Source organism: Talpa europaea (genome assembly GCF_964194135.1).
Source record: "Talpa europaea genome assembly, chromosome: 5".
NCBI lineage: Eukaryota > Metazoa > Chordata > Mammalia > Eulipotyphla > Talpidae > Talpa > Talpa europaea.
Window position 1 is genome coordinate 102,603,907 of NC_140071.1, and position 72,089 is coordinate 102,675,995.

The following is a 72,089-nucleotide window of genomic DNA, read 5'->3' on the forward strand; positions in this document are numbered from 1 at the left end:
CAGTGGCGCGGGAATGGCGCCTTTTGAATCCCGCTCCCCTGCCTGGGCGCCTTGTTCCTGCTCACTCAGGGAGGGCCTCGCCCGGGTCTCAGTTCCAAAGCCCTCAGTTCCAGGACGCGGGCTGTAGCCCAGATCAGTGGCGCGGGAATGGCGCCTTTTGAATCCCGCTCCCCTGCCTGGGCGCCTTGTTCCTGCTCACTCAGGGAGGGCCTCCGCCCGGGTCTCAGTTCCACAGCCCTCAGTTCCAGGACGCGGGCTGTAGCCCAGATCAGTGGCGCGGGAATGGCGCCTTTTGAATCCCGCTCCCCTGCCTGGGCGCCTTGTTCCTGCTCACTCGGAGAGGGCCTCCGCCCGGGTCTCAGTTCCAAAGCCCTCAGTTCCAGGACGCGGGCTGTAGCCCAGATCAGTGGCGCGGGAATGGCGCCTTTTGAATCCCGCTCCCCTGCCTGGGCGCCTTGTTCCTGCTCACTCAGGGAGGGCCTCCGCCGTCTCCCCGCAAGCCTAGGTCGCAGGCGCGGGGACCTGGGCAGCTGCAATCCGAGCACCGCTTTCGCGCAAGCTTACCGGGCTGGGCGGCCGGGGCTGTGTGCTGGTGCTGGTCTCCTCCTGGGGGGCGGGGCTCTCTTTTTAATGGCGCGTGGAGCTCACCTCCGCGGCGGATCCTGCAGGGTTCGCCTCAGCTCCCGTTCACGGGGTGTGGTGGCTGCAATAGTTCCTTTCCACTCACAGTCCCACTTGCTGTGTCCGTTTTTCTTGTTGGGCGTTTTGGTTTGTTGTTTTCCTCCTCTCTGCCGGTCGGAGAGTGCCGCCTCTGTGGGCGGGGGAGGGGAGCAGGGTTCTGCGCTTCCCTCCCTTCTCGTCCTCTTTTATGGCAACTTTCTTCTTCGGGCAGTTTGCTGGAGTCGTCCGTTTATCTTCCGTGTCCCAGTTCTCACTGGGACCTGCCGCTTTTCCTCCCTATTAACTTTTTTTAATGGGAGATCTTACTCGCAGCGTCTCCTTGCCGCCATGTTGCTCCGCCCCTTCCAGAATCATTATTAATGGTCATCTATTATTATTCCTGAGCTAGCAATATTCCTTTTGCCTGCTGTGAGGCTATTCTAAGATATTTTTGAGGTTACTTCATAACACCTATACCAATCTCTACAGAGCAAGCTTTCTTCTTCCTTTTGTTAAGCATTATTTTTCATTTGTGTAACTAATTTGATATCCTTATTATGTAAATCATCTCAAAATATTTCTGGCAATAGATAGACATAAATGGTATTGCATCTAAGATCGTACTGAAGTGAAGAGTGAAGAATATAGTTATTATATTGTACAACTTATTAATAAATTATAATTAATTATATTTTGGGTTCCTGTATCCAGTGTGAAGGGGTATGCCACCCCACACAAACAAGCAACCCTTGGACCCCAGCGTGGTTTCTGAGAATTGTACTCAATTCTGACACTATCTCTGAGCAGATAGATAGCATCAAATTCCACAGACTAAAGACTCAGTCTCCCAAGACCATGATCTCCACTTCAGACATCAGTTGGAAGCTCAGGCTGCCATCTGGACTCTCAATCAACTGGCCACAAAGTGAAGATTCCCACAACCTCCTCCTCAGACTTAGTTGCCAGTGTGACAGCCCAGGTAAAAAGAAATTGCAAGCAGGTAGGATGATACAGGGCCAACGGGAAAACAGAGTTTTCTCATTTTCTTTTTCATGGTGACCGTCCAGCACAGGTGGCCTAGTAGATAACATGTAACCTTGAGATGTAGTCCACATGTGCAGAGAGCTGTCAATAACGAGACCTTGATATATTTTTCGCATGTGTAAACCAGGCCTAAACATGGCCCTGTGCCAGATTTGTCTATAAACATATTGTAGGGGCAGGAACCTCCACAGAGCAGGATCTCTATAATTTGAGCAGACCAGACCGGTAAAGAAGGAGTCCTGGAGCCCTTGGTGCCTTTTCTCAGGCTTTTATTGAGCTTTTACATGTAGTACAGCAACCAGGTACAAGGCAGGCAGCGGTGCCGGGGGGCCAGGAGGCCAGCAGGCCTCCAAGTCCCCAGCAAGTCTTCACTCTGGGCTTCTCTGGCATTCTTTCTCCCCTTCTCTCTCCTGCCTCTTCTGCCTGTGCTTCTCTTGGCAGATATCTCAATACTGCTACCATGGCCCACAGAAGTAAACAACATAACAATGTAACAAAATACAGAGCAATCCTAATGGCAGGGCAATCCTAATGGCAGAGGGCAGGAAAGCCTGAAAATCATTTACCCTGCACATAAAAAAGCTAATAGAGCTCCTATGGGGGTCGTCTATCATTGGCCACTCAAGGGGCACCCACAAGGCCATTGCTGCAGCTGAAGTTCAGGGGGACTGCCGCTGCTGAACACTGCCACTATTGCAGCTAGTGTTGCTGCCAGGAACTAGGGGCCAAAGGGAGCCCCAGAGGCCAAGAGAGCCCAAGGGACACATGGGGACCTGCCTACACCCAGGGCTGGCACAGGGCTGCCGCTGCTTAAGCCTCTGGGCCAGGCTGTACCTGCTGGACTAGTCAGACAGATAAGGCTGTTGTTACCTGTGTGTCGCCTGTAGCTATAAGAAAGACTTGTTCCTGGCCCCATAAGTGAGCTTTGTGGCCTGTTTTCTCATCTACCCCCATCAAGAATTGGGCAAACTTGTAGCTGAGGCCCTGCAGATGAGTTGTCCCAAGTCCTGTTTGAAGAGGTGGTTTAAATCATGGACTGGCAAACCCAATCCAAACAATCTGGTCACCACACTGACCATAAGGGGCCCGCTTAGAGTAAAAGGGTTAGAGCCTGACTAATGATTATCCTGCAATTTCCTGGTGGGAGGCTAAGAGCCTCGTGCAGAGTTGGGGTGCAGCCCAACCCAGAACAAGCCATGAGGCTGCCCTCTGCCCCAATTTATGGGCCCACCCTATATATTTCTCCTAACTCCCTTCAAGGAGCCAGGCTAAATTCTCCTTTCCAGCATTGGCTCCCTCATGTATGAGTCTCTCTAATAAAATTATGCCTGGTTCAACTGTACCTAACATGCTCTCTGGTGAATTCTTTCTCTAGAGGGCAAAAGACCGACTTTTTCATGTCAGGTCTTATAATACCTTTTCCCCATACCTTGCTCTGTGTATCTCTTACACCTATTGATTCCTATCCTTTTATAACCTTTGTAAAAATGGGTGATCTAGTGAACAAACATGTCTCCTGAGTTCTGTTTCCTGATCTAGCAAATTAATTGAAACCGAGAAAACAATCCTGGGAGCTTCTTATTTATAGCTCATCAATGAACCAGGTTTTTTGAGAGAGCAGGCCCTGAGTCAGAGGACCCCAAGCAGGCTCCTTCTTAGTTCCTGCCTTGCATGAGAGAAGAATTCAATATCAAGACCAAAGTTACAGAAAAGCAAGCGATTTATTGAGAGGTAGGAAGAAGGAGAGGAAAGTTCTCTGAGCAGAGAGAACTCTGAGTGGGTAGCCACTAAGGTGGCAAAAAACTAGGTGCTTAATGGGTAGAGTGGGCAAGGAGTGGGGGCTTCGGCTGTTGAGTGTCTCCACGTTGTGTCTCTTGCTGATTGGCTGGGCCAACAGGATCTCGTAGGCTACTGAGCCTACTGAGTTTGCCCACGTTACCTGGCCTACCTTTCCAAAACTAGCTTTGGTCCATTGCTTTAGCATTGTGTTACTGTGTTAGTGTTCTGAATATTCTACTCTTTACTGGGCTGGAGGGGGCACCCTCATGGTTCCAACTGATTGTTTTTCAATCAGGCCAATAAATGGACTTGGGAACTTGGGGCACCCCGTTCCTAAATGACTGCCTATACCCATTTTCTAATTTCCTCCTTCACCAGAAGCATAGAAAGGGGCCTTCCTGGTGGCGCAAGAGGTTAAGCACAGCACTGTGAAGCAATCCGCAGCCTCTGCAGCACAAGTTTGATCCCTGGCAGGCCAGGGAGCTACCCACATGGCGCAGCAGACCTCTCCTGTCTCGCCTGCTGCTCCCCTCAGCAGTGTGTTTCACTGTCTGCCTGTTCTGTTCCCCACTCTGTCTCTGCTGAATCCTCTCACTACCACCCCCACCCCCCACATCTCTGGCCTGTACCCCAGTTTTAGTATGCATAAATAAATAAATCTTAAAAAAAAAAGTACAGGTAATTATCTGGACTTGTTACTAGTGTTACAGGTTCTGACTCAAATGAGTGGGTTCTTTGTCCTCTGGGGAAAGAATCCGACTGGGGGGCCATAAAAAGGCATGGAGCTTTCATCCCCCTCCAGGTGTGTCATTCCCCCGCAACTCATTTGTTCACCAACCCAGAAGATCTCCAAAGTCCCCACCTCCTGGGTTTTTATAAGGCTTCATTACTTAGTTATGAATGATTAACTCATTAGCAACTAGCAATTGAACTCCACTACCAGCCTCTCTCCTCTTTCCGGAGGTCAGGGGGTAGGGATAGGACGTTCCAATCTTTTAATCACATGGTTTCCCTGGCAACCTGCCCCCACCCTCAGGTGTTTTCCAGAAAGTTGTCCTTCATTACCATAATAAGAGGCATCCTTAAGAATTTCACAGTTGGGCTTTGTGGGAAGCTGTGAATTGTACATGAAAACCAAATACAATTTTGATGGATGTGAATTGTGTGGTAGAGTATTTATTAGTTACTCACCAGTTAAAGAAAAATACTTGTTTTTATTGATTATTGAATCCTACTAAAATCACTCTTTATTTTTGTCCCTTAACTTCATGATGCCGTTTCAGAATAATTCGGGAGCATCTAGAGAATTGATAAATAAAAAAACCATACCTTGAATATTGATCCAAATAGATTCAGCAATTTTTGCATCCAAGGAAATGTGCTCATTTATTGTTAGAGAACAGACAGAAGCTGCACCTGTGATGCATATTCTTTTTGCTCCCTGAAGAGGGCGCTCAGTGAACTCAGTGTTTTTCCTCAATATGTTGCCAAGAAATTCCAGGTTCTTTGCCTGCCTCATGCCAATGAAGCCAAAAATGGCAAAGGACAGGCACTGAATCTTTAATGTGTGCTTTATTAGGTCTGCCAGCAAATCTGAGAAGGGCAGAGCATCATGTTCCAAAGAAATCGTTTTTAACATCTCATCCTCTAACAGGATGTTTTATAGTGTGTTAAACAAAGACAGCTCACTCCACAATTATCAGCGAGCGGCCTTCATTCCACACAGTTAACAACTTCTGGGAGTTTTATGGTGCCCCTTCTCCCTGACAGTTCCCCTTTTTTTTTTTTTTTTTAAGATTTATTTATACAAGCACTGGGTACAGTCAGAAGCGCGGGAGGGTGAGAGAATCCACTAGAGCCAGAGCAGGGAGCAGAACAGGCAGAGGGACGAAGTACACTGCTGAGGGGAGCAGCGGGCGGCAGGAGAGGTCTGGGCGCCATGTGGGACCCTCACCCTGCGGTCCGGATGGAACCGGCGCTGCAGAGGCTGCGGGCATCCTCTCGACCCAGCCCTCAACCGCTGCGCCATAGGCCAGGCCCCCTGACAGTTGCCCTTCTAATGGCATCCGGATTTACAGTACTTCACTCCTTTTAGGATGGCTCAGTATCTGACCGAAACGGCAACTATCACTCTTTCGGGTGCCTCCAAAACTTGGTAGTTCAGGGCCTCCCCTGGCGGCGCAGGCGGTTGAGCGCAGCTCTGTGAAGCTGTCTGCTGCCTCTGCAGCACCTGTTAGATGCCTGCCAGCGAGGGTCCCACATGGCGCAGCAGACCTCTCCTGTCTCGCCCACTGCTCCCCTCAGCAGTGTATTTCGTCAGTCTGCCTGTTCTGTTCCCCGCTCTGGCTCTGGTGAATCCTTTCACCCTCCTGCGCATCTGGACTGTACCCCACTTCTTGCATAAGTAAATAAATTAAAAAAAAAAAAACAACTTGGTAGTTCACTGAGAGCAAACAGGTCACACGTCAAGCAATGTGTGTACATGTAGATTCCTAAGCAATACATGGTCCCTTTGCGTCCCTCTTCCTAGCCCCATCAGTTATGGCTGGTAATGGATATGCTGCTAATGGCACCCGGTAGACAGTGATTCAGCTGCAGGTGGAGTTAATTTGGCTTGTGCTCATGGGAGAAATCTCTGGTTCTCGGAGGATCTGCTGAAGAAGCAAAATTTGCCCCACGGACATCCTGCCTGGGCACTTGGCTAATGTTAAATGCTCTATGCGCTGCTTCTACTTTCTTTAAAAAGAAACCCCTTTTGGGCCTCTCTGGTGGCACAAGGGGTTAAGCTCAGAACTATGAAGCAATCAGCAGCAAATGCAGCATGGGTTCGATCCCCTGCTGGCTAGGGAGCAACCCACATGGTGCAGCAGACCTCTCCCGCCTCGCCCGCTGCTCCCCTCAGCAGTGTATTTCAGTCAGTCTGTCTGTTCTGCTCCCCACTCTGTCACTGGTGGATCCTCTCGCACCCCTCCCGCCCCCCGTACCTCTGGCCTGTACCCCGCACGTCTGGCTCTTGTATGAATAAATAAATCTTTAAAAAAAAAAGAAACCCCTTTTCCCTCACTCATATCTCTCAAGGATATTACATCTTAAGTTTCTCTTATTATTACTTACTTGTTTCCTGATGAAAGGAATAGAGCTCTGAATTCTATTTATTGGCTAGTGTGTTTGTAGAGGCTGGAAGGGACACTGAGCAGGTTTTCTGATCCAGCAGACCGGGTAAAAGAGGAGTCAGAGTCCTCAGTGGCTTTTGCAGGCTTTATTGGGATTTACCTGGTACACAATAGGTAAGGGTGCTGGGGGGCCGGGAGGCTGGCAGTTCTCCCAGCCCCCAGCAAATCCTCATTCTATCTGGGCTCTCTGGCTTTCTCTCTACTTCTCTGCTCTCTGCTTCTTTGCTTCTCTTTTGGCTTCTTCTGGCGTCCCCATGACGCCGCCCTTAAAAGCCCAGTCTCAGCCCAGGTGAATCCCATCTACCTATGCCCACACCCTACTCCAGGTGCCCGCCATCAGGCATGCATTCAGGACCGCAAGGATCCATCATCTATCTTGATGGCTGGAGGGCAGAAAAACCTGACATTTTTCCTTACCCTACAGTGTTTTACCTTTTGTGGGGGATGGTTTGGCTCATGTTAGAAACAAAAACTTCCTCAGGTCAGATTTGATGATTGGTGAAAATTACCATCTATTTGTGATACATAAAAATAAAGTTAATACATTGTTAAAGTGATATAATTTTTTTAATCATAATAACATAACACCAGTCTTTAGCAAAGTCCCCATACTGGCAACAGCTATTTATTCCCTCTCTAAAGTGACAGAAAGAGAAATTTTGTAGACAAGCTTCAAGGCTCTCTAGATAGAGAAAAGTAGGATATACACTCTACAAAGACAGGCAGGAGTGACACAGTGATGACAACATGGAGACAGCTGCGCCGTAGCAGCCCAGGACACAGACTTGATCAGCTTTGTGACTTTGTATAAATCACCTACACTCTCTGTCTTAGGCACCTCGCCTATGAAATGGAAATAATCATTGCTTATAGTTCAAAGAGTTGTTGTGAGGAAAAACATAATGAATATAAGATGTTAGAACAGTGCCTGGTTGATAGTTAGTAATCAACAAATATTAGCCATCATAATGTCGCCAGAGCTTTAAAAGAACAGATTTTGGAATCAATCAGTAGTCATATATGCTCCATCACTAGTTGAATCTTGTCCATGGGTAGTTTTTTTGACAGCTCCCTGCCTTAGTTTACTCAATTATAAATGATAGTCATAGTACCTAATTCACAGAACTGCAAGGAATATTAAATGAGATACTACATATAAAATATTTAACATGGTTTTGGACTCATGGCATATGCTAAGCAAATATTAGTTATATGAACTGGACTTCCATTACATCTGTAGATTAAGTTGGGGAGAACTGACACCTTAAAAATACTGAGTTTTTAATCCATGACTACAGCACATTCTCCATTTATGTAGATCTTTTAATTTTTATTTTATCAAATCATTTAGAAATGTGTTGTATTTTTCAGCATATATATTCTCTTCATGTTTTGGGGGGATATCTGAACAGATTTAAAAAAGTGATCTTTACATGAATTTATTATTAGGTAAAATATATCAGTGTTCACAGGCATGCAATGAACTGGTCTTCGGCAAAGTGACCGGTTATTGCTCTCACCTAGAATTAGATATTGTTAGGCAGCTAGAGAAGGGAGGGTGATGTCTAAAAAAAATTAAATGGCCAAGTATACCCAGCAGCCCAGGAAACACACAAGCTGAGATGGGGAGAGTCAAAAACGCCCAGAGTAGTGACTCTCACCCCAATCCACCAGCAGGGGGCTAAAGAGAGCAAGAAGCCCCAGAGGGGGAATGGCAGACACCTGCCCCAACCTCTGCTGAGACTGATAAAACCACACCCCAGAGCACAGTATGGGGTGGGGAATGACTTAGAAACTCCTGCATGGATAGATAAACCAATACCCTGGGAGCGCCTGTGCAATGAACCCCAGAATGGGACAGAGTGAGCAGATCCTACACCCCGATTCAGCAAGGGGTCCCCTACCATTCCTCACAGTTGTTCTGCTTGAAATCTTCCCACCAGGATCTCTGAAGTAACTTCTCTTTGCCTACACGTGCCTTTGAATTCTTTCATGGGCACACTTAGCACTGAGGAACCCTGAAACCCAAAAACATCCAGGGCCCCAGAACCCAGAAACAATATAATAGGGGAATTCATTAAATATTTTTCAATCAAATTGAGGATCATATCAATGTAAATATTTTCTTGTAATAATTTTTCATTATAGGTATACAACTTATTCATGTTTTACCTAGTTATTCCATGCACCTCTGTAATAGTCATGATTTGATCATAGATTTAATTTGATTGACTCATAATTTCAATTTTTGAGCTCAATGAGCCTTTAGAAATAAATCCATAATTTTGTTACATTGAAAATGCAACATTTGGGCCTCCCTGGTGGCGCAGGCTGTTGAGCGCTGCAATGTGGGGCTGTCCGCAGCCTCTGCAGCGCGGGTTTGCTCCTGGCGGTGAAGGAGGAAACCCACATGGCAGCAGACCTCTCCAGTCTCGCGCCCGCTGCTCCCCTCAGCAGTTTCATCAGTCTGCCTGTTCTGTTCCCCGCTCTGTCTCTGGTGACACCTCTCACCCTCCAGCGCATCTGCCCTGTACCCTGGCTCTTGTCTAAATTAAAAAAAAAGAAAGAAAGAAAGAAAGAAAATGCAACATTTGGGCCTCCCTGGTGGCACAGCACAGCGGGTTGAGCGCAGCGCTGTGAAGCTGTCCGCAGCCTCTGCAGTTCCGGTTCCATTCCTGGCTGGCCAGGGAGATTCCCACATGGGGCTGCGAACCTCTCCTGTCTCGCCCGCTGCTCCCCTCAGCAGTGTATTTCGGTTCTTCTGCTTGTTCTGTTCCCCGCTCTGTCTCGGAGGAATTCTCTCATCCTCCTGCGCTTCTGGCCTGTACCCCAGTTCTTGCATAAATAAATAAATCTTAAAAAAATAAAAAAAAAAGAAAATGCAACATTTACAAATTTCATGGTCTTTCAAGATCAATTACTGTTGAAAACAGGCCCAGAACTTGTTCTCTGCAATACAAAATGATCTATTATATTCCTTTGTTTTACAAAGAGAAGGCAAGAAAAGTAATAAAACTTGGTCTGGACCTTAATCCTAAAAGCAATATCTGTATCCAAACACCAAGAAACCGAGTTTAATTATTTCCCTAAGTAACAGAAAGTATTTGAGTGTTTTTATTGACTCCACTGAGAAAAGATCTCATTATACCTACTCAGCTATCTACTGCCTCTTACTCTTTGTTGTCAGATTGATTTACTCAAGGCACAGCTCTGATTATATCTCATTCCAGCTCAAACACCAATGGTTCCTCATTTAGGAGAGAAAGAATCCCCAATCTGGCATTCAAGGCTTTACATTCTGTTTCCAAACTTACTATCTAACTATAATATCCACTAGTCTCCTACCTACCAGTCAAATTTGAATATCTTTCACTTTTTTTATTGCTGAGCCATGAATCACACTGTTGCTTCTATTTGAAAATCTCTCCCTGTCACCTACCCCACTCTGACTGATCTGAAAGTGACATTTTCCTCTATTAAAGTCAATTATACTTTGTCTCTCTTGTATCTTGTGGCACTTATTATATTTTGCACAAGTTAAAGTTATTACATAAGCATTTTATTTCTCCTACTACTCTGAAAATTGAGAATAATGTTTTGTTATGTTCTGATACATCTTTGGTGAGCTGGTTTTTGGTGAACTGCTTTAGTCATATTTACTCAGACCTTTGCTAAATGCTTTTTCTTTCTTTTTTGCATTAAGAAATAAGTAAAAGGGGAAAATCATTGACTTAAAGAATTTTACAATCCTGTTGCTAAGACATACCAATAAATAAAAACTTTTAAATAGCAAAGCAATCGCTCCTAATTAGTGTCACTTCCTTCATCCACAGTTCCTTCATGAGGTTTCACAGAGCAGCCAGATCAATCCTTTGAAAATATTAGCTGGTTCTTCTTCCTCTGATCAGTGTCTTCCTTAAGTTTCCATTGTATAGAAGTCCCTCATGATCTGCTCTCCCTACTTGAACAGAGCCGCTCTCTGCATTCATCTTCTGACACCCTATGCCCCCCAACACAACACTCTACAGCTATATTGATTTCCATGCTGTTCTTTGAATGTGTCAACTTCTCCCCATGACCTTTATACATCTCATTCCTTCTGACTGGAATATTCTTCCAAGATGAATGGGTTCTCTCTTTTCCTTCACATGGTCTTCCTCAATGATCTTGCATAAAATAGCATTCCTCCAACATACCAGTTTTAGCTTCACCATTGAACTTATTGCCATGATGTGTCTTATATACACATTTGCTGATTTATTTACTGTGGAACTACTTCCTGTAGATTTCCTGCTTCATGAGGACAGATTCAGAACTGCTCCTGACATGCAAAAGACACTAAATCACACTTGAAATCATGAATGAATAATAGAATTACTAAATAGCAAATGAGTTAACCACAATCTTGGAACAAGAACCAGTTTTTTATGTATTATTGTCCTCTTAGTCAACCAGATGATCATTGATTGTGTACACAAACCTTTAGAAATTAATAAAAACTTAGAACTATACAGTTCTGAGGCTGGCACTTTGAGGCTATAAGGATAGCAACGGTGAATAAAGCAGGGTTCCTTCCCAAGTTGGTCACGTGCACATGGGAGATGAACTGCTACCTACATCCTGTTGGTGAAAAATCAATCTCTTGTTTTCTAGAATGACAGTACTCAGTCAATCAAAAATGTTAGATTTCCCCAGACCATGGGAAGAGAAAGAAAGAGCAGTAAGTTTTGCACCTATAAATACGGAACTTTCTGTCAGAAAGATAAAAGGTCTTCAAAGAAAATAAAAATGTGACGATTATATTACAAATATGGTCAGTGAATAAAGCTAAATGAAACTGAAGTAATTCATCAATAGTTGTGTTCTTGTGGAAAGCTTATTATAAAGAGCTGAGCAACCTGGGACCAATGGTGAGCGGTTGTAACAACCCCCTTTAATATTCAGTGGCTGATGAGCAACTTCCAAGAGATCACATGGGGCTTCTTATAACACCAACTTGAACAACTCTCTCCTTGGGCTGCCTTGTGAGTGCTGTTAAATTGAGCAATATTTCCTGTCTTCTGCAGCCTTAAAGATACAAATTATGTCACTCTATGGTTCCAAAGTATAATTTATGTTCAAAGGAAGAAATATTGACTTAATTTTTTAAAAAAGATTTATCTATGCATGCAAGAACTGGGGTGTAAGCCAGAGGTGCGGGGGTGGTGAGAGGATTTACCAGAGAAGTGGGGAGCAGAACAGGCAGATCTACTAAAATACACTGCTGAGGGGAACAGACGATGAGACAGGAGAGGTATGCTGCCCCATGTGGGTTGCTTCCTGGCTGCCCAGGGATGGAACTCGTGCTGCAGAGGCTGCTGGTAGTTTCACAGTGATGTGCGTAGCCACTTGTGCCACCAGGGAGGCCCTGCTTTTGCTGTTTTTTTCTCCTTCTGCTGGTGTCTGCGTGTTACCACCTTATAAGGCCAGTCTCTCAGCCCAGGTGTGCCCACTGATGCATGCCCATACCCTATTCCAGGTGTCCGCCATCAGGCACAAATGTAGGCCCACAGGGGTCTATCATTAATGCTAATGGTGAGAGGGTGGAAAATCCTGTTAATTTTCACTTACCCTACATCATGTGTAAGGTCAGGAAGGACCACAGTGCAGGTTTTCTGATCCAGCAGACAGGGTAAAGGAGGAATCAGAGTTCTCAGTGGCTTTTTGCAGGCCTTTTATTGGGATTTACCTGGTACACAACAGGCAGGGGTGCTGGGGGGCTGGGAGGCTGGCAGTTCTCCCAGCCCCCAGCAAATCCTCACTCTATCTGGGCTCTCCGGTGTTCTCTGCTTCTTTGGCTTCTGCTACTTCTTTCTCGGCTTCTCTTTCGGCTTCTGTTCGTTCTTGGCTTCTGCTGGTGTCCCTGTGACGCTGCCCCTAAAAACCACAGTCTTAGCCCAGGTGAATCCCATCTATCTATGCCCACACCCTACTCCAGGTGCCCGCCATCAGGCATGCATTCAGGACCACAGGGTTCCATCATCTATACTGATGGCAGGAGGGCAGAAAAGCCTGACATTTTTCCTTACTCCACCATGGTAACAGGGAATATGTAAAGATGTAAAGATGAGAGTCTCCTGGATAGCTTCACATTAACTAAATCACCCACAATCATTCATTTAACACCCTCTGCTGCTTTCCTGGATCATAACTAACCCACTCAAATACTCAAGTCAGAAATTGGGGCTTACACAGGAGAGGATGTATCCAGGGGAGGCACACTGATATCATTTTCAGAATACTCATCACTTTTGCTTCTATAGAAAATAATTTCTACCATATTTTTTTGAAATATAAACTTAAATAATTCCTTTAAAGGCGCATTTGAAAAGATGAAAGCTAATCAATTTTGTGTTTATTTGATTTGTGAAGAGTTTTCACATATTAAATTCACTCCAATTTTTTCCTAAAGGCCCTAAAATGCTTTTTGGTAATACATCTCTAATTGCAGATAGTCCCCAGGGCCAATGACTTCATGAAAGTAATTCTGGGATTATCCAAATTAATCATGAAATTTTTTGACATATAAACATGTGTAGGGTAAAGAAAATATCAGGCTTTTCTGCCCTTCCGCCATCAGGATAGATGATGGATCCTTGTCCTGAATGCATGCCTGATGGCGGGCACCTGGAATAGGGTGTGGGCATAGGTAGATGGGATTCAGCTGAGCTAAGACTGTGCTTTTTAAGGGCGGCGTCACAGGGGGAATGCCAGCAGCACCAGTAGCAGCAGTAGAAGCCGAAGCCGAAGCCGAAAGAGAAGCCGAGAAGCAGCAGAACGAACGCTAGAGAGCCCAGATAGAGTGAAGACTTGCTGGGGGCTGGGAGGCCTGCCAGCCCCCCAGCCAGCACCCCTGCCTGCCATATGCCTGGTGAACCCCAAATAAAAAACCTGCAAAACCACTGAGGACTCTGACTCCTCCTTTACCCGGTCTGCATGGGATCAGAAAACCTGCACTGTGGCTAGTCCTGGCCCTTTACAACATGTTTCCTTCTTTTTACAAGAAAAAACTGCAACTATGATTAGAAGCCTACAGACACTTCCAGCCAATATGATAACCCGCTTACTAGGGATCACAGATTCTCCTCAAAGTTACCATTAAAAGTTCTCAAATGATACAGAAGTGTGATACCATTTAAAATCAATAGCTCACCATAAAAAATGGGAATCCTAGAAGTTATAGTTGCAATCTGTTAACATGGGATTAGCTAAGAAATACAAACCAAAGCTAAGCACTAAAAATACTATCAAGGAAAATAATAGGCATTAGGGATGGTCAGAAGTAATGCAGTGAGAAAACTGAAGACAATTTTGAACAAACTTATGGTCTTTTGAGCAAAAATAAATTCAAAACTGACCGAGTGGTAAAAATTGAACTATAAATACTCAAAAAAAGAAAATGCAGGAACGTGAACACAGTTGCCGGAGCTATGTATCCCTTTAATGTGTTTGGTGATTCCTAAATAAGTGGTCCAAGTCAGGAGGCAGAAATGCTGAGCAGCTGGTGGCTGTTCAGAGGTTTTCAATGTCCCCTGCAGTAGAAAGAATGGAGCTGACTTGACAATAATATGGTAGATCTATTTTAAAAGTTTTGAGAAACCTCCATAATGTTTTCCATAGAGGGGCCTCCCTAGTGGTGCAGGGGTTAAAGACAGCGCTATCAAGCTATTGCCAGCCACTGCAGTATGAGTTCGATTTTCCTGCTGGCCAGGGAGGTGACGTACATGGTGCAGCAGACCTCTCCTGCCTAGCCCACTGCTCCCCTCAGCAGTGTCTTTCAGTAGATCTGCCTGGTCTGCTCCCCACTTTGTCTCTGGTGAATCCTCTAACACCCCCCCCCCACACACACACACCTCTGGCCTTACCCCCAGCTCTTGTATGCATAAATAAATAAATCTTTAAAAAAATGTTTTCCATAGTGGCAGACCAGTCCACATTCCCAATAGGTATCGATTCAAAGAATACAAAAACACTAATTCAAAGGGATTTAAGCACCTGTATGTTCACTGCAGCACTATTTATAATAGCCAAATTATAGAAACCACCTAAATGCCCAATGACAGATGAGTAGATTAAGATGATGTGTGCGTATAGCTGAATACTACTCAGCTATAAAAATAAGATGAACTCTTGCCATTTGTGACAACTTAGATGGAACTGGAAGGCGTAATGCTAAGCAAAATAATCCAAAAGGAGAAAGAAAAATACTCAATGGCTTCACTCAGATGTGAAGTATAGAGAAACAAAGCGAAGTGTCGGACAAAAGCAAACCGTAGAAATATGACTGTAAAACTGGGCTACAAGAGGGGTGGAGGAGGTTGGGACAAAGTGGGTAGTGGTCCCAATGGACCATGGTGGAGAACTGTGGGTGCTTTTGTGGTGGGTGGGGTATGGAAACATACGCTAGAAAGAGGTATGAACCTACAACTCTGCATCATATACAATGTTATAAACCAATGTTACCTCAATAAAAATAACTAATTAATTAAAAAGAAAAAAAGGAATGGACTTAAGTTTTTTTGATAGAGCAATGTGTTTTTTTTTGTTTGTTTGTTTTTGTTTTTTGTTTTTTGTTTTTTTTTTTACAGGATACAGTGAGGGTAGAGCTAACAGAACTATATATACAAACAGTTGGTAAATTTTTTTTCCCACAGGGTATGGGTTAGCAATCTTTAACTATTTCACCTATGTATAATTGTTGAATAAATAACTATACATAGTGTAGATGATGAGAGCCAAGTTTCTTGTTATTAGAGAAAGAAGTTATAAAAGAACACAGCAGAAATGCTAGAACGAATCCTATGGTTTGGGACTGGAATGCAAGATAGGAGTGTGAATATACATAGTGGATATACAGATTTTGACATATTGTTAAGATATAAACTAAGTTAAAATCTTCAGGAGTTATTTATTTGAGCCTGCTTTTATTCCAGTCAGGAAGTACAAAGGTTATATAAGGCATAACAAGGAGCACTCAACTAACAGGAACTAGGGAAGAAGTTTTTATGAAGAAGATTCAAAAGCAAGGTATAATTTAAACTACAGTCTTACTTAGGAAATCCTAGTTGGTTGGTTGTGATTGGTTCTATTTAAGTTCATTTTCTCAGATTTGAGTGCATGGACTCTGGCTTAACTTTGGTTTGTTTATGTAGGCCACTGAGGCATTTGAATCACATGCTAATGGCCTCCTTGTTTAATTACTTTAACAACATATGCATGTGTGTGTACACACACACACAATATGATTCCACCTACCATTTTCTCACTTTACAAAGATACAAGAACAATACAAATTTTGTAGAAACTGAACTTCAAGTTTTGCATGTGGGTCTTTCCCTGGCTTACTTATATGTGGCAGAAAACTCCCCAGATGCGGAGCAGCAACCTGAGTCTCAGTTCCTGCTGAGTCATGTGATCACAAGAGTAAGCCATACACCCCAATCCACCAAACTGCATTGCCAGCATTCTCAACTTCAAATATTTTCAACTTAAAATGGGTTTATCAATAAGAAATCTATCGCTAATCAAGGAAGATTTGTATCTGTAAACAATCTATTTTTTATATTTCATAAATGATATATAATACACAATACATAATATATAGTCAACACAAATGTATTATTTTATCACTATGTGGCTTATAAGATAGATTTTCACTGAGCTAAAATCAAAAGCTAAAATCTTTCTGGAGACTGGGGGAAAATCCATTTCTTTGCCTTTCCCAGCAACTAGAGGCTTTTCTCTGGTCCTGCACATTTTTTCTGGCTTTCAGATTCAGTAGTAGATGCCAGTCAAATCCTTCTCCTGCTGCTGTCCCTCTGACAATAGTGAGGAAAGATCTCTGCTTTTGATGACTCCTGATTACATGAGTTCTACCTGTATTGATCTAGTGCAATCTCCTCATTTCAACATCTTTAACCTTAATCACATGCACAATATTTTTTTCTATGTAAGGTAGTATATTCTCTAGTTCTGAAGATTATTATATAGATCTGTATATCTATCAACTTAGCCTTTATATATTTGGGGGCTATATTGCTATATGCATATATTTGCAGATAAGATCAGAATTTTAAAAATTGTTGAATACAACTCTTCTCATCATGTAAACACTGATATATTGTTAATAATGATATTTACTTTGCTTCCATCTAATTTGTCTCATATTAAAGTATCCACAGCTGCAAATGATCAACAATGAATGCAAAGAAGAAAATCACAGGAGTGATGGGGAACAAGTCTTAGAAAACAGGCACTCCAAAGAAGATTTGAGAAAGAAAAGAAAGCCACAATAACGATGAAATCTGACATAAGAAAAAAATTCTGATTAAAACACAAACAATAGCCTGAGTCCAGGCAATGTAAGAATTTCCCAAATTCTCATTAAAATTGATGAAAGCATCATCCTTGACATTTCAAAACAAAGAAAGCACTCATCCAGGATTCAGTTTATAAAATAAAAGCAATAAAAAACATTAAGTAGGTAACCATGTGGCAGAAGGTAGTCTAAAGTCTCCTGAATATTGCTAAATATCAGAAAATGCAATGCTGAAAGGAAATTTAGGATGTCAAGTTGTCATTCATGTGTATAGAAAACAGAAAGTTTGAGATATCAAAAATACAGTAATTACTGATTTTTATAAGTATTACTTAATTACGTAAGTATTACCTTAATTATTTAGTTATATATGTGTATATATATATATATATATCTGTAAGATAGATAGATATCTTTAAAATAATAAAAGAATAGCAAAATGTAGATTTCCATCCAGGATAATGTATATAACCCTAAGTGATTACCAAGTCTTACGTGAATGCTTTCTCAGCCCTCCACTAACTAGTCCTGTTCTTGTTTTAATGTTCATGCAGTAGGACTGTTCCATCTTAGGAACAGAAAGTCACTGCTGCTCATAAATAAGATTCAGGAAAGTGTGTGGCAACTGTGTTCAGTGGGCAAGTTATTATTAACCAAATGACTGACCATGATAATTTCTAATTATACTTTTAAGTAGGGGACACTGAGCACCAGACCATCTGTAATTTCTAGTGGCAAAATGACAAGATGCATAATTTTTCTGACCTGAAAAAATATGAATTTGGAAATGATTATTCTTGTGTTCTGCCATCTTTCAAATGTTATCTTGTGGCATTTATAAATTTTCTCCTCAGAGAACTTATTTAAGGTTCCTGGAATCCTTGCTTTAGAGTTAGTAGTGTGACTTTCAATTCCATTTTTTATTAGATGAAGAAATAACATCATTGTGGTAAATGCCCATCAGCTTGCAAATAGAATTTTTCAAGTTTTCTTGCAACAATCATTTTCAGTCCAAGGTTTACTGAAACAACTGTTTCTCTATTTGTAAAAATACAGGACTTCATTAAATTAAGAGATGAATAAAGTAAAGTTTTAAATGATTCTTTTCTCCTATACTTGGAGAGGGCATGTCCCCTTACCTAGGATCAAATATTCACTGTTTTGGACACTATGGCATCTGATGTCTTTAAAGATCTTTGGCTGGGAGTGCTAGCTTCAGGCTAGTGGCACTTTTATGGAAACATTATGACAAGCCCAAGTTGTGGCCAGTTATTTTTGAACATGTGGCCTTTGTATTAGTTAAAATGAGCTGAAAACAAATTTGGGTGAGCCTTAATACCAATCATTGGTGCCTTTATAATCAGGCACAGAGACATGTCTGAAAATGCCACTGGAAGATGGAGGCAGATGAGAAATTATGCTGTCATAAGGCAAGAAACACCAAGCAGCCCCTAGAAGCTAGGAGGGGCCATGAAATGGCTTCTACTTCAGAGCATCCAGAAGATTACAGAACTGTGAACAATAACTTTCATTTGTTTTAAGCCTTCCAGTTTGTAGTACATTTTATGGTACCCTTTGGAAATTAATACATAATGAAACATTTCAAGGGAACAAATGATAGTGAAGTCATATAGCAATAAAAGACAGCTTCCTGATTGATGCTATCTTTGCTGAGAGTGCTCCTCACTATAGAATGCCTTAGAGGATGTGCCTGACTTCTAGGATGGCTTATTCCTAACAAAGCTGAGATCTATGGATTTATGGGAATGTATTTAAGCTTGCAAATTCTTTTTATTTCCAGCTTTTGACACCATAGTTATGAAAGCTGAGACTACTTCTGGCAGCAAAACCAGAGCCAGCTATTATAAAGCAGTCAGAAGACTATAGTAATGAGTACATGGCCATTTCTTTTTAGCATATTCTTTGTTCTCCTCTTCTAGAAGTTGGAGATGTCTGTTTTGTTTGATTATCTGTTGTGTTAAAGAAGCCGCATCTACAACAGTTGAGGCATCTGAAGTCCCTTCCATTTATTGCATCTGTATTTGAAACACCACACCTTGTCACGAGGAGGGTTAGAAGTGGCACAGCAGGCCCACCGTGCAGCACTGTCCTTTCCCATCATATTTCATTTTGCTTTCCCACAATGGAGTCAGTTCTGACCAGCTGTCCAATTTGGCAAACAGCATTTTTCCTCATTGAGTGCTCTTTTCAACCTGCCAACCACACAGATTTCTTTCACTTTGAGGGGCTGAAGGAGGTCTTTCTAAAGCCAGAAAACCTGGTAGTCTTTCAACTCGTGCAAGTATACAAGCTGGCATTTTAGTGCCATAGGTTTAAAGGGATTGGATTGAATAAGGTCAAGATCCACTGGTCTTGAAAACAGAAGGTCTTCATTATTCCTTGCTGTCACAAGCCTCTCTGGAACCTGCATAATTATACTAGCATTTGGAAGTACTTCTTGGAATTCTTGTTCCAGATTAACATGTGGTGGTGTAGCCTTTAATTTTTATAGAACCCTCATTCACTAACTAATACCTTCGGTGTATTTCATTTCATATTTAATTCTACTAACTTCCATCTCAGCAGCAGTAAAAGGAAATGCGGCCCCATCACTAACTGTACCCAACTACTGCTTACAGTTTGGCACTATCTGCTTCTATGCTTCATATTCAATCCTTTATTGCTTCAATGTATATATGCTGTATTTAGAACCATTTCTGTGCCCCCTATCTAGACCTGCTGGAGGGTCCCTGTGCAGGGCCGCCACCCACGGGCTCCCGGGGTACTCAGGTGAGCACTCTCAGAGATCCTTGGTGAAGCACACCGAGGCATCCAAAGAACACTGGCCTCCAGCAGTGGGCCAGAGACACAGAAAATGGCCTGGAAAATGTTACATAAGCCATAACCAAACTCTCTTAGGATAATTAGTGATGTTCCATGAATTCTCAAGTTAGTCCAGTACTACAGCATATCTGGATGTTGCACTGGAGGTTCCAGACCTTTCCTGCTTCATCTGGACCCCACAATTACTCGTATCATTGACACTATTACCAAAGCTTGATACTGGGTAAGACCTCTGAGTTGGAGGTTAAATGTTCATCTCATTCAACAATTCCTTCCCAGAAATATCCATATTAATGTCTAGCCACATATCTGAGCATGTGACCTCACCAAGTTAACACATAAAATTAACTATGACATTCTCCATAGTGCCTAACTGGTAGGCATGGGTATTTTTATGGGTATTTTTGTATGGATATTTTTATTTCTTTCCTACGTATTTCATTTTTACCTTTACTGATCATTGTGACCATTGTCCAAATAATTGTTAAGCAAACAATGATGATCATACACATTCAGTCTTATGGAGTAATATTTTTAGGGGAAACTTGCTGAGAGAGGAGTACTATCTGGTGGGCATAATGTTGTTGATATGTTTCTAGAATAGTACTGAGGGATCTAGTTACACCACACATCAGCCTCCAGGAGAGGGACCCGCTCATTCATGATGTGGTTCTTTAGCTGCACGGTTTGAGAAGCAAGAGTCTCTGCCCTGTTATAACCATGGGTCAGGATTCAGTCAGCTCTGCCACTTCATATTCATTGGTTAAAAGCCCTTTTCTGGTGTGATGGGAAGTCTAGGATTTAAGTTCTTGTGTTTTAGTTACATAACATGATGAGTCAGTGGCCTGATCTCAATAGTCTTCTTGAATTAACGGCCTTAACGATTAGTCCTCACTTTGTTTCTATGGAACTCTCCTAGAGAACAACATCTTCCCAGAGTGGGAACTGGAGGGAATCATTGATGGAAAACTAACCTTTATTTAATGTAAACATATTCATTTTTTGCATTCTTCATGAGATCTCTAGTACCACACGCATTTGTTTTCTAATCTCTGATCTGAAAATACAAATTCTTTGAAATCATCCTAATAAACCATCCATATATTCATGTTTTACATTTAAAGCTTTTACATGCCTGTCTCCACAATACTATCATCAACTTGTCAGATAAGTTTTGGCATCTTCAAACATTTGCTTACATCCAGTTGGGAATTGTTAGACCGCTGTTATGTGACATAACATGCACACTTTTACACTGTGTGTTTCAGTCATTAATCACCGCATGCCTTCCTCCTGGGGCCAAATTGAAGCATGCCTTCTGTTTGGTTATCCCCAGAAGATTTTCTTGGTTTTCTTGAGTCAGGGGTTTATTCTTTGTTTAAAATTATATTTTTTTACCTGTGACTGCTAGTTTACATCACCTGTAAAACTAAAAGAGAGAGAGAGAGAGGTTTTCTGGGGATGGTGAGCAAGGATAGCCAGTGTTGAAAGATACTGTGTTAACAGACAGGGTGAGGAGCACCCTGGGACCTTGGGACCCCCAAACCTGCCCATTCTAAATAGGTTCTACCATCTGCCACATCAAGACAAAACATAGTCTGGTGCATAAGACCTTCAATGGAAAGGAACTTTTATAGCATTAGCATGAGATAGAGATTAGAGAAAGATATAGTTAAAACAGTTTCCCCACGAAGTACTCAAAGTTATCCATCCCCTCATGCATAAATGTCTAGTCAAACAGGGTTGCCCCAAAGCAAGACCACTGAGACCCAAAAGCTTATCAGGCATCTAAGGCATCTTTTGTTGGGGAACCACAGGAAAGGGGTAGAAGAGATCAGGCAAGTCAGGGACAAAAGGAGTCAAATAAAAATGTAAGTCAAGGTGGGCCTCCCCTTGGCACAGTGGGTTGAGTGCCGTGCTGTGAAGCTGTCCACAGCCTCTACAGTGCTGGTTCAATTCCTGACCGGATAGGGAGAATCCCACATGGCAAGGCAGACCTCTCCTGTCTCTCCTGCTGCTCCCCTCAGCAGTGCCTTTGGTCTCTGTCTGCCTGTTCTGCTCCCCGCTCTGTCTGTGGTGAATCCTCTCACCCTTCCACAACTCTGGCCTGAACCCCAGCTCTTGTATAAATAAAAATAAATCTTTAAAAAAAAAATACAAGTCAAGATAAAGGCTGCCATTGTTAAGCTGCCCTCTGGTCTCTCGCTCACATTTCTGTCTCTTTCAAGTGTCTCCTTCCATGTCCCCCAAGTCCTTGGTACAAGTCCAAGGCTGAAAAGCAACCACTGCTTCTTCACATGTCTCCCTGCTCCATGTGCCTCCTCCAGGTCTTGTTCTTGATCTCTTCCTCCTTCTTGCTCCATCAGCTTCAACTCCCTGCTCAGCCCCACCCTTCCCTGGGTGGGGCAGGGAACCTGGAACCTCCCCATTCTCTGCATATCACACTGTTACAATTGCTTTAGCATAGCCATCTCAAACATTAAGGTAATCTAAGCATCTTGTTAAAATTCAGATTTGATTCAGTATGCATAGGGCAGGGCCTGAAATCCTGTACTTCTCCTGGGCGATGCTCTTTGTGGACCAGACTTGGAGTAACTAGACTCTTGAGGTTCCCGGTTTCATTTCAGTGGTTTTAACCTCATGCTGAAACGTCTTTTCTAACTTGTCCCCTTTCTGTATTACTATTCGTCAAGTTCCGGTCTTATAATCATGAGTCCTCTCTTCTGTTAAAAAGCAAAAATCCCTTGTGAGCTGAGGCATAGGGCTTCCTGTTTTTGACACCATCTGAATATTATGGTAGAAAAATCTGAGGGATGATCTGTTCTGGTAATTTCAGAAGTGCTTTCCAGGCTCACTGGAGCATGTGGAGTAGAAGTGGGGATGAGAAAGGCTGAAAATCTCATTCCCCTTCATGAGGAAAATACTTTTTTGGTTCGTTTTATTCTTCCATGTGAATATCAATTAAAAGGTTTTTCAATTAAAAAAATAGTAGGAAAACCACTCGTTTTGTCATTTCAAAGGTAAAAACTTGAGCATCAGTGACCAGTTACATACTTTTTATTCAATGTTCAATAGTGAATTCACAAAGTTCCTGAAAAGGAAAAAAAAACTATATAGGTTTTTTTATATAGTGTGAAATGGGATAAGACTTTTATGGTAATTTTAACTATTAATGGCCTGTCACATTGGTGTTTATTTATAGGTGAGTCCTCAAGAATACAATGGGAACAATTCACAATAATACTGACAAGGATTCAAGCACATTGCAGATAATGCAGTAAGCCCAGCAATGAAAAGGCTAAATTGTTTGCAAATACCAGACGGCTCAGCAAGAAAACACAGAATAGAGTCCATATTGTCATTAGCCTCCCTGTTTCTCCCAGCAATTCTAAGTCTTGCAGACTTAGATACTAATGAGAAGATATTGTACACAGTATTTTTTTCTGAATTTGTAATTAACCTGGACTCTTCTCTTTGGAGGAAAGGAGAAAATAAGACATAGATCTGCATGGCAAAGAGATGACCCATCATCTCTTAAGGTCACCCCTGACATGGTGGAGAGCATCATGCAGTCTGGCCACCGGACACCTGGCAGAGTCGTACTGAAGGGCCATGAGCTACGGAAAGTTAACTAGGAATTAGCAAGGGAGCATAGCCGTACATGCTCCTTCTTGGTGCCTGTGATAGACTTTGCCTATTTTCATGTTTGGAGAAAAGGAGAAACAAGGACTATCTCCATACACCTAGAACATTTATTTGGAACCATGGTTTCAGAAGATGTATGAGTGACTCTCTGGGTGGTAATGTTACTGGACAGGGAGAGGGACACCCCAGAACCCCCAAACCTGCCCCCTATAAATAGATTCTGCCATCCACCACATCAAGACAAAACATAAGACCTTTAATGGGAAGGAACTTCAATACAATTAGTGAACAATACAGAAAAGACAAGAATATAGCACCCAAAGTTACCCATTCCCTTGTGGGTAAAAGTCCACCCAAATGGGATTGGCCCAGAGCGAGGCCTGAAAGCCTGCCACAAGTCTAAAGCATCTTCCAGCAGGGACCCACAGAAAAGGATCAGAAACAGCCAGACAAGTCTGGGAGGAAAAGAACAAAATCAAAATCAAGATAAAAGCTGCCATTGTTAACCTCCCCACGGGTCTCACCCACATCTGTTCCAACCAGTTCAGGATCAAGAAGCAGGCGCAGTTTCTTCACTTGTCTCTCTGCTCCATGTGCCTCCAGGTCTCCTTCTTGCTCTCCATCCTGCTTCCTTCCTTCTTCCAGTCTCCTCTCCAGCTTTTTCTCCCTGCTCAGCCCCACTCTCCTTTGGGTGGGGCAGGGAACCTGAAACTTCCCCTTTTCCTGGGCACCACCCTGTTACAATAGTGAATCCAAGGCAAAATAGAAACAGGTGTGTCTGACATCTGTGAAAATCTGTGACATTGTCTTCCCATTAGACTTAAATTCCATTTCAATTTTTTAATCAAATTTTTGTTCAAATTTATAGAATATTTATCTTCAAGTATCTTGCTTCATCACACAAACTAACATTTAAACTAAAATATTTTACCTTATATTTCTATTTCAGTCTGTTGCATATAGATAATGCAAATTTAATTTAGCTTATAGGCAAATAACAATATTCCAAATATTCTGTATTTGGAAGTAGGAGAGAACATGAAAAATGATTAGTGATTTAGCATAGCTAGTAAACCTTACTTTCTCAGGAAAATGTTTCTAACTCTGCTGTCTTTTGCTATATTCTTTATTTTTTTTTAAGTTCAAACATATATGTGATTCTACCCACATTTCACCACATATAAATTTGCAAAAATACTTGATACGTTGATCACCAGTTCCAGTCTTCAATAATGTTTTGCATTTATTGACTTTTGCACATATTGAATCATTTCAATATGATTATGAGAAAAACAGAGATCAGAATTGTTCCTATACCTTAAATACTTTAAATATTTTTAATTTTTTAAATGTGTATCACACAACTTGTTCCATGTCACATGTTTTATCAGCTTCCCAAGCATAAATATTAGATAACAGTGAAATAATCAGACAATTATTTAGGGATTACGCTCTGGTTTTCATTCTCTTGAAATGACGGAGGAAGTAATGTAGCCATAAGGCATAAGGACATAAAACCACAAAACTGTAAGTATTAGGTACTTTTTTGTTTGTTAGGTTCTCAAAGATAAAAATTAAAGTTCTCTAGCTTTAGTGGTAATAGTACTTCATTAAGTAGCAGTTTACAGACATCACTTTCTACTTCATTTTGAACTTTGGGGTAAGTCTATAGTCTCAAGAATCAGTCCAATTTTCTCACTCCTGTCTTTGTCTATCATTTTTTTGACACGTAGGTTCTAAAGCACTGGCCTTGATTAGAAAGCTCCGGCAATCTGTTCTTTTCTGACCCATGTTGCTTGTTTACACCTGGCACTGAGATCTATTGACAGTCCTGTCTTAGCCTGCCAGCCTGAGCAACATTTGACTTGGCCACCTTAAGCTCAGACTTTCAAGGTTCTTCATATCCATCACATGCTTTTCTTATGTGGAGCTGGAATTATTATAACCTCTTGTGACTATATGACATTTATTTTACCTAATCCCAGAAATGCTAAAAATTTTGTTAGATAATAAACTTAATTCTCATTCCCTCTTTTTCACAATAGTGGATAGTGGGCAATTCTGAAGAAAACATTCAGGAGATAACACGCACAGAGAAGTTTGCAATTCTGCAACTTTACAAGATATTGTTCTGAAATTAGCTGTTATGCATAATTCAATTTTGCACATGTTGATTCCCTGCTATATGCTCAGAGCAGATGGAGGAATGAGGGCATACAAATTGTGTAAACAAGCTTACAAATTCACTAAAGAAAAAATAAAACCCATGGAATGGCTAAGACACAATGTATGACAGCATATGATTAGATTCTAATCTATCTGCTACATGTGATGCAGGCTGCAGGAATCCACAAATTGAGCACATCATTTGTTTCTGGGTTTTTTAGGAGACTTCAGATTAAACTAGATTTTGAGGGGAATGTTGTGATTATGGTGTTGTAAAAAGGATAAAAACATGTGCCCACTTTATACTTAATTTAAACTGAAAGAAACATTATTTGCCACACATTATTTGCCAAATCTTGAAGAAAAGCTAAAGGAAAGAGTGAGGAGCACAAGGGACTATGGTAAGGGTTCATGGGGCTATGGTGGTGGGAGATTTACGGGGACTACACCTGAGGGGGGATATAAAACACCATACAAAAATGAACAATGATGTAAAGAAATTAATGTATAAATCCATATATATATAAAGAAAAGCTAAGGGCGCCTCGACTAAAGGCAGAACCAAAAACCTAGTAAGATTTGATAGCTGACAGCGCTGTGAAGGAGGGCTATTCTCTAGAAGCCATTATTTCTGGAAACAATGGAAAACAATGAAATGACAGCCCTGCTTCTTCATTCTCTAACTTGAAGGCAGAGATGTAAATAGACGGCAAGCTTAATATTACAAATGCAGTAAACAAAAGAGTAATGATTTGAGAAGGCTCTCCAGTACTCATATTAGTCTGTACTCACACTTGAAGGAATAAGGGACTAAAATTGTGTAAACTGTGGCATTAAATCAACAAGCTGTCCACTCTACTGAAAGGCTAACTTACCTCTTCTATAGTGTCCTTCGATCTTAATTTCTTCCTTTGTCAATAAAACAATATTTTCTGTCAGAATGACCTCTATTTCACCACCCACCTGAAATTGGGAAATGATGCAAGACAACTTCTAGTTAATTCCCCACAGGAAAGACCTGCCAAAGCTCTTTATTGTCTTGTCCTGAAGTTCTCATCAAGTGTTGAGATAACCAAGATAGTACTGTAAGTAAATTTATCACCTGTCAATCTTGATGTATGATTAAAATGACAGCAGTGCAAATAATACCAAACGTACATTTTTTAATAAAAAAAGCAATGTGTGTTCCTCTGAGAATATGTTTTGTTTTTCTCTACTTCAATCCAATTTATTTAGCAGTGTTCTCTGCAAAAATAATTTCATTTCATTTCTTCCACAAGCCACAATATCTTAAGGCGTTTGTTATTATGTTCCTGCTTGACTATGAGATTTTCTCTGACAATTATTTGCCCATTTATTGTTTTATTAATGTAAAGGAATGACACATTTTTCTAAAAATATTCCAGATCATGCAAAGAAAGTACTCATATTGGCTACATTTTTCAAAATATCAATGTAAATATTTTAGATTATTCTCTCTTTACCTCCTCCTTCTTTTGATATACAAGTATTTTGGATTTTTCCTCTGTTAAGTTTTCAAGCACTTATCTTCATTTTAATTACAACTATGAAACATAGTTTAAAAAAATTTTCTTCCTGTATTGAGCTTTTGCCTCAATAATCTTTGCCTCAATAAGCTTTTGCCTGAAATAATCTTCATCTTTCAATCACATAATCTCTGCAATCTTCCATACCATTCTGTTAATTACCAATTAACCTTTTCACGGTTATTTTGTTTAAGTCTCAACAAAAAGATTTGAGCTTTTGCTCTTTATCAGGAGAAAGGCCATGGAATGGACAACAGGAACGTGTTACAAGTAAGGTAGAAAATAAACTCCTTTGGGGCCTCCCTGGTGGTGCAGGGGTCAAAGACAGCACTATCAAGATATTGCCAGTCACTGCAGCATGAGTTCAATCCCCGGCCAGGGAGCAACCCACATGATGCAGCAGACCTCTTCTATCTCCCCGCTGCTCATCTCAGCAGTGTGTTTCAGTAGAGCTGCCTGTTCTGCTCCCCACTCTCTCTCTGGCAAATCCTCTCACCCCCCACACTTCTGCCTTACACCTCAGTTCTTATATGCATAAACAAATCTTTTTTTTTTTTTTTAAAGAAAATAAACTGCTTGGGAACTGTAACTCAAAGCTACGTGAGGAAAGTGTTTTCAGAAGGGATACGTGGTTAGCTGGCAGAAACAATGAGAAGTCTAGTAAAATAAACCCGATCATGAGCCAGCGTATAGCAACTTGATTGTCAATGCTGACCTTAAGTAAGCCAGTTTTGATAGAATGGTTGGGATAAACAATGGCTATCAGTGAATAGAAGATGTGGAGATTCTGACTTTAAAATACCTCTTGAGGATTTTGCTCAAGAATGCTCCAAGAGAAAAGAGAGATCTAGAAAGAGATGAGAGATCGAGAGAAAGTTTTGTTTTTAGAATTTCAGATACGACAGTATGTTTCTCAAGATATAATTCAGTAAAGAATGAGGTGAGGAATTTATGATACATATAAGAAACAGACAATCACTGGATGAAAGTCCTTGAGTAGGTGAAGAGGATGACCATTAGGGTAGTAGTAGAATATTTGTCTGTCCTTACGCAATTTACAGAAGGGGTAATGGCAGTAAAATTGATAAATGCTATGGTCATTGCATGTGGAAGATCATTTCTGATCTGCTTAAATTTGCCTGTAAAATAGAAAGCAAGATTACTAACAGAATTGCTACACTTCATGTGTCCTAATGTTCAAAAAAAAAAAAAAAACCCTCCATGATTTTTCTTAATTGTTTTTGCTTATTTTTTGTTTACTAGCAGGTACCATATCTTGTGCAAAAATACAGGCATATAAAAGAACTGGATTTTTCAGAGAAAAACTTATTTGCTTTTAGACTGGACTAACCTGAACATGGCAAGAAGTAAGCTCAGAAAGCACACCACCAGTGGACTGGAGTTGCCTTATACATTTCAATGCATGCAGGCCTTGGGCTTCTGAAGATACTGGGGAATTACCATCAATCATTAATAGGAATGAGTTAATCGAATATGTGTCTTCAAAAGGTGTTTGTAGAAGATATCGGGAAGGAATTCAGAAAGTAAATCAGATTTGATGTCTTTGATAATCTCACATTAATGTCTTTTCACGCTGTAAAATCAATGGATTTTATTCACCTTGGGAAAATAAAGTAAATCTATTGTGTTCAAAATGCTTTCTTCTAGCAAAGATGCAACAGATAATTTGGAATTTTACAGAAAACACATGCATGCAAGCTCATACACACACAAACGTGCACACGCACTAATTTTGAATCAACTGGATTCAAATTGCCATAATTCATTCAACTTGTTCTACTACGGATTCTCTTTAAGAACAGCATTTGAAAACATAGATCTATTTTGGTGATTCAGTGGAAATTTGTACCATTTCATCAAAATGTTTAGAAAACGGGTAAAGGACTCTTTTCTTTCCACCTGGCGGCAGCCATAAGATTAACCAAAATGGGCGCTCACAAGCAAATCCAGGAGCTGTGGAGGAAGAAGCAGTCGGATGTGATGCTTTTTTCTCAGGGTGCGCTGCTGGCAGTACCACCAGTCAGCCCTTCACAGGGTACCCCGTCCCACTAGGTGATAAAGCACTGGGGTGTAAGACTTGGGCAAAAAGACTGAGGTATAAAGCAAAGCAAGATTATGTCCTTTATCAGATTAGTGCCCACCAGAGTGGCAGCAAAGAACCAGTTGCAAAGGGTGCAAACTATGGTGAGCCTGTCTTCCAGGTGTTAAAAATCAGCTGACGTTTGCTGGGAGCCTTCAGTCTGTTGCTTGGGACTGAGCTGGACTTCACTATGGGGCTCTGAGAACCCTCAGTTTTTACTGGGCTGCTGAAGATTCCATGTAACAATTCTGAGGTCATCCTCATGGATCTACTCCATAAAGCTGTCAGAAGAAATCCTGACACCCAGTGGATCACTAACCCAGTCCACAAGCACAGGCAGGTGTGAGGCCTGACATCTGCAGGCCCCAAGGCTGAGCTCTGGAAAGCCCACCAGATCCTTCACGCTATTCTTTCTCTCTGTGTTCCTTGGAGGAGGTGGGATACTCTCCAGCTCCAATGTTGTTGCCAAAGAGTAATGTTTGTACAATTCTTATCTACCTAGTAAGCAATTTAGGACAAACATGCTTGCTTAAAAAAATGTTTAGAATAAGTGGGTCGCAGGCTGGCTTATGTTTGGTGATTTATTTCCTCAATTTGGCAGGGGCAGATGGTTCAGGAGCAGCCAACCATTTTAAACAAATACTGTTATTATTTCCTAAAGCCCTTGTCTGTGGCAGTTTGAAATGTTGGTCCAATTTTACTTATAGGCAAGAGTATTTGATGATATTGGAAAGAAGAGGAGCTTTTCATCAATTTAAGACTGGGATACATGAAGGGAAAGGAGAGAAAAAGGAGGAAGAGTCTAGTAGTATAGTCTGTCCATGGAGGCCAGACAGGGATGAATTAATGGTGACAAACTGCAAAATAACAAAACAAAAATATCCAAACCAAATAATAGGCCTGGTTTTATTTAACAGTCAAGAAAATAATTCATTAGGTCTCCTTATCTAGGAAACTAGATTAAATTAGATTTCTTGTACTATTCTTTTGAAGCTTTCTTTTTATTCCTAGATAGCTATATCAAAGAAAGAATATATACATCCTCACAAATGTATTAAAAATTTGTAAACACTTTTCACAATTTATTTTAAAAGCAAAACCATTACTTACCTTACCAATTTACTTTGAATTAAAGTATGTTATAAAAAACATTTGAAATTCATGCACAGAAGAAAAAATTGATTTATATAGTTTATTTATTCATGAAATATATATCATATGAAAATTATTTTGGCATGACTGCAGGACTGTCAAAATGGATGTTAATAAAGGATTGAAAACTTTGTGGGGAACAGTGCAGGGAAGAGGGAAGGAGTGCACCGGTCACTGGTTGGGAAAAAGTCTTCATTGAGGTCCAGTGACGATCTGGTATACAAACTTCAGTAAAATTAGCTGGTTGGGATAGCTGTTTTAAAACAGAGTTCAGTTTTGATATCTTCCAATGATGAGTTACTGTAAATTGGGGAATTTTCCTGAAAAGGCAAGAGAACAAGTCATGAAGTTCCAAGGAAACTTAGAGGTAAAGAGAACAGCCGGTTTAAATGCCCAAAGGCAGCAGTCTGGACATTTTTGTCCTTCTAAAAATGTCCTTCTAAAGACTAGAGTCAAAATAAGGGGGGAGGTGCAACTGTATGGGAACATAACCAAAACAAAAATTCATACATTGTGCAAAGATGAAAAAAGATGTAAGAATTATATAAAATAAACTATTTAAATAAAATAAAGAAATAAATATGCCCTTTAGTTTCTATCCACCACCTTTCAATTGACCTTTGGTGGTGGACTTGGCAAAGGTATGAAGCTGTATTCCTGAAACTCATGCAGTTGTATAATCAATATCAACTCAATTAAAATATATTTCTTTTAGTTTATATACATAGGTTTGTAACAGCAATCTATGTATGAAAACAACCTATTTCCTTTTTTTTTTTTTTTGGAGGTAACATTGGCTTACAATACTGTATATGATTCTAGGGTATAGGATCACATCTCTTTATATGTATGTTACCACACCACACCCACCACCAATGCACCCAGAGTTGTCCACCAGAGTCCACTGGGTCCCCTCCACACTCTACCCTGCAACCCTCTAGTAGTCTCAACATTATGGTAAAATTTCTAGGGTTTCTAGGCTCTGTCTGACCCATTGTTTGGTTTCCCTATTTTCCTCATATAAACAAAACCATCCAATATTTGGTGTCTTCCTGAGTTATTCACTTAGCATTATGCCCACCCAGTTCCATTCATTCTGTTGCAAGTGGTCAAAGTTCATCTCTTTTTTATAGATGATTAGTATTCCATATGGTTATGTATATATATTCCTAATCCTAGTTCTTCAATGAACATAGGAATGTATATAGCCCTTCCAGTTAGTGTTTTTGTGTTCTTTAGGTAGATACCAAAGAGTAGAATTGCTGGATCATATAGTAGATCTATTTTTAATATGTTGAGAAACCTCCACAGTTTTTGACAAGGCCTGGACCAGTTTACATTCCAACAACAGTTGTTGAGTTGTATAAATTCTTTTTAGATCTTGGATATCAGCTCCTTGTGAGATGTATGGTGTACAAATATTTTCACCCATTCAGTAAGTAGGGTGTCCTTTTTTTTATAGATAGTTTCTTTCCTGTGAAAAAGAGTCTTTCAGTTTGGAATAATTCCATTTGCTTATGTTCTCTTTTGTTTCTCTTGTCACTGGAAATGAATCCAAAAAGACATCACAAAGTCATTGTCATGGAATGTGTTGTCTATGACTTGCTTACAATTAATTTAGTCAAAATATGTGGAAAAGGCCAATGACTTTGGAAATGGTCAATCAATATAGTCCTAAGCCAGTGACAAAAACTTCCTGGTTTTGGTCCTAATTTAACAAACCTCAATATTTGTAGAGATTTTTTTTAACTTAAGTGATTTTTGTTGCAATTTTAAAGGAGTTTGCTTTGTTGTGTTTTCTGTCCTTTAAGTACATGGTAGAATTTAAACTAAGAATGATTTTAAACCTGTCAGCAGTTAGTAATTTACTGTTCAGATGCCTCTAAGGCTTACTTACATACTACAAGGCCTACCTTCATGAAATTTTGCTAAATTAATCCATATAAAATGCTTTAAGGCGGAGGGGCGGAGCAACATGGCGGCGAGGAGACTGCGAGTAAGATCTCCCATTAAAAAAAGTTAATAGGGAGGAAAAGCGGCAGGTCCCAGTGAGAACTGGGACACGGAAGATAAACGGGTGACTCCAGCAAACTGCCCGAAGAAGAAAGTGGCCATAAAAGAGGACCAGAAGGGAGGGAAGCGCAAAACCCTGCTCCCCTCCCCCGCCCACAAAGTCGGCAGAGAGGAGGGAAACAACAAACTGAAAGGACCAACAAGAACAAACTACGCAGCAAGCGGGACTGTGAGTGGAAAGGAACTATTGCAGCCACCACACCCCGTGAACGGGAGCTGTGGAGAACCCTGCAGGATCCGCCGCGGAGGTGAGCTCCGGGCGCCATTAAAGAGAGCCCCGCCCCCCAGGAGGAGGCCAGCACCAGCACACAGCCCCAGCCGCCCTGTAAGCTTGCGCTCTGAGAGCGGCGCGCTGGAAAAGCAGGCGCGGATCGCGGTCAGGATTGCGCGGAAAAGCGGCGCGCTGGAAAACCAAGTGCGGATCGGAATCGGGATCGCGCGCGGAAAAGCAGTGCAGTTGAAAAGCAAACGCGGATCCAGATCGCAGCTGCCCAGGTCCCTGAGCCTGCGACCTAGGCTTGCGGGGAGACGCGCGGAGGCCCTCCCTGAGTGAGCAGGAACCAGGCGCCCAGGCAGGGGAGCGGGATTCAAAAGGCGCCATTCCCGCGCCACTGATCTGGGCTACAGCCCGCGTCCTGGAACTGAGGGCTTTGGAACTGAGACCTGGGGCACGAAATTAGGGGCGTGGGTTCCCCATGACGGTGGGGCACAAGGCTGACACAGCACCCCAAAGCCATTGAGGTGTACCCTACCATCCCCGCTCTGTTCCCTGTCCCACGGGGTGGAAAATCAGCTCCCCAAGGGCTCTAGGAGAGATCTCTGGCGCCACCTAGCGACGAAGCCAGCAGAGACTCCTGAAGGAGCCAGTGGCCAGCTGGGGAGTTAGCCCACACGGGGCCCCTTCCGACCAGTAGTCTGAGCCCACAGGGAGAGTGAGCACCCACAGCCAGGGCAGACCAGGCGCGCAGAAGAGTGTGCCTGATACCGGACGCGCAGGGAGTGTGTCCCAAATCACCATTTTAGAACAGGGACATTTCTTCAGTAAAGACTACCTGCAGAAGGCTTCCTCAGGAGCCAGAGGTGAGCGGGGGAAGTTCGCCCACGCCAGACCCCCTCTGGCCTGCAGTCCAAGCCCAGAGGGGGAGCAGGAACCCACCGCCGGGGCAGACCAGGCGCACAGGGGAGTGTGTCCCCACATCGGCATTTTAGAACAGGGACCTTTCTCCAGTAAAGACTGCTTGAAACTGACAGATGACTCCTGGAGGAACCAGAGGAGAGCAGAGAAGCTCACCCAAGATGCCGGCCAGTCCCAACTACACAGTGTCCCAACGCATACGGCAAATTAGAAAACAGACACTAGGGAGGAGAAGAACCACACGCAACCTAGCAACTCTCCAGAGAAAAAGCACACCACAAAAAGAAAACCAGCCCCCAGATTGCAACGACAATAACTTGGAAGAATTTCTGAGCCTTCCAGAAAGAGAATTTAAAATTGCCGTGATTAAAAAACTGACAGAAGTCATAAAGGAAAACAATGATAAGGGAAAAATAATCAACGATCAGAAGAATGCAATTGAGTCCCTAGAGAGGGAAAACAATGGTCAGAAGAAAGAAATTGAGTCCCTAAAGAGGGAAGTAAAAGAAATGCAGGAGATCAAAGAATTAATGGAAGAACTAAAGAATTCTGGGAAAAGCAATGAAAGCAGAATAGATGAAATGGAAGAACGAATAAGTAATCTTGAAGACACAGAAATAAAAAGAACCAAAACAGAAAAGGAAAGAGAAGTACGAAGGAAAAAGAACGAAGAAAGACTTCGGGAACTATCTGACTCCATGAGGAAAGGAAATATAAGAGTTATAGGAATACCAGAAGGAGAGGAGAGAGATGTAGGAACAGAGAAAATATTCAAAGAGATAATTGAAGAGAACTTCCCAAATGTGAAGAAGGAGCTGAAAATTGATATACAAGAAGCAAGAAGAACACCAAACTTCCACGACGAAAGGAAAAATACAGCAAGGCACATAATAGTAAAGCTCCCAAGAATCCAGGACAAGGAAAAAATAATGAAGCTGGCAAGAGGGAAGAAACAGATAACATTCAAAGGAAAACCAATCAGGCTGACATCAGCGTTCTCCGAAGAAACACTACGGGCAAGGAGAGAGTGGAGGGACATAGTCAACAGACTCCAAGAAAACAGATGCCAACCAAGAATACTCTATCCTGCAAAGCTCTCCTTCCTCTTTGAAGAAAGAATATGGACCTTCCCAGACAAACAGAAACTCCGGAATTTCATTGCAACTAAACCCCCACTCCAAAAAATACTACAAGGAGTCCTAAAGCCAGAACCTCAGAGGGACGAATAACAATGAAAGAAGGCCAAAAAAAAAAAAAGTTATTAAAAGAATAAATAAATAAAATCAAAGGAAAGACAAACACAATGGCAAATACAGATGTTAACATATCAATATTAACTCTAAATGTAAATGGACTAAACTCTTCAATAAAAAGACACAGAGTTGCAGCCTGGATTAAGAAACAAAACCCAACCTTTTGCTGTCTCCAGGAAACACATTTAGCTACAAAAGATAAAAATAGGCTCAAAGTTAAAGGATGGAAAACAATCCTACAAGCAAATGGACCAAAAAAGAAAGCAGGAACAGCTATACTTATATCAGATAAAACAGATTTCAAACTCAAAAAGATAAAAAGAGACCCCAATGGTCACTACATTATGATCAAGGGGACAATACTTCAAGAAGAAATAACACTCATTAACATATACTCACCAAACGAAGGAGCACCAACATATATCAGACAACTGTTGTCCTCTCTGAAAACAGACATCAGAGAAAACACATACGTAGTGGGAGACTTCAACACACCACTATCAACAATGGATAGATCAACAAGACAAAAAATAAGTAAAGAAACCAAAGCTCTAAATAAGGACCTAGAGCAATTGGGCTTAACAGACATCTACAGAACACTAAACCCCAAAAAAACGGAGTACACATTTTTCTCAAGCGCACACGGATCATTCTCCAGGATCGATCACATACTGGGGCACAAGACAAACATCAACAGATACACCAAGATTGAAATCATATCAACCATCTTTTCTGACCATGAAGGCATCAAACTAGAAATAAACCATAAAAAGAAGGCAAGGAACTTTCCTACCTCATGGAGATTAAAAACCACACTACTGGAAGACCATTGGACTAATGAGGAGATCAAAGAAGAAATTAAAAATTTTTTTGAATTGAACGACAAGGAGGACACCAATATCCTAAATGTATGGGATGCAGCAAAAGCAGTAATAAGAGGAAAATATATAGCAATAGAAGCTCACATCAAGAAACAAGAAAGAACGCAAAGAAACAACCTAATCTCGAAGCTCAAAGATCTAGAAAAAGAACAACAAAAAAACCCCAAAACCAGTAGAAGAAAAGAAATAATAAAAACCAAAGCAGAAATAAATGAAATTGAAACTAAAAAAACAATCCAAAAGATCAATGAAACCAAGAGCTGGTTCTTTGAAAAAAATCAATAAAATAGACAAACCCCTAGCCAGGCTCACAAAGGAAAAAAGGGAGAAAGCACAAATAAACAGGATCATCAATGAAAGAGGAGAAATCACAACGGACACAGCAGAAATCAAAAGAATAATCAGTAACTACTATGAACAGTTATATGGAAACAAGTTTAACAATCTAGAGGAGATGGACAAATTCCTACAACTCTACAATCACCCAAAGCTAGATAAAGAAGAAATAGAACACCTAAACAGACCAATTACAATTAGCGAAATTGAAATGGTAATCCAAAACCTCCCCAAAAACAAAAGCCCAGGACCTGATGGATTTACAAATGAATTCTACCAAACATTCAGAGACGAATTAGTGCCTATCCTTCACAAACTCTTCCAAAAAATTGAGAAGGAAGGGACAATACCAAACACGTTTTATGAAGCCAACATTACACTAACACCAAAACCGAACAAGGACAACACAAAAAAGGAAAACTACAGGCCAATCTCCCTAATGAACACTGATGCAAAAATCCTAAATAAAATTTTAGCTATCAGAATCCAACAATGTATCCATAAGATAATTCACCACGACCAATTTGGATTCATTCCAGGGGCACAAGGATGGTTTAACATCCGAAAATCAATCAACGTTATCCAACACATCAACAAAAAGAAATATAAAAACCATATGATAATATCAATAGATGCTGAGAAAGCTTTCGACAAAGTGCAACACCCATTCATGATAAAAGCCCTTGAAATTCTTGGGATACAAGGAACATACCTCAACATCATAAAGGCCATCTATGACAAGCCAACAGCCAGTATCATTCTCAATGGTGAAAAGCTGAAAGCAATTCCATTAAGATCTGGAACAAGACAAGGATGTCCACTCTCACCATTGCTTTTCAATATAATACTGGAAGTCCTAGCCAGGGCAATAAGACAAGAGAAAGACATCCAAGGAATCCAAATAGGAAAAGAAGAAGTCAAACTATCACTATTTGCAGATGATATGATAATATACATAGAGAACCCCAAAAACTCCACAGAAAAGCTAATTCAACTCATCAATCAGTTCAGTAAAGTGGCAGGATACAAAATCAACACGCAAAAGTCAGTAGCCTTCCTATACACAAACAATAAATCTGAAGAAGAAGAAATCAAAAAGACCATCCCTTTTGTTATTGAAACAAAAAAAATCAAATATTTGGGAATAAATCTAACAAAAGAGGTAAAGGACCTACACAAAGAAAACTATAAAACACTGTTAAAAGAAATAGAAGAAGACACAAAGAAATGGAGAGACATCCCCTGCTCATGGATTGGAAGAATAAACATTATTAAAATGGCCATCCTTCCAAAAGCAATATACAGATTCAATGCTATTCCAATCAAAATTTCAATGTCATTCTTCAAAGAAATAGAACAATTATTGATGAAATTCATATGGAATCACAAAAAACCCCGAATAGCCAAAGCTCTCCTGAAAAAAAAAGAAGGGAATGGAGGCATCACACTCCCAGACTTCAAACTATACTACAAAGCCATAATCATCAAAACTGCATGGTATTGGAACAAGAACAGACATACAGACCAATGGAATCGAATAGAAAATCCAGAAATAAACCCACAGATTTATGGTCAACTAATCTTTGACAAAGGAGCAAAGAATATGCATTGGAACAAAGAAAGTTTGTTCAATAAATGGTGCTGGGAAAACTGGGTCGCTACATGCAAAAGAATGAAGCTTGACCACCACCTCACACCATACACAAAAATCAACTCAAAATGGATTAAAGAACTAGACATAAGACCTGAAACCATAAAATATATAGAAGGAAATATAGGCGAAACACTACGTGATTTGCACATCAAAGACATCTTTACAGACACATCACCCAAAGCAGTGATAGTGAAGGCAAAGATAAACAGCTGGGACTACATCAAATTAAAGAGCTTCTGCACAGCAAAAGAGACAATAACAAAAACAAAGAGAAACCCCACCAACTGGGAGAACATTTTTGCACCCAACACTAATGATAAAGGACTGATCACAAAAATCTGCAAAGAGCTGATGAGACTCAACAACAACAAAGAAAATAATCCAGTCAAAAAATGGGCAGAAGAGCTAAAAAGAAACTTCTCTGAAGAGGAAATGCAAATGGCCAACAGGCATATGAAAAAATGTTCAACATCACTTGTCATCAGGGAAATGCAAATCAAAACTACCATGAGATACCATCTTACACCAGTGAGAATGGCACATATTAAAAAAAACTAGCAACAACAAATGTTGGCGAGGGTGTGGAGAAAAAGGAACTCTTCTGCACTGTTGGTGGGAATGCAAACTGGTCCAACCACTGTGGAAAGCTGTGTGGAGATTTCTGGACCTACTAAACATAGAGCTTCCATATGATCCAGCAATTCCACTCCTAGGTATTTACCCAAAGAACACAGAAACATCAATTCCAAAGAACACCTGCACCCCTATGTTTATAGCAGCACTGTTTACAATAGCTAAGCTTTGGAAACAACCCAAATGCCCAAAAATAGATGACTGGATCAAGAAGATGTGGTACATATATACCATGGAATATTACTCAGCATTCAAAAAAGATAAACACATGCAATTTGCAGCAATGTGGATGGCGCTGAAAGAGATCATGCTCAGCGAAATAAGCCAAAAAGAAAAAGAAAAATACCGGATGGTCTCACTCATAGCAGGAATCTAGAAAACTTAAATAAGGGACCAGGAAAATGAATAACTATAAGAAAGTGAAAATCAAAATCAAGAAAAAACTATGAACCAGAGACACTTTTAGGGGGGCGGGGGCGGGAGGGGAGGGATTGGGGTCAGAATGGGGGGGCTGCAATTGTATGGGGAATATAACAATAAAATTTATTATCTAAAAAAAATAAAATAAAATAAAATAAAATGTAAAAAAAAAAAATAAAAAATAAAAAAATAAAATGCTTTAAGGCAACTAAATTACACTTAACAGCATGGTCTTTCTGAACTATTGTAAATGGAACTAAGATATTTTCTTATAAAACAAAGAAACTATATTTGAGACATTCTAAGCTTCTTTCGGATGTTAATATTTTGTGACTATTTCTGCATTTCAACAAAGAGAAACAATGAATCCACACAATTATGGCAAATATCGGAGGCGTTATCCCTGAGTTATTTGTTAAAAGTCCGAACAATTCATCAGTGGCAAGACTGGGAGTTGAATTCACAATTTTCTTACAATGTATTTTTCTCTGTATTTAACATATCACTGAGATATTTTACTTAAAATTTCCATAATTTAAACCATTTCAGTCTACTTTTTTTATTTGCTCAGAACCTTTAAGAATGACACAGCTTTTTTAAAAAATTGGAGGAAGTACTTGCCTACACAAATAAGATATTTAAAAACACACATTCTGTCACAACAGATTTATTGGAATGGTAACAATATTTGAACAAAGTTGTGGTTAAATAATGTTACTAAGCTTAATAATTATGAATCATATGATATGTTTAGTGTTTGAATTAATTGTCTATTTCTTAAATTTGGTTTTATCTTTTTTACTTGGAGTCAAATGGTTCCAGATTTTCTAATTTTAGGAACAAGCAATTTATTCTCTTAGAGAGCTATGTATTTGCTTTTAATATTTTAAATTTCAGAATTAAGAGTAATTTATGTATAGTTTTATTTCTGAGAGTTTGGTACTTTATTTCCATGTCTTTATATTATACTAAAATGCTTTCACAAATATGTGTTTACAGCACAATAAAAACTTTATGGCACTGACTTGTAATTACGCTGCCTTCCTCAAAATTGCCTTTGTGAAGAGTGTTTTAGAATATTTATCTCATAACATATATTTCCTAAAATTTATGAACTGCACCATGACAAAGAAATGCAATATACTCTGTCCCCGCAAACCACCTGAACATGCAAAACATTATTTCCTCTAGAGAACTGTTTCATTAGAAAGATGGAAAACTTCCTTTGAACATAAGGAGATGAGATGTGATCTAAAAAGAACAGGGTTGATTTGAAGTACTTAGCAATCAAAATATTTACTGATGGTAAAGTAGAGCAATTTTAGGCTTTTAAATATTGATAGACTTGCTGTACTATCTTTGTACTAATGTCTCTTGTCTTTGGGCTAAAATAAGTTGTTACAGAGATCTGAACCACAAACTCAAATTTCTTGAATTTTCTTGCTACTAATATTGATAATAGCCACAGATTTCTTTATATTTCAGATACTGTGTGAGTATAACAGTGTAATCCCCATAGAAAGGGGGAGGTTCCAGGTTCCCTGCCCTATGTAAAGAAGGGTGGAGCTGAGCAGCAAAAGGAAGCCAAAAAGGAAATGGGAGAGAAGCTGGGGAAGAAGACTTGAAGGAGGCACTTGAAGCAGAGAGATGTGTGAAGAAGAAAGGCTTGCTTCTTGGCCTTGAACTTGCACTAGGGACTTGGGGAACATGGAAGAAGACACTTGAAAGAGGCAAGGGTGACACACACAATGAAAGGCTGACAATGCCAGCATTCATTTTGATTTTGATTTTTGCTCCTTTCATGCCACACTTGCCTGACCCCTTCTGCCCCTTTCTTAGGGCTCTCCACCAGAAGGTGACTTCATGGGGAAAGTATTTTAACTACATTCTTTCTCTTCTCTCTACTGCACACTAATTATACTAAAGTTCTTTTCTATTGAAGGTGTTACACACTAAGAGTATGTTTTGTCTTTATGTAGCAGATGGCAGAACCCATGTAGAGCGTGCAGGTTTGGGAGTGTCCCAGGGTTAGTCTGCCTACTAACATAAGTCCTTACAAATAATGTGATAAATGTGTTGTTTCTCTTTCATCAATAAAATAAATGAGTCTTAGAAGAGCTAAGTAATTTCCCATAGTTAGGCAGCTAGCAAATTGCAGAGTTAAAATTACAATGCCTTAAATTCCAGTCTGTGCCTTATCGACACCAAACTGATTTAAATTAATAATAATTTTTTTACAAGACTTTTTTTTGTATTTTTTTAAGATTTATTTATTTATACAAATATTGGGGTACAGGTCAGAGGGTGAGAGAATTCACCAGAGACAGAGCAGGAGAGGTCTGCCACGCCATGTGGGTTTCTCCCTGGGGGGCTGGGAATTGAATCTGCGCTGCAGAGGCTGCGGACAGCTTCACAGGGCAGCGCTCAATCCGCTGTGCCACCAGGGAGGCCCAATAATAATGTTATTTTTACTTTAGATTTTTTTTTAACCTGCAAACAAAAATTTCTAAGTGGATGTTAAAATAAGTCAATTATTTGTACAGGTTTTGGCATTAAACATTCCTCAGTTTATATATTGACTTCAGATTTTCTGTTATGCTTCATTTTTCTCATGTATCTGTGAAATGTAGGCAATAACTTTGCAGTTATTGTGAGAATTAAATGCAATATTTTGAATGTAGAGTACTTATCACATAATGAGATCTTAACACAAGGTAACTATCATTATTACAGTTTGGATTTTCAGGGTTTATATTAATAACAAGGCATACTTTGGAATTTCTTTTATATTATTAAGCATTAAAAATGCTACTTCAAACTGGATAATAACTCTCACTAAATAGAATTTTCTTAAGTACCATCACTCAGTGAAAAGTCATCTAATATAGCTTATTGTTTGAAATATAATACTTAGCAGGGTTCAGATCATCTAAATGTGAATTGAAATCTTTGGAATGCCAATAAGAATTCTGCAAGGTTTGCTTAAGAATTTTTTCCTCTGAAATGTCAAAAGCATCTCAATCTGGGTTACTTTGTCTATGGCTATAAATGTAGATTTTTTCCACCTCACTGTTAATTTTTTTCAAATTATCTTTTATTTCCTCCCCCCTCCCCCCCACCAAGTAAGTATCCTCTGGAAAGAGGGAAGTAGCCAAGCTGGCCCACGGGCATTAGAGAAGAACACCAGATGCATCAACACTATCATTACTGGGGAAATGTGAAAAATCACATTTATATTGCCATTAGATTTCCATGTTTTATATTTCCATTAATACAATTAACTGACTGCTGAGTACATCTTCATTGGTTTAGTGTTTGGGAAGAAAAATGGATAATTAGAGTAGAAAAATTGAAGATGAAGTTGTCACAACACCAGAAACTGGAGGTGGGGGTAGAAATGATTAACATCACCATTAAACTAACTATAAAAATGAAAAATCCTTAAGGCAGCTGGGAGATAGGGACATGGGACTTGTCATTCATTACAAAGTACTGCTAAAGAAGATATTCATAGGTGCAGACCAGAGGTGGAGATATGTAGACTGAAGGCCTTTACAGAGCTACAGAGAATCCCTGGTCCCTACAAACTAACCCAATCACAGCCTAGACATGATTAACTTAACACTGGATAACAATTCCACAAAGGAATGAACCCCTACCCCCAAAAGGAACAATAGAACAACTCCTTCACTGACAAAAGGCAGATCTTTCTGCCTCCTTGTGTCTATGCAAGCATCTTCTTTTTTTCCTAATCATTCTGCCCTTTCGAATATAATCAAAGGTCTTAGTCTCCTTGGCAAACTTGCTGTGTGTCACTGAAAGGGAAGTTCTGCCGAAACTTTTCTTGGAGGTAACCCAAGGACCCACTCACTGAACCATGACATCTCATCAGAACTACATCAAGGAAGAATACTGAATGATGTGTGGATACATAGATTAGCCAAAAAACTCTATTTTTATATTGCAAATTATTATTAGTTACCTAAATTATATTGAAAGAATGATGGGAACATAGATGAAGCTTGAAAGGATAATGCTAAGTAAGTCAGAAGGAGAAAGATGAAGACTGGATGGTGTCACTGTATGTGGAATTTTTTTTTTAAGATTGATTGATTGATTGATTGATTGATTGATTGATTGATTGATTTAAACAAGCACTGGGTACAGTCAGAAGCACGGGAGGGTGAGAGAATTCACCAGAGCCAGAGCGGGGAACAGAACAGGCAGACCAACGAAGTACATTGCTGAGGGGAGCAGCGGGCGCGACAGGAGAGGACTGCATGCCATGTGGGATCCACTGCTGGCTGGGGATCGAACCGGCACTGCAGAGGCTGCAGCCAGCTTCGCAGCCAAGTGCTCAACCGCTGAGCCACCGGGGAGGCCCTACAGTAACTAAATTAATGGTCATATAGATAGAGACAAGCTGAAAAGTTAACCCTTGATGGCTTACTACAGAACTGAGACACCAAGGGAGAGGCAGTGAAGGGGAAAGAGCAAAGGTGAAGGACACACAATGGTCTATGCTGGTGGAATAGGAGTGAGATGGTGGTGTGTGTCCTTTGGTAGTAACACCTGACAGGGGCTCCCCAATACTACTGCAGTTAAATAGAAATACTTTCCTTTAAAAAAAGATGGGTGAGTATGAAGTTATACACAAAAGGAATTATGTTGTCTCTCCCTAGAGAAAGGTGAGTATATACCTAGATTGAGTACAGTTAGACATATATTCTCAGATTTTTATTAAAACTATTTGGTGGAAATGCTAAGTTCTCTTTCAATTAAAATTGCCTAGCTTTTAACTTATGAGTCTGAGAATGCCAAAGTCTAGCTGTCTGTTACTAGGAATTATGTGCCTGAAAATCCAGCCAGCCAGAGAATATCAGAGCTAAGAGATGGAGAAAGACAAATTTTCGCCATTGTCCTTCAAGCACTATGATCAAGTCACATCAGAGTTATTGATCACTGGATATTCAGGTAACATGAGACAATAAATTATTCTTTTGAAAAGCAAGTTTAAGTTCACTATTACTTGTAATCCAGAGATCCAACTTATATAGAAAAAGTTTGGTAGATGTGAGGTGTTGTGATTCATTAGGGTAAGATTTGGGAGAATAGAATGAATCTTTGGCCAAAGAACTTAAGAAAACCTCTAACTTTGGTTACTAGTATATGGAGCTGTAAGAATAGAAAAGACAAAAAGCCTTATACAAAGTAAAGGGCTGAGGTTGTAAAATCAACTAGCACAATTCCTAGAGTGCTCTCTCCAACAAAGTTGGAGTGTTTTTATTATGTATCACCGCAATAATGGGAAATCTTCAGATGTGACCTTAGAATATGCCGTAAACTGGTAATTATGATAAATTGGTAACTCTTATGATAAACTGGTAATTGTGATAAAAGGACATGTCTCTTTCTGCCCCACCGGATAAGCATTCCTATTTTTCATTTACCCTCTAGGTTTAACAACCTTGTTTTAATAACTTTGTCTTCCTAATGAGATACTATTCAAATTGCTGAACACCAGGTATTAACAAAACTGGTGCCAACCTGACTCTCCCCCCAAATCTCCAGCTGCCTGCATCACAAGGAGATGCTATGCTGACCCTTGATCATCTCCCCCTTTCTACTCCTTTGTATAAATACCCCTGCCCTCTGCAAAAGAGCATGCTGGTGGTCTTTCAGACACAAGTCTGCTGCCTTCATTTGTCCACAAATTAAACCACTTTCCTTTTCCTCAAACTGTTTCCTTTTATTGATTAAGGGAAACCGACAGGCATTCAGTAACAATTACGATATGTTTTTGCCCATACCCATTAATAGCTTTATAATTTGTATTTTTCCTTTTATCATTGTGCAGTGAGTATTGTATTTATCATTGGTTGCATGACATGAAGATCCATGATTAAAACTTACCACATCAGTGTGAGAGAGGACCTAGACCTAGAGTCAATACCTGAACCTTAGTATGTGTTGGCTCGTTTTGGAAGTGTTTTAAGGATGTCTGCAGTTGTATGTGTCATAGCTCTATTTTATTAGGTGGAAGAATTGCTATAATCAAGTGTTTGGAAGAAGACTGACTTCTAATGCTGTTAAGTCATGGGATTAACTGGAGCCTATTGAGTTTTGCCTGTCAACTATCTATTTCCCCTTTTAATAACAATCCTTGTATTCTTTGGAGTAAGCCCTTACCTCAGCTTATGTGATATGGAGGGACATAAAAAGACAGAGATGGATTAATCAAAAGAATGAAAGGACAAGGGAAAGGTTTACTCAGAGAGGCTGAAAGGAGAAGAGGCAACCAAAATTGGAACTCTAATGAATAATACAGTGGAATATGGTGTCAAAGATATTAATATTTTCTCAAAGAGATAATGAAAATTTCAGTAACAAAACTTAAGGTAATGCCAAAAAACGGAAAAATTAGCATATTTGATCATTAATTAAAAAGTATTTTCTTTCTTCCATGTCAGAACTTGCCTGCAAAAACAGGTGGCAGCTCAGATTTGGTGGTGGTTTGCTGACCTCTGCTCTTGGGGTAGAAAGCAAGAAATTGGGTTCATAAATAAGGTCCCAACTAATCTGAACCACTGATATTAGGTACAATTTTATGAGATAAAATTATCGCCTATCTTCTGTAAGCCAACATACTTTCGGGCTCTATTATAATGTCTTAACATCTTATCCTCATATATATGCACAAATACATGCTTGCATACACACACAGATACACATCAAATAGTGGAACCGTTTAAAATCTATCTGATAGTCAAAGATAAATATCCTGAATTAGGGAGTGTTTTCACAAATCAATAAAAAAGAATAATAACCTAATGGAAAAGTAGGCAAAGAACATGAAGAGGTGACTAAGAAGGAAATGCAAGTGGAAACAAGTGATTACAAATGAATCAAATTGACTGTAATTATTTTAATATTTGGCTGTATATCAATGACATGAAATTAAACATTGGGATGCAAGTTTTCTTATCAGATTGGTAAGAAAAATTCATTTTATGGGATGTGTAGTATTTGAGGGTGTCTGGGTGAAAAAAACATTCTTAGAGCACCAAGAGAACTATAAAATGTTAAAACCTGTTTAAGAAATATTGACAATGCATAATGAAGTATTAAGAAATGTAAATGTATTTTGGCCAAGCAATTGCATTTTTTAAGACTTTTTAAGATACTTATAAATATGCCCAGTATTATACTAGGTGTACATAACTGCAACATTGTTTAGATTTAAGATACAACTTCTATTTACAGCAACTGAAAAGGAATTTTATAAATTATGAGGTGGTACCAAAGTGAATAAAATATTTAGAAGATTATATTTTGAAGACTATTTTGAAGACTGTAAGTTAATATTTTTGACAGTTAATAAAAATGTTATAAAGCATATACCTGTAATTATAAATTTATGAAAGAATGCAAGCACATGTTCCCAAATGACAGCAAAAATGGTTATCACTAGGTGACCAGATTAGAAATCTTTTACACGTGCTTTACTATATTCAATGTTTCCATTATATTCTCAATTATCTTCAATATCTAAAAATGAAATGACTCAATGATAACTCAGAATGCAAATTAAAACCTGCAAAATATTTGCAACTCAGTTAATTAATTTGTTCAACAGTTATTTGTCATGTCTGTTATGTGCAAAGCATTCTCTTAAACACTGCAGATAGGAAATAGAACATCCCTATGGAATTTTCATTCTAGGAGGGCAAATGGGTATCAAACAAGTAAATCAATGAGTTTCAATGACAATCACAGATGAAGACTGTAATGTTGGAAATAGATAAGCCTCAGGTAAGCTTTAGATTGTGTCCTGAAGGAGAGAAAGCCAGCATGTGAAGGTTGGTGAGAACATTTCTGGCAGAAGGAAAATGGCACAAACCCCAGAAGTATGGGGTTTCGGCAAATGACAGAGGAACAGACAAGACAGTGTGAGTGCTGCGTGTTGGGTTAAAGATGAACGTAAGAGGTAGTCAGTTTGCAGGAAAAAAGTAAAGGTCTGTAAGTCTTGGTCAGGAGTTTGTTTTTTTCCCTAATCTGAAAGGAAACTATTAATGGCCTTTAAACTGGGATGTGACATTTAATCTATATTTTCTAAAAAGACCATTCTGTCTGTAACATAAGCTCTTTATGCTGAAATTACTGAGTGTATAGTAGTGAATGAAAAGCAAAAACAACAACAAAAACATTTCAGAAACTGTCCAATGAATAGGACAAAGAAGAAATTCTAATTCGGAAGAAACACAGAACACCATTTGGCTACACTAATAAATATAAAAACAAACTGAAGTGATTTTTCACAATTAAAGTAGCAGTGTTGAAGGAATTAAATGTACTAAGGATACTGTGATATAGGTAACAACAAAATTTGTATTATACATTAATATATTATTTTGAAAATAATGTATCTTTACTAAAGTGTTATAAATATATTAGACCCAGTAATTCTCTTACTAGGTATTGATCTTAAAAAATCACTATTGGCAGGCATGCATTCAGGATACTGATCTAAGTTATATTTAGAATAAATTTTTCAGTGATCTATTTCCTTGTTGAGGAATTAGCAGGCTGACAGATGGCTTTTGCTTGTGGTAATTATCCAGTGTATATGTTATGACTGTGTGTTACTGTGATATGTATTGTAGGACATCTATAGATGAGTAAGATGTAATTCATCATGCTCCTTAGGAATTTATATTCTAGTTACAAGAATCAGACAGAACAATTATAATACAATTTAGGTTGTCATATAAGAGGTTTACACAATGCTTAGGGGAAAGAGTAAATACTAGTGCTGTAAGAATGTAGAAAGACCATCTGAAAGAGGTAGTTTTTCAATAGACCATCGGTGGACAGGCAGATAGGGGAATGAAGCAGAGAACAAATTCATAAATGAGAAATCATCGTAATCTGGACTGACCATCTATATCTGATTGGAGATTAGAAAACAGTTTGTGTCAGAGATGCAACTAGGACAGGAAGCAGGTTGTGGTGAGTGTTCAAAGTCTACATGCATTTTAACAGGCAGAGAACTTTTTTTTTTAAAGATTTATTTATTTATTTATATAAGCACTGGGTACAGTCAGAAGCGCAGGATGGTAAGAGGATTTACCAGAGTCAAAGCAGAGAGCAGAGCAGGTAGACCGAAGAAATACACTGCTGAGGGGAGCAAAGGGAGGCAGGAGAGGTCTGCGTACCATATGGGACCCTCACCCAGTGGCTAGGGATCAAACCAGCGCTGCAGAGGCTGCGGGTAGCTTCGCAACCCAGTGCTCAACCACTGCGCTATCGGGGAGGCCCAGGCAGAGAACTTTTTTATAGAGAAAAATCAATCATCTATTCAGGAAGATGGCTAAGATGACTGCCAATTATTAACAACTGGAAGACAGAAGAATGAAAGATTTTAACAACTTTAACTCTCTCTTTAAAAGAGAGATAAGTCAACCTTTAAATACAAAGAAACAGAGTTCCTTATATGCTGTTACAGTTCTTTTTTTTATAAGAAGGCTAAGCACATTTTGAAAGCACAAGATAAATAATTATGTAGTCTAAAATTTTAAGTCCAAAAGTAAAGGGAGAATTGACATATTCTACTTCATGCAAAAAACTGCCCATTTATCACCATTTGGTAAAATGGGTGTGTACATGTGTGTACATAAGTATGTATGTGTTTATATAGCCATAGATATAATACAAGTGTTTGACTCATGCACAAATGGCTAGGTTGGAAAAAGTCAGGCTAAACCTATTTAGATAAGACAAACTTGTTTCTGAGGTACTGTACACATTTTATATATCATAGATTGGTTTTGAACATAAAATTCATTTACTTTTTTTCCAGAGAGGGCTTTGAGTGCATGTTTTTGTTATAATATTCTTAGAGAGACTTGCAGTACCAAGCCCCCTCAAAAAGCAACAGTATTTAACACAGTAGAGAAAATCATTACACTAGCCCTTTTTCAATCTTATTATGATTGGGAGCTTCTCCTAGTTCTTCCAACATTAATTCCCGTTTGGAGTTTTCAGCACTTTTCCTATAAAGCAAATTTTCCCCATGTTGGTTTTGAAATGTTGATTCCTGGGTTAACTGATGAGGTGAACTTATGACCACATTGCTTTTAGCTCTTCGGGCATATATTTCTTTAGGCGTTGCTCTTTTTTTGCAGAGTTGGAGATGAAAAGCATCTTGGAAGCCTCGGCGAAAGTTCTCATTGAAGAAGCCATAAATGATGGGGTTGACGCTGCTGTTGCAAAAGGCCAGCCAGTGTGCAAAAGGGTAGATGTAGATGTTGATGATCCGCAGCTCATTTGAAGAAAGGTCAGCATAGTCTGAGAGCATCATCAGAGTCCACAGGGGCAACCAGGAGACAATGAAAAACAGGGCCACTATCAGCAGCATCTTAATCACTTTCTGCTTCTTCTTGGCCACTTGCCACTGCTCCTGGCCATGTTTGCCCATGTGAGGCACTCTCGTCTTGCAGAGTGAGATTCCAATCCTTCCATACATGATAACAATGAGGGACAGGGGAGCCAGGTAGATATTGGCAAATAGCACAGTGGTATAGATCTTCCTCATCTCCTGATTTGGCCAGTCTTCATGGCACCAGTAGACAGGACTGGTTTTATTGTAGGAGTTGAGTTTCACTCGATAGTATTTTTCTTCCTCTATGTGTAACATGATTGCAGACGGAGACATTATGGCAATGGCCAGGACCCAGATGATCATAATAATGACAAACGCTGTCTTGATAGTGAGCTTTGGTTTAAAAGGGTAGATGACACACCGGAACCTGTAAAGGCAAGTATCAGTGAGAACTGGCCTCTTCACTTATGAATCATGAATTCAATTTAAGTAATTTCCACATTCTCCTCAAAAACACAGAATGTTACCACTGGTAGAAAGACTTGCACTGTTGTTTATTGTATCTGACAGGAGATAAATTCCAACTCAAAATATGGTTAAGTGGGATCTATCATACATTTAATAAAAAAAGGAATAGTTTTAGCTGGATGTAATGAAGAACTCTTTCCCACTGGCTTGCATCAATTGTCTCTTAAAGCTTTCCCATTTAAAAGATGGAAAAATCTTGCCCATAATTATCTAGAAGTAGGTTTCTTTTTTCTCATACCAATTGCACTGCATTTCATGCCTTTTTTTTTAAGATTTTATTTATTTATTTGTTTGTTTATTTATTTATACAAGCACTGGGTACAGTCAGAAGCACAGGAGGGTAAGAGAATTCACCAGAGCCAGAGCGGGGGAGCAGAGCAGGCAGAAGGACCAAAGTACACTGCTGAGGGGAGCAGAGGGTGGCAGGAGAGGTCTGTGCGCCATGTGGGACCCTCCGGTGGCGGGGGCGCAGCCGGGGATTGAAACGACGCTGCAGAGGCTGCGGGCAGCTTCGCAACCCAGTGCTCAACCGCTGAGCCACAGGGGAGGCCCCGTTTCATGCTTTCTAAACTCTCTTCCACCCTCTCTCTCATCTATCTCACACATGTATTTCTATGTAGCTACATACTGGTGAATGCTTGTTTCCTTTCAGACCTTTTCCTTCACTTAGGGAGACACTCATTCAATTTCTCTCTTCTTTCCAGGTGTCACTGCCTTAATAGATGTGTGTGTCCTCTCTCATCTGAGTTACACAAGTTTCTTTACTGCTTTCCTTTCTCTAATCTAAAACATCTCCAAACCATTTCTACTTTTGTTTTCCTAAAATGAAAATACATTATTCCCATTTAAAAAGACTTAAATAGCTCCCTGTTAACTTCAAGACAAAGCATGAACTTCTTTAAATGAAAGATAGTCCCATGAAAAAATCAACCTGTTGGCTTTTTCTATGGCCTAATATTCCACTCTATCCTCCTGTGTTCCAGAAATCTGAGCTGTCAAATTGTGTTGTTTAAACTCATGCAGTCTGTGGTAACTTGTTAGGGCAGCCTGAATTAACTATGAATGAACTGTTCCTAATAATTCAATTTTAATATATGGAAATTAGATTTATTTTCTCACCGAAATACACACACACACACCTTGTTCTTGAGGGTGCAGTAGTTATTATTTGTACAATATACAATTTTGCAGTTATACCCAATCTAGTAGGTTACACATTTTTCCATGGTGAGTAGATAAGCTGTGGGCATGGCCATTTTTCTGGATTCAGATTTTAGTGCTGACTCACCTATCCACTGCTATTGCAACTAAAGTAAAAACTGAAGCTGCAACTGATATTCCCTGGACCAAACCACTGATCTTGCACATTGTGCTTCCAAATGGCCATCCTGAAAGGGAAAAGAAGAATCAGTCTTTGAAAATATATTTTTAGAAAACAGTACTGAATATATGAACAATAAGGCATAAAACAATGCTGAGACAACTGTTTTCTAAATAATAGCCAGGGGACAGTGCTTCTTACTATTTTCTCTAGTATCTCTAGTGCTCTGTTCTTCAGTATACTGATAATCATTTCGCAACTTAGCTAAAACATTCTTGTTTTATATTTATATTATATTTAGTCCTTTGCATCCATTAACATATTAAATCCCTATAACTTTTTGACAAGGTAATGCACATATAAATATCTTGACACAAAAAGTATCTTGACACAAAATTAGTTAGCAGCATATTAAGGATTAAAACCCTGTAGTAGGGTGCCAGAGTCCAAAGTATTAATCCATATGCAATAATGCCCTTCAAATAAAAAACAGGCAAATGGTTTTCTAATTTGGAAATGTATTTTGTAAATTATGAAGAATCTGGAGTTACATGTAGACTAAAGTTATTATATAAAACAAATATATACATACTTTAATAAGACAATTTACCTTAGGTACATTGTTATGGCTGAATAATTGTGCTCCACCCCAACACCAAATTCATATATTGAAGCTTTAACCTCCAATGTGGTGATATTTGGAGGTGAGCCTTTGAAAAGTAATTAGGTTTAGATTAGGCCATGAGGGTAGAAGTATGAGAGTTGTACGGTTATAAGTAGAAAATGATTTTCTCTCTCTCATGCACCTGATTTGAAATATCCTCCTAAGCCAAGTATATAAAAAATAAATAATCCAAGTATATAAAATAATCCAAGTATATAAAAAATAAATTTTATTATCTATCCAAACTATCTTAAAAGTCAGTAACTCTGCTAACTAGAAACCAGAAAGAGAATGTCTTTCCAGTCCTATAATATATTTGGCTGTTATGGTAGTATTCTTCAAACAAAAATGCAAAAGAGATACGTGTAGCCATTGATTGAAAATGGAAAAATAACCATATGCTCTATCTCATCTCCCTCACCAAACTCCACTAAAATAATAGCACTAGGACAAAAAAAAATATAAATTATAAATCTACAGAAACTGAGGTGCTGGATAATATTGAATGTGATGCTAGAAAAACAACATGATTGGCTGAATTATGTATAAATGGAATAAGATGCAGTATAAGAGTGAAGGTCACTCTCTTAGGAGGTGGGAGCACAGGAACTATGGACTGAGTCACTAGGAAGATGGCATGAGTGTCACAATGGAGCATGCAGTGCAATATGGCTGGACAAAGACCCTTTCAGTTTCAAAACGCAGCAGCCAGCCCTATGGTAGATCAAAGGATTTCCTTTTGGGGAAAGTGATCTGCCAAGTAACACTGGGGAGAAAATTTTAACAGCTGTGGAATTCCAGTGAATACTTGTACTAATGGAGCTGAGAGTGCCACTAATCTCAACTGCCAGGCCACACAGTACCTCACTTTAAAACCCAAGCAGCTAAGTAAGAGTTGACATGAGAAAATCCTCAAATGTAAAAAAAGAGATTAAAGTAGGAAGAAAGAAACTTAGGAGGAAAACAATGTGAATCAGATAGATGAAAATGAAAATCTAATAAACATCATTACTAATATATCATGGATACAACACATTTTATCCATGAAATGTGCATGATAGTCTAAGAAACAAACAGAAAATAAAAATAACTCAAATAATGTAAAATATGGTAACAGAAATGAAGAACTTCATGTAGACTTGAGGGAAAAAAGTTGAGAAGATTTTTGAAAATAGAATAATAAGGGGCAGAAAATGGAAAATAATTCTCAAAGGGCAATGTAAAACCTCCTATATCTGATTGACACATTAAAAAAAAAAAAAAAGGAAAACGGGAGAGCACTCCACAAGAAAATTTTCCACAATTGAAGGACCTTCATTCTTTGATTGAAGGATCCTAGTTTGTGTCCTGCACAGTAAATGAAAAATAAAAAGATTTATCCAAGCAAATTGCTTGAAACTCAGAACACTGGAATAAAGAGAAGCCCTAAGTGTTTTCAGGAAGAAAAACAAAATACAAATCATGAGTGAAAGAAGCATGAATCAAGTGACATTAGGCTTTTGAGCAGTAATACCAGGGCTCTAAACTGTAACAAGACAATCTCTTCAGAATTTTTGATGGAAAATAGATTATAGTTAGCTGTATAAATTTATTTTCTGACAACTTATATATCTATTTATTTTCTTTCTCCTCTTTTAGAATGTGGACCTCATGGGGGCTGGTACCTGCAATTCTTAGAACCCCATCAATTTTTGTGAATGAGTCAATGACCCTTCTGTGGCTGTAGGGATATGTGCCATTTTCTCCCATCATCTCACAATATATACAGGTTAACACACCTGCTATGATATTGTCCAGCAGCGTGATGGGCATACAGAATATTCCAATTAGTAAATCACTTATTGCCAGGTTCAAGATGAAGAGATTAGTGACTGTATGCATATGTTTGTTCCTCATTACAGTAAAACAAACCACCGTATTTCCCACCATGCACAGGAAGAAGATCAGAAAGTAGGAAACAATGAAGATTGCTGCCACTTGAGGCTGGTGAAGATAGTAGTTCACAAAGGTGATATTTATATCTGAGTAACGATAATGCTTTGTGTCATTAGCACTCCATATGTGATGCCAGTTTGCTGAAGAGTTGGAGTCCCATTGCTCACTCATGATGGATCTGAACAAAGGACAGCAGAAAAGAAAAAGCTTAATTAGAAACTTGTAGAACATTAAGTTTGGTTCCTGGGTTTAAGAAGGACCCTTTTTTAAATGCTAAGGAATTCTGATAAGGTTTAAATAATCCATAAATAAACCATAAAATTTTGTAGGAACAGTCTTTTGAATTATAAGGCTTTTGAATTATTAGGATTTTAACCAAGAGTATTTGAAAATTTCATTTGTGCCATAAGTACCATAGTTATATATTTTTTCCTCAACATGCTCTATATTTCACTTTTTTGTTCATACCCTCTATATATTTTCAAAGTTTCAAGGGAAAATTCAGAAGGGAATCCTCCCAAAACTCCCCTTCCTGCTGTCTCTATTTCTTTCTCTTTTAGACTAATTCACAAGCCTGTAGCTTTCCTGCTAATTTAAATATGAGTATCTACACTTCACTTAATCCCAGAGATTAAGTATCTTGCTTAGTGCCTTGCTTGTTCTACTTTGATTTAGTTCACTGAACACTGGACCTGCACAGGCCCACGTATTCCTGGATTTTCTTGTAAACAGATGATATAAACCTACAGTATCAATAAATGCAGCAGAGTACTGTAAACATATTTTCTCTTCCTTATGATCTTTTTAATATTTTCTTTTCTCTAGCATACTTTATTATGAGTCAATATATAGTACATATTAAATACAAACTATATACTAATTGACAATATTATGAATAAGCAGGTCAACACAGGCTACTAAAAGTTTTTCAGAATCAAAAGTTATATATGAATTCTTGACTGAGCAGTGGCTGGCGCTCCTAACTCCCATGTTGTTCAAGTGTCAACTATATTCTTTTCATCCTCTTTGTATGCAGACATAACCATTATACAGTGAATCTTTTATAACAGGTGTCTGCTATTTGACTTGGTTTCACTTAGAATAATTCCATTCATAGATTGTACTCAATTTAGAATCTATATATCTTAATGCAGACATTTCCACCAACCTCATGTGTCAGAGTTCCCCCCAGTTCTTATATTTTGTGATTTGCTTGACAGATTCACAGGGTTGGCATATAGTATATCCACAGCTAATATTTATTATAGTAACAGGATACAAAGCAAAAGCAGCAAATAAAGTCACATGAGGTAAACTCTGAAGGAAATCAGACACAAACAAGCATAAGAGTCCTCGCTCAGTGGAGACATACAACCTGCTTAATATCTCCAGACTCCAATGAGTCTGACATGTAGAAGACTTATCTACCAGGGACATTCACTGGATACTCAATGAAAGTAGTTCTTCCTTGCATGTATCAAAATGCCACAACCACTAGATTAAAAGTAGGTGTTCAGCATAAACTGTACTGTTTGTATGAACAGATTAGGCACAGAGACTCTACAGCAGTATAGGAATGGTTTACTACTTAAGTTTTTGGACCTTAACCAAGCACCAACCTTGCCAGCAGGCCTCTCTAAAGATAACAATCTCAGACCTGCTTGTTAATTCTTTACTGCATTGTAAATTGGTTGGACAGAGGTCTTATGTGCCATTAAATGCAAGTGACTTCAGCAATACTTTTATAGACCTGAGCTCTCATAGGTCTACTTTGGTAGTACTTTCATGGACTTTGAACTAGTAAGGATGAATTCAAATGAGTCTCTATAAGTAGATAATTTGGCCCCAAATTTCAGAATATCGTGGCATTTAGTGAAATTATCATTTTGATTTTTTTCACAGTCTTATACCAACTACACATCTGTATATTTAGGGAAGCATATTTATTCTTGTTAATACTATGTACACACTAAGATATTTATTATTCACTTAACTTTGGATAGTTCTGACACTTAACTTTGGATAGTTTTCTCCTTGTATTTTATAGTATGTAACTACATTAACATTATTTCTCTTCTGAGTTAAAAGTTCAAGAGGAGTTAAGGACTGTAGTGACTCATGATATACAGCAACAGGCTGATAAACCCAGTTCAAGTTTAAGGACCAGTCAAATTCATCAAAATCCTGGAATTACATACACTACAGCAACTGGACACATTACTGAAATCATAAAAAACATTATTAATTATAAAGTCTGCCAGAGAGCAAGAATCTTAGAGACAGACTGGGCTTTAATTTAACAGAGGGTTTTGTTATTTGTAGTTAAGAATCCTGTTGGTCTTTATTCACAAAATCACCAGAAAGACAACTGAATTTGAGTGAGAACCCTAAGCAGAACAATTGCTAAAGGATTTGAGAAGTATGGAGCAGGAAGATTACTAGGTCTTTACAAATTGAGTGCTCAAATAATATTTTATGTATCTAATACACAGACTTGAACATAGACAACTGGATTCAACAGCAAAAATGAAATAATAGTTCAATGAAGAGCTCTTGTGTTTGCAGCACAAAAGCTGCCCAAGTCAGCTGTTCCTAATAAACCATCTGAAAGACAACTAAGGCTGGTTACTAAGTAGGTCAAGACCACCCTGCATAGATGGGCACCAGATAATTCTGAGATTAGGAATACCAGTTCTGCCTTGGGTGATGTCAGAGACCACATAGGGATCACACAGCACAGCAGAAGTTCACTCATAAATAGAAAGTGGAATATTAATGAGCACACTTTGGAGGTGGGTAAGTGCATAGAAAGGAATCACCGCATGTAAGAGCACCTTGCTTCACTTCCTATAGGGCAGACAATCAAGTCCCCCAGGCCTCCTCCAACTGTATTGCCTTATCTAAGGAACTTTTTTCAGCAAAGGCAAAGGAGGCTGACTGGTTCTGAAATTTCAGCAGCAATACCCCTCAAGTGGGGAAAGCTTGATGAAGAAGACTAAGGCAAAAATTCATAGTGGGAAGAGCAGAGAGCTGTTCACACAGCTCTAACCACTGCTGTGCTAAATAGTTCAGAAAATGTGCACCTAAAAAAACTACTGTGGGAATTTAAAGAATTAAAATGTATCATGTACAAAAGTGTCAGAAATAATCTGTTATTGGCTCAGAAGGAAATTGGAAAGATAAGGCAGATGCTTTAGCCAGATGTCTAGATAGAATTCATTACCTGGTTCATGAACTGTGCAGGTGTTTGCATACTCAGACCATGGACCAGTGGGCTTCCACAGATCTGAGATATCACTTCTCATCTACCAGACTGGAATCTAAATTAAGCTTATTGTTTCCTTTAGTTTTATTTCCAGAATTAAGAACAATTTTTAATTGACTACATTTTATTCAAAAATAAGTTTTCTGTAAATAAAATGTAATTGGAAGTAATCTTTTTCTGTCTGTAGAAGAAAAGTCTGCACTTGTAAATGATTAATAAGTAACTTTCAAAAGAACCACCACCAAAATACAACAAAAGCCCAAGGAGGTGGCCATCCCACTGCGGCTGATCTCAGTCTTCCAAGGCAGTGTCCCTGAATGCAGAGTTAGGTAGAGATTCTCGCAGTTAGTTCTTGCAAGTCAGTCAGTACAAGACAGAGGGCGCACACCACAGGAAAAAGCTGAAATTATCTTCACCGCATGTCAGCAGTGGTTGCGTTCCATCCAGTGTTGGAGATCTGGAATGATTTTCTTCTCAATCATCTTAACTAATTAACTAGAGAACTAACTTTATGGTGAACATGATTTCATGTACTTGCTTTCAATATTTTATTAAAAGAGAAAAAATGAAAAAGGGAAACTTCTAAAAAAAAGATGCTGAAATAGAAAAGAAAATATTGAAAGATAAACTTACACAACTGTAATTGTTTTGTTTACTTTGGCATAAAAGATAAGAATTAGATGAATAAATGAATAGATGAATAAACACATATCTGAACAAACACACATTAATAAACATATATTTTATCTCCTGCAAATTCATCTCCCCTTAAATGTCAAAATTGGTTATTTTCATTAATATCTTAGAGACATAAATACGAAAATAAAAATAGGATACTGTATAAATAAGAGTTAATAACATACCATTCAGTTCACAAACTAGACAGTCAGCCCCCAAAATTCATCCACCAACTACCTTACTGGATAATAACTACAGTAATTACAAAACTGCTTGCTTTATTTTTACCTGTACTCTGAGATAAATATTTACATGAATACCTGTTTAAAAATGGCCATGGTCCTGGCCCATAGACTGATAAATCAGTTCTCTCTCTTGGCATTCAAGGAGAGTTAAAAACAAGATAACAGACCCAAGATCAAGTTGCTTACACTAAAGACCACATCATCAAATTGAGACTTAATTGTAGCCTTGGCTCTCCCAGAAATGGAATCTTAAACTAGTCAATCAGGAAGACCCTCACCATAGCCAGGTGATCTGTTGGAGATCTGCCATGTCCGAGAGGAGAGTAAATTTGCAATACTCAGCTGCTTTTTTGCCATATGACTCCTTATCCTACTTCCTTCTGCCTGTAAAGTCTCTTGCTTTGCATAGTTTGCTGCAGTTCTTTTCTACCTGGTAGATGGGATGCTACCCAAATCACTGAATCAAGTTAATAAGATATTTATATTTTTCTCAGTTGAATTTTGTTTTTTAAAAAGAGGTGAAATGGTAAGAATGGCTCCTTCTCATGCCAGATTGGGTCTCACAAATTCTCCATTCCTTTTGTCTTCTTAGCCACTCCTCTTACATTTTTAATATAAACTTAAAATAGGCTATTTGGGAGCAATGCTGGAGGACTACAGCAGAGCCAGAAATTAAAACCCCCTCACACTGAACTTTAGACAGCAATTTTTTTTTTTTTTTTAGTTTCTTAGCCACTGGTACTGTGAAGAGACTTTTTTTTAAAATTTTATTTTTATATTCCCCATACAATTGCAACCCCCTTATTTTGACCCCAAAACCTCCTCCCCCCCCCATAGTGTGTCTCTGGTTCATAGTTACTTGTTGATTTTGATTTTTTTTTCTTTCTTACAGTTATTCTTTTTCCTGGTCCCTTATTTAGGTTTTCTAGATTCCTGCTATGAGTGAGACCATCCGGTATTTTTCTTTTTCTTTCTGGCTTATTTTGCTGAGCATGATCCCTTCCAGCTCCATACATGTTGCTACAAATTGCATGTGTTTATCTTTTTTGATTGCTGAGTAATATTCCATGGTGTATATGTACCACATCTTCTTGATCCAGTCATCTATTTTTGGGCATTTGGGTTGTTTCCAAAGCTTAGCTATTATAAATAGTGCTGCTATAAACATAGGGGTGCAGGTGCTCTTTGGAATTGATGTTTCTGTGTCCTTTGGGTAAATACCTAGAAGTGGAATTGCTGGATCATATGGGAGCACTATCTTTAGTAGGTTGAGGAATATCCATACAGCTTTCCATAATGGTTGGACCAGTTTGCACTCCCACCAGCAGTGCAGGAGAGTTCCTTTTTTCTCCGCATCTTCGCCAACATTTGTTGTTGCTAGTTTTTTTAATATGTGCCATTCTCACTGGTGTGAGATGGTATCTCATTGTAGTTTTGATTTGCATTTCCTTGATTACAAGTGATGTTGAACATTTTTTCATATGCCTGTTGGCCATTTGTACTTCCTCTTTGGAGAAGTTTCTTTTTAGTGAAGAGACATTCTCTTTAACTGGTAGAAACTGCTCTTACCTTCCCATTCAGTCCCTTCAATTTTCTCTGTTCCACCAAGGCTAGCCACAGGCTTCCAGAAAGCAAATGTATCCCCCTTTATCCTCAGTCTAGGGAGAGTTCTCAAATTCCTGTTAGTTTATTATTCAGAAAGTTAGTTTATGTCTCTGAATCTTCTCCTTCTAGATCCCCTAGGAGTACCCTCACTCATTAACTGAAGAAAGTTTATGTAAACAAGACAATCAATTCTACACTTTAATTTCTAGCAACCTAAACAACCAGCAAAATGTCAAGTTTTGGTTTGATTCTTCTGATTATATTTTTAGCAAATCTGTCTGCCCCTGCAGCAATCTCAAAGTAGGAAGCAGTAAAAAATTACATGTCTTTCCAAGGAAATACCATGGGTCACGGAAATTTTTTTGTATGTTATTTTGATTTTATTTTCTTCCTATTTTTATTTCTTCCCACTGTGCATTTAGTGACAATGCCCAAAACCAGCACTTTTTTAGTAAAGCAATTCACAGAATCTTTCACAGGTTCTAATCAGATGTCCAGCAAGCTGTGGCACATCTCGCAGACACTGCAGTGCTCAGAGGTAAGTTTTAAAAATTGAATTCCTGAAAGTTGTCATGTATCTTAGGGTATAATCCACACATCAAAATGCTCGTGGACATCACTGAAATATTAATATGCAATATAGCATTTCTGATGGAATCTAACACTATCTTAATGTTAAATAATTTTTAGAAGTATTTTTTCTTATCCATTTGTCTAAGAAAGTTTTTGAGATTATAGCCTTGTTAAAATATGTAATCATTTTCTTGTCACTAAATAGCCATATTAAAGTTGATCAACAGCTTTGTTAAGATGTATATTTTTGGGTTCCCACAGAATGAGTAACTCTTTCTCAAACCCTGTCACTTTATATTGCTTATATGTGAAGTTCAATCTCTGCATATAATCATCTTGCTATTTTTTACACATTACCAATAAATGTTAATACTCTTGCAAAATATCTTTCTTTAGGAGGACCCATTATTGAAGAATAGCATATAATATGAGTAATGTGATTTTGAAGTATTCTGAATACTAAAAAGAACTAATGCAATCCATCAATTTCAAGTTTTTTCTCTGTTAACCAGCTTAAAATGTTCAAGTAAATACAAGTTTACTTCCTTATAGTAAGTAAGAAAATCAGAAAAAAAAATATGTAATTCTTGGTAATAATTAAGACATAATTTTAATGGTCAGTGTATCAACTTATGTGCTAAGAGGATTAAATATATACAGATGGCAAGAAAAGTTTAATGTAATGTAGCCTGCTTAAAGACTGACAAAAACATAGAGCTATTAATGACATCTGTGTTCTGAACTATGAAAGACTATTTATTTGAAGATTTGAGGGCTTCAAAAAGCTGAACCTTTCCCATATTGCAAAACAAAGGTGGATCTAAACCTTTGCATCCTATCTAAGCTAATCCAGCCTCTATTTTTAAAAATTACTTTTAGTATTTAACAGAGAGCATGACTGACACTTTATCACAAAACAAGAAATAGGGGATACCAAGTAAAAGACATTTTTTTATACTTGAGTTGGTTCTCAATAATCATACATGCAATTTTTTATATAAAGAATGCTCACAACTCTCTGAAGTCACATTTATAACCAACACTAGTTACTGAACATATTTTTTTAACATGTATAACAGAGTCAGACACAGCTCCTACTCTCTTTCTGTTAATAAGACAAGGAAAGTCATCTGTTCATTCTACTGTTCCCTCTCTTAGACTTTGGCTAGCATGACAATATGTTTGTATATCTAAAATGACACTCTTAGGAATTACCAAAAGGTCAAGTGATTTTTACTCACTAATTTCATTTTGAAATTTTCATCTCCATGAAGAAATCATGTTCTGCAGAGTGAGATGGAAGTATAATCAGTGTAGTAGGGTCCAGAGGCTTTTTTAAAAATAGATGACTTTCCATTTTTTTTTAAATAATAAATTTTATTTTTATATTCCCCATACAATTGCAACCCCCCCATTCTGACCCCAATCCCTCCCCTCCCGCCCCTCACCCCCCAAAAAGTGTCTCTGGTTCATAGTTGTTCGTTGATTTTGATTTTCACTTTCTTATAGTTATTCATTTTTCTGGTCCCTTATTTAAGTTTTCTAGATTCCTGCTATGAGTGAGACCATCTGGTATTTTTCATTTTCTTTTTGGCTTATTTCGCTGAGCATGATCCCTTCCAGCGCCATCCATGTTGCTGCAAATTGCATGTGTTTATCTTTTTTGAATGCTGAGTAATATTCCATGGTATATATGTACCACATCTTCTTGATCCAGTCATCTATTTTTGGGCATTTGGGCTGTTTCCAAAGCTTAGCTATTGTAAACAGTGCTGCTATAAACATAGGGGTGCAGGTGCTCTTTGGAATGGATGTTTCTGTGTCCTTTGGGTAAATACCTAGGAGTGGAATTGCTGGATCATATGGAAGCTCTATGTTTAGTAGGTCCAGAAATCTCCACACAGCTTTCCATAGTGGTTGGACCAGTTTGCACTCCCACCAACAGTGCAGAAGAGTTCCTTTTTCTCCACACCCTCACTATTTCCATTTTAAAAATAGAATATTTTTAAGTCTAAATTGTCTCATGGACCTAATTTATTGAACCTTACATAATTCAGTTGTTCTCTTTAATCAGTAAATTAAATCAATAAGGTGAAAAAATATGAGTAAGATATTTGCACAGGCAACTATGCAGAATAACTCTAAAATTAAAAGAAAATTTTATGCTATGATAATCTCAACATGACATATATTCAGTTAAATGTGAAGGAAAAAATAGATTAGTGCATATAAGAAAAGGTAGGAGAGCTTCAAATAATGTGGGTGAATAAAACCTGTGACCAAATCTTGAAATGCAAAATATAAAAAAAGAAGCAAAAGTTAAAGTAAAAAACCATTTATTCCAATAGACTTTCTTTCTCTTTCATATTCAAGATTATTGAGGTTTCATCAAATTTGAGATAACAATGACATAATAAATAAATCTGGGAGAAAATAGTAATAACTCTGTTTAATCAAGAGTTATGTCACGACAGTTGTAATAACCAGAAGAAAATAAAATGACATGGCTTCAGAGTGTGAAAAATAAAGTTAACGTTGTTGGTGTTTCCTTTTTCTCCTTTAGATTTCTAATTATGATCTTAGAAGTCTTATCACTGTTATATGTTTTTAACAACTTTGTTTTCTTAGCACATTATACAGTGTTTTCAATGAACAGTTCTTGGATAAAGAAGTGAATGGTTATTTGCCATTTTTGGATTCCACCTAAAGCAGAGCAGAAGACAAGGAATTAGGTGCAAGTAGCTTATTTGAGATTCAAATCCAGGAAGGAAGAGTGAAATAATGGGGTGAATAAGAAAGTAAAAGGAAGAAAACTAAGATGAGTTATTGAGCTGTTATCACTGGGTAATGTGCAAATGTAATGGGCATCAAGACCATTTATCTATTGATTTCAGAATTTTGTCAAGTACTTGAGTGTTGCCTGTCAGGGCATGGAACACACACTCCAGTCTGAGAGACCTGCTACTTAGGGAAGCTCTGTACAGAGATCCAGGGAGTGGGCTGCAGGCCTTTGAGATGGGAAGCTGGTCCTGTGCATGGGAACTGTCCACTACAGCTGCTGCTGAAATTAGACAATGGCTGAGACTAAGTGGGTCACCCAACCATCTTCAACAAAGAATCTGAACCATAGTTTAAAATATGTCTGTTTGGATTAAGAAAAGTTAGGCTACTGCTGAGTAGTTTGTTCTTAAAAATGTATTCATGTAATTGTAAAAAATAGTTTTTATTGAAGTAGTGTTGCTTTATAAAAGTATACAAGTTTCAGGTGTGCAATGTAAATCAACATCTAGAGTTGTTATATTGAGTTCACTTAAAATCCAAGTCTAACCTTGATCTACTCATTGTATTACTAAAATTCTTCAAAGAATATCTGAGCTTCTAAGTCCCTAAGTCCTTCTCTGTTTGATCATGTATTTCCACTGTCATCACTTTCCAAATCTGCATGTACTCTACCATACTGAGCAATTTGTGGTATTTCAGCTACAACATGCTGTTTCATTCTATTTTGTGGAAATGAGGTAAGTGGGTAAAGACAAAATCAGGTAAATACTTATAAACTACAGTAGATAAAACCATCATTCTGCACACCTTATATGTATAAAATGAATTATGTCAATTACTTCTCAATAAAGCTGGAAAAAACCTTCCATCAAATATTTCCTGTTTAAAATAAACACTGAACACTATTCAACTAATCAATGGCAATCTGTTTCCTAGAATTTCAGCCAAAAGATTATCTTTTAGGCTTCTTTACCAACTTTTCATAAGCTAAACACCCCTCAAGAAATTTTATTTCAACATGCCTTGGCAAGCTAAATTAAAATTCTGTTCATACTGAATGCATTGGAACACATGTTTATATTCATGAGGACACAAAGTTGAAACCTCCTCTGTAGGTCTAACAAAAGGCAACCAAAGAAACAAACCAGCCTTGAAATTGAGTGCTATACGATTCTATTTAATAAATGCATGTTGGTTCCTGTTTGCAAATAACAATTTTAAGATGACATGCATTAAGCTTAAATAGCTCTATTTTTGTAATTTTCTTTGTTACTCATTTTGTGAGAAAACAATCTAATTATGTTACAATAAAGCCCTAAACCATCAACGCAAGGTTAAAAGGTATATTTTACAAATATTTGAATATATGAGGTAGGTACTTTCAATCTTTTTTAAAGATTTATTTATTTATGCATAGACGAACTAGGGTGTAGGCCATAGGTGTGTGGGTGTGTGTGTGTGTGAGAGGATTCACCAGAGACAGAGTGGGAAGCAGAACAGGCAGATCTACTGAAATATGCCTGAGGGGAGTAGCTGGCAAGACAGGGAGGTCTGCTGTGTCATATGTGGGTTTAACTCCCCGGTCAGGGATCAAACTCAGGCCATAGCTGTAATAGCATTGAGACTTAACACCTATGCCACCAAGGAGGCCCAGTACTTTCAATTTTTATAAATTGTTCATTTTTAACAAATTTTAAGATATATTCCATAGAGAACAGGTCAGCAGACCTAACAGGACTATACAAAGTGCTTAATTTATTCTTAGAGTTTTCAGGGGGAATAGAGCTCTCTTCCTTTTCTTTATTGGACGGTGTACTGCTATGCTATGCTTATCTAAAGTGCATGTCTTCCTTTATAAGATGGACAAAAGTTGTGAACTACCACGTATATTCTAAGATAGAAAATATGCCAAGTTTCCAGGTTTTACCTATTATAAATAGTGCTGCAATAAACACAGTATGAGCCAAAAAAAACAAAAAGAAAAGAAAATATGCCAAGTTGTATAACAGAGGCATCTCCAGAAAAGGGTAGGTGCCATGTTGCTGCCCCCATTACAAACAGCAACCTTGGGAACTAGAGGGTTCAACTGAGGTCCTAAGTGAAGATACAAAACACAGGTGTTCTTCAGAGAGACACGCTGAGGAGAAAAGTGCACTTGCTTTTAGACTTTGGACTTGAGGGATGTGGAAGAGAGACATATGGGCAGGCTGACAATGGGAGCCTTTATCTTGACTTATACTTTGATTTTGCTCCTTTCCTCCCAAACTCATCTGACCCCTTTTGCCTCTAATGGTTTCCCACCAAGAGGTGCCTTACATTTGTAGCAAGATTTTGGCCCTCAGCGGCCCTGCTTGGTGGCAACTCTGCTTGGGCATTTACCCACAGGAGAGGGGAAACTTCAGGTGTTTTATTAGGAAGCTATTATTCTATTTTCTCTCTCTATGCATAGTAGTCTATTAAAGTTCTTTCACACTAAGTTTGCTTGTTTGGGGCACACGGATGACTGGACTCTTTAAGCATGTAAATTTGTGGGTCCTGGGGTGCCTCTCTGATAACAATTGGAGGACAGAAATTAAACTATTCATTTTGTCTCTCATTAAGCTATATGATTAGTGTAAGGGCAGGACTGGGCACAGTGCAGGTTTTCTGATCCCATGCAGACCGGGTAAAGGAGGAGTCAGAGTCCTCAGTAGTTTTGCAGGTCTTTTATTTGGGGTTCACCAGGCATATGGCAGGCAGGGGTGCTGGCTGGGGGGCTGGGAGGCTGGGAGCCTGCCAGCCTCCCAGCCCCCAGCAAGTCTTCACTCTTTCTGGGCTCTCTGGAGTTAGTTCTGCTGCTTCTCGGCTTCGGCTTCTCCTTCAGATTCTGCTGCTGCTGGTGCTGCTGGCGTCCCCCCGTGATGCCACCCTTAAAAGCACAGTCTTAGCTCAGCTGAATCCCATCTACCTATGCCCACACCCTATTCCAGGTGCCCGCCATCAGGCATGCATTCAGGCAAGGATCCATCATCTATCCTGATGGCGGAAGGGCAGAAAAGCCTGATATTTTCTTTACCCTACAATTAGTATTTGTGAATTTTTTAAAATTTATCTCAATTACATACAAATACTACAAACTTCAAAAATAAGAAACTTTCAATAAATCTCAGACCACATAGCTAACCTAGGAGTGAGGAAAGCTTATTGAATCAACACTGAAACCTCAGAAGTATGTAATAAAAATTTAAAATATTGACTATAAAAGCATTTTGAATGTTGTCATAAACAAAGTTGAAAGTTGTTATAAAGACAAGCCAATATGGAAAATATTTACTATCTAGAATACTGATAATATTCAGACTACCTTTATAAATTCATCAGAAAAAGACAATAACCCAGCAGAAAAATGGACAATAATATTGATAAAACATTTACATCAAGATAATCCAAGTAATTCAAGAAGATGTGGTACATATACACCATGGAATATTACTCAGCATTCAAAAAAGATAAACACATGCAATTTGCAGCAACATGGATGGCGCTGGAAGGGATCATGCTCAGCGAAATAAGCCAGAAAGAAAAAGAAAAATACCGGATGGTCTCACTCATAGCAGGAATCTAGAAAACTTAAATAAGGGACCAGGAAAAAGAATAACTATAAGAAAGAAAATATCAAAATCAACAAATAACTATGAACCAGAGACACACTATGGGGGGGCGTGGAAGAAAGGAAGGATTAGGCTCAAAATAAGGGGGTTGTAATTGTATAGGGAATATAAAAATAAAATTTAAATTAAAAATAAATAAATAAATAAAAGATAATCCAAGTATTGGGGATATATGAGACGGTATCACACAGCACAAAGGGTGCAATTCCCAGGTGGAGAAACAGAAGCTCAGCAGCTCTAGGTGCTTAACTAGCATGTTCAAGGCTGGAGAGAACCAATAGAGGATACAGAGGGATGAGGGTTGAAAATTAAGTCAGAGAGAACTGTAAGCTTTGCACATTTTATAAGCTTCAAGGTCCTATAGTGGTAGCAAAATATGAATACATGAAGTTACCAAAACCTGGATAACCAAAACATCAAGAAAAGCAAGCTCAGGACAGGGGACTTGGGCAAGACCAGGTGGTCTTTATCGAGGCCCCAGCATCACCAATTCTGGAAGAAACATAAACCACATTCAGTGTAGGTGGGAAATTATTTGAGATGTAGCTCTTCTAGCTGAAATAAGTGGAAACAAAAGAAACCTCCCTAAGGGCCAGACTTTCGAGCTTGAAGTAATTTTGTAGTTTAAATGACATAAAGACCACCCAAGAACAAAAATCCTTACAAACCTGTGGAGGATGGGGAATTACAGAGGAAAGACCAAGAGAGGATGTGTTAGGGCCAAAGGACATGTAAGACTATAAAGCGCTTATAAGACAGTCTGCAAGCTGCATTCCTAGTGTGAACCCACACTCACTTCAGTACCAAGTGTGCCAAGAATGCAAGGACAGGAAGTAAAAGGGAGAGGACAAGTTAGAAACTTTAAATGAGATCCCCCACTCCAATTGAAAACAGGGAATTCAGAGATTTGGGGTACTACAGATGACACCCCTTTAAATGCCCACATTTTCCAGGAAGAAAACCTCTACTACAGACAACTATTTGATTTAACTGTCATACTGTTGAGACTGAATTCAAATACTATTTGTCCTCCTGTTAGGTTTTCTCTAAATATCCCTTTTCCAGACAATATTGAACATTTTTCTATGGCTGCAAATAGCAATGTGCATTGGGACCAAATTTTTCACTATGAGAAATCATGAAAATTATTTTCATGAAAACACATAAACCCAAAATTGACTCTAGAGCAACTGGTCGCCTGTGGTGGGACTCAGGTGCAAGTATTTGAAAAACCTTCACAAGAGACTGATGCTTCCTATTTCTGCTTATAAGAACCATTGTCACGGGGCCTCCCTGGTGGTGCAAGGGGTTAAGATGCAACCTACGAAGCTATCTACAGCCACTGCAGCACAAGTTCAATCCCTGGCCAGGGTGCCACCCACATGGCGCAGGAGACCTCTTCTGTCTCGCCCGCTGCTACCCTCAGCAGTGTATTTCAGTCGATCTGCCTGTTCTGCTCCCCACTCTGTTTCTGGTGAATCCTCCCACCCCACACAAACACCTCTAGCCGGTACCCCAGTTCTTGTATGCATAAATAAATAAATCTTAAAAAAAAAACTGTTGTCAAGAATGTATTATTTCTTTCTTCTAAGTATGCAGCCTTTGCTTGCAAAGACTTGGCATATGTGGAAATCAGTCTTTTGACTGTGGACTGCAATTAATTACTATGTGCTTGGGGGTGCCCAAAGTAGAATTTAAGTATGTGGGTTTGAAGGCTCCACAAGTTCATTATTCTGATTCCTTTGTCTAGTAAACATGTTTACTTTGGTCAAATTATTTCTAAGTCTCACTTTATCAGCTGTTAACTAAAATTAATAAGTATGAGGGTATCACTCTTCTTGGTCTCAACTAAGGGTGCAAATAAGCCAAGAGTTAGGACACAGCTTTTCCAATCCTGTGAAGAGGTGCTGCCCAGAAAAACTTCTATTTCCGAGGAATTAGTAATTTTAAAGAAAAATAGACTTCAAGGTCTGTCACATTGCTAAAACTCCCACTTCTGAGAAGGCAAGACTCTAAATAGGTAGTAATATTGTTTTCCTTGATGCATATATAACAACAGATGGCAACATTTCTGAACCTCTACTGAAGTTTTCTTTGCCTCTGCAGAAATCCTTGAATAACTGTATAAAAACCTCATCCAAAAGCTCATAATTTGGGCAGCTTTCCCAGACCCTGGGCTCGAGTCCTTGCTGTTGATTCTTTAATAAATTCACTTAGTTTTGCATGCCTCAATTTATTTTTAGTCAACACAACAAAACAGGGGTTGTGATTACATTCAATTTCTAAAATCACGAGAATTAAATGAGATAATACATAGGAAATTATAACTCAATCACATATTACTATTTCAATTCACTTTGGGAACCTACTGTTTTCTAAAATTTGTTGAGAAGGTAACCAGAGCTGTTAATATGGTAACATATTGGGCCTCCCCCGGTGGCGCAGCAGTTGAGCACTGGGTTGCGGGGCTGCCGGCAGCCTCTGCAGCGCCAGTTCGATCCCTGGCCACCGGCGAGGGTCCCACAAAAAAAAAAAAAATACTGTAATAAATTGGCAGACCCTCCAGAGTTTTGTAATTATAGCAAACTGAATTTTTGAGAGGGACAAGATAAAGGTGTATTCATTCTAGCAGAAAATGCTTTAGTCTGTAATTGCCACAACGGAACCCAGACTCCATACAGACATCTAAATGAGATGTTTTCAATGGCCAAGAAGAAAATAAAGAAATACACTTTGGTAATATTTGGAAATGTTAAATTTTCAGTAGCAACAAAGTTAAGGGAGAAGCAACTTTTGGCATTTCAGAGCTATTTCTTTTCTTTAAATTACTGGCATGGCATGATTTGTGTCGTGCTGTGATTCTGATACCCCTTAGAGACTGTGCCTCTGTGTTCAACAGAGAGTTGGACCTAGTTTTACAAGGAATAGGTTATGTCTCCTCAGGCTTGTGTAGTGTTGAGATTAATTTAATTTTGTGCTGTCCTGACTCATTTTGACGTGTGTGTGTGTGTAGGAAGAAGGTTGAGGGGATAACAGAGGTGTAGTCATACATTCTCAAACCTCTGCACCTGCTCCCCTCTCTCAGCCCCTGTCACATACTACAGGCACCATACTGGTAATGGTCACCTGAATATTAGGAGGGACTTCTCTGAACTTTGTTCATCTCCCCTGACCCCCCACTAGAACCAGAGAAACCTTTAGGTTTGTCAGAGATTGGTGCTTTATAAGTGCATCATTGCAGCAACATGGATGGAGCTGGAAGGGATTATACTAAGGAGAAAGAAAAACACCAATGGTATCACCTATATGCAGAATATAGAGAAAGTAGACAAAGGGTCAGATAAAGTCAAACTCAAAAACTAGCTCTTAAATCTGACCACAGAACTGAGATATTCAGAGTGGGAAGGGAAAGGGTGAGCACAGTGGACTGTGGTGGTGACTATGGGGGCTTTGGTTGTCAGAGTGCTATGGCAACATCATTGGAAGGGGGGATCCTATACTTCCAAAATATAAACAATGATGCAAACCAACATTACCTCAACAAAAAATTTTAGAGAAAGCAAACCCAGAACTTCTGTGTACCAGATGCTGTGCCCAACACAGTCATCTGTACACCCCATTCATTCCAATAGTCCATCTTACACAGGAGACGCTGATGTCATAACATAATTAAAATATCTATACTCTGATCACATGTACCTTTAAAGATAGTACAATACATAGTGAAGCTGTTGTTTATATAAATGATTAATTCTATGACATCTTTTAATGGATAAAAATCTAACTGATCTCCACATAAAATTGCCGGTCAATAAATCTGTTCACGATAATTTTTTTAGCATTTCATAGTAATTCAGCAAATTCAAATATTACATAAAATATCACTGTTACACTAATTTTCAGAAGCAATTTTGGTTTATTTAGGGTTCAATTGAAAATAAATATGTCCACAGTTTAGAAAGCACAATTTGCCCAATCTTTCTTTTATTATTCTTAATGAAAAAAATTTGAATGTATAATGGAAAAAGAACTTTAGATGCAGGATTAAAATAACTGAATTTTTGATCAGAAAAAAAGAAAACCCAACATCATCTTAGAGTTTACACCATCATCTAATTAAGACTCTTTAAAATAAACAAATCATTGAATATTTACAGTTTAGCAGAGAAGAAATGGGGAAATAAACACATGTGGCTTTGTTTATTAGTTTATAATTTTGTCTTTAACATAACACAGTGCAGAACCAATAAATACTTATTCAGTCCTCCAAAACCGGATGTAACTTTGACCAAGGGCTATACTGTTCAAAAATGCCTGAAGGTTTGACAAAAGAGTGTTAAACTTGGCATTGTGGAAAACCCTATCTCATTCCCAGAAAGAGTTAAAAATCTCTGCAATTTCACCACTGAGGGTTCTGTGGTGCCTTGTACCTGGGTTTCAAACCACACTTGAGCCTTTCTGGCAAATGGAAAGGCAAAAATCGGAATCTTGGATACCCAAAGATCGTTTATTAGAACCATCAGGTCTGAAGAAAGCAATTCAGCAAACTCTTTAGTATCAAGCCTGCTCTCCTAGGAAATTCAACAGTTTTAACAATACAGCCCTAGCTAGAAAGGTTAGCTATTTTGAGAACCTTAAGGTGAAGAATGCTGCCCCCTCTTCCTTAGCCCGGGTACCAGCTCCTGAATCTGGAAATAAGTACCCAGGGTCCAGAGAATCCGGGCAGAGAAGTTTTCCACCCACTCAGCCCCCAATGCGGGTCGGTAACCAGAGACACCCTTCAGGATTGTGACTCCAAAGAGGGTGTCTGTGGAAGCAGAAAGGGATTTATGAAAGGTCAAAAATAAATTCCTAAAGCTCAAGATTAATAGGACTATCGCTAACAGGAATCATCCAAGCCAGCGGAGACCCCAGCCCAACCTGCCCCGCGCCCTTACCTGCGCTGTGCGCTAGAGCCGAGCCCTGCAGCCTTGGTCCGGCTACAGCAACAGGTTCCGCCCCTAGCTGAGCTCCCGCCGGCAGTCACAGCCCAAGCAGCTCTGCCCCAGTCGGAGCCTGCGGGCCGGGAAGGCTCTCTGCACTCAGCGCTCCTTTGCTGCCTCCTGGTCCGATTCGGAGGAAATGTCACTCTCTAGGCGGCACCAGCCAACTGCTGGGATTCCAAAGAAGCTATTCGCATCCCACTGAGGGGAATTCAGGAACCTTTTTATAAAATTCAGACTCCTTAAGCAGCAAGGAAATGGAAGCATCACTGTTAGAATAGCAGCCTTGGGTGCCTCGGTCTGTACCTTGGGCAAGTCATTAACCTGTGCCTCAGTTTCTCATTTGTAAAGAACAGGTGATGATGATTACTGGGCATCCTGAGAATTTTATGAGTGTCTATGTGCAAAATGCCTAGAATGGTGCCTAGTGCATTTTAAGCATTCAAAAAACGGTTTAAGTTTCTCTTAGTATTAAGGATTTCATCCACAGGCTGCAGACTGGGAGTGCTCCCCTTTTCTGAAAAGGACAGTGATCTGGGAGTCCTTGCAAAGGCCATTAAGCTGGCAAGAAAACCTCTCTGAAATTCCGGAAATGTAAATTCACTCCATAATTAAAAGGAGAGAGTCA

General features: G+C 39.1%; 1 protein-coding gene and 2 pseudogenes across 3 annotated transcripts; 1 reads left to right on the forward strand and 2 right to left on the reverse strand.

The window, feature by feature from the left end:
- Positions 1–18,875: 18,875 nt before the first annotated feature.
- On the reverse strand, positions 18,876–28,686 carry LOC311170593 (mitochondrial fission factor-like; annotated as a pseudogene). Its single transcript has 3 exons — positions 28,567–28,686; positions 19,156–19,510; positions 18,876–19,068 (listed from the first exon to the last, which is right to left on the reverse strand). The product of its transcript is annotated as a mitochondrial fission factor-like (transcript).
- A 476-nt stretch (positions 28,687–29,162) lies between these two features.
- On the forward strand, positions 29,163–29,818 carry LOC311170594 (large ribosomal subunit protein eL15-like; annotated as a pseudogene). Its single transcript has one exon. The product of its transcript is annotated as a large ribosomal subunit protein eL15-like (transcript).
- Positions 29,819–48,814: 18,996 nt separating this feature from the next.
- NPFFR2 (neuropeptide FF receptor 2) lies at positions 48,815–53,853 on the reverse strand (the record flags this gene model as incomplete). Its single annotated transcript, XM_084234024.1, has 3 exons — positions 48,815–49,661; positions 51,051–51,150; positions 53,526–53,853. The coding sequence occupies 3 exons, from the start codon at positions 53,851–53,853 to the stop codon at positions 48,815–48,817; spliced, it is 1,275 nt and encodes a 424-aa protein (XP_084090150.1).
- Between the last annotated feature and the right edge of the window lie 18,236 nt (positions 53,854–72,089).